Source organism: Bidens hawaiensis, unplaced genomic scaffold (genome assembly GCF_021521415.1).
Source record: "Bidens hawaiensis isolate Kalapana, Puna unplaced genomic scaffold, B.hawaiensis_p1.1 tig00000055_1, whole genome shotgun sequence".
NCBI classification, from domain to species: Eukaryota; Viridiplantae; Streptophyta; class Magnoliopsida; order Asterales; family Asteraceae; genus Bidens; species Bidens hawaiensis.
In genome coordinates, this window is record NW_027491016.1 from 2,518,170 (window position 1) to 2,585,032 (window position 66,863).

At 37.5% G+C, this 66,863-nt stretch overlaps 4 protein-coding genes and 1 pseudogene across 5 annotated transcripts in view; all 5 read left to right on the forward strand.

The window, feature by feature from the left end:
- The first annotated feature begins 9,280 nt into the window (after positions 1-9,280).
- Positions 9,281-12,647, forward strand: LOC143636085 (uncharacterized). The gene is made up of 5 exons (XM_077103791.1): positions 9,281-9,392; positions 9,714-10,336; positions 10,472-10,561; positions 10,704-11,366; positions 12,428-12,647. Exons 1-5 carry the CDS (start codon positions 9,305-9,307, stop codon positions 12,539-12,541), a joined length of 1,578 nt encoding a protein of 525 aa, XP_076959906.1. The 5' UTR covers positions 9,281-9,304; the 3' UTR covers positions 12,542-12,647.
- A 20,240-nt stretch (positions 12,648-32,887) lies between these two features.
- Positions 32,888-40,569, forward strand: LOC143625216 (uncharacterized). The gene is made up of 4 exons (XM_077095639.1): positions 32,888-33,185; positions 39,762-39,990; positions 40,107-40,254; positions 40,474-40,569. Exons 1-4 carry the CDS (start codon positions 32,888-32,890, stop codon positions 40,552-40,554), a joined length of 756 nt encoding a protein of 251 aa, XP_076951754.1. The 3' UTR covers positions 40,555-40,569.
- A 51-nt stretch (positions 40,570-40,620) lies between these two features.
- LOC143625277 (uncharacterized) lies at positions 40,621-51,208 on the forward strand (annotated as a pseudogene). Its single transcript, XR_013152254.1, has 8 exons — positions 40,621-40,635; positions 40,894-41,051; positions 41,669-41,837; positions 42,899-43,035; positions 43,146-43,807; positions 43,973-44,085; positions 49,688-49,943; positions 50,902-51,208. The product of XR_013152254.1 is annotated as an uncharacterized LOC143625277 (transcript).
- A 4,969-nt stretch (positions 51,209-56,177) lies between these two features.
- On the forward strand, positions 56,178-60,610 carry LOC143636172 (ankyrin repeat domain-containing protein 2B-like). Its single transcript, XM_077103863.1, has 8 exons — positions 56,178-56,247; positions 57,371-57,510; positions 58,204-58,410; positions 58,900-59,048; positions 59,140-59,308; positions 59,810-59,902; positions 60,193-60,332; positions 60,420-60,610. Exons 2-8 carry the CDS (start codon positions 57,439-57,441, stop codon positions 60,517-60,519), a joined length of 930 nt encoding a protein of 309 aa, XP_076959978.1. The 5' UTR covers positions 56,178-56,247; positions 57,371-57,438; the 3' UTR covers positions 60,520-60,610.
- Positions 60,611-61,744: 1,134 nt separating this feature from the next.
- The window catches only part of LOC143636272 (kinetochore protein NUF2 homolog), a 6,320-nt gene continuing 1,201 nt past the window's right edge, over positions 61,745-66,863 (forward strand). Inside the window, exons 1-6 of the mRNA XM_077103933.1 lie at positions 61,745-61,902; positions 61,979-62,197; positions 64,636-64,726; positions 64,803-64,982; positions 65,492-65,581; positions 65,910-66,017. Coding sequence (XP_076960048.1) covers positions 61,745-61,902; positions 61,979-62,197; positions 64,636-64,726; positions 64,803-64,982; positions 65,492-65,581; positions 65,910-66,017 — 846 coding nt within the window. The remainder of the gene's footprint in view (positions 61,903-61,978; positions 62,198-64,635; positions 64,727-64,802; positions 64,983-65,491; positions 65,582-65,909; positions 66,018-66,863) is intronic.

Here is a 66,863-nt window from a genome sequence, read left to right on the forward strand (position 1 = left end):
GATTAAGGGAGTGGAGTATGGAGGCCAAAGAGGTGGTCAGAGTTTCGAAAATCGGCGGACAACGTGCATCAATTCTAAATTAAGCGGTTGTTTGAGTCTACTCTTCAACTTCCCTCAATTTCTTGTCCAAGATTTACCATTTGCCGCTATTTCTTAATTTGTTATACAATTATTTTATTGGGTTAAGTTAAGTTGTTTAATTATTGAATGAACTTTCTTAATTATTATTAAATTGACTCATGTGTTTTAACTTTTATAAATGTGCTTAATAGTTAATTGTATACTTGAAATCACTCGAAATATCTAAATTGTTTAAGTTGCGATTAAAATTTAAAATCTAAAAACCTCATAAACCTCACACGAAGAAGATGGGAACACTTAACATGTAGTGGCTTACAGGTTAAAATTTAAAATCTGAAAACCCCATTCGACAAGTTGAAGTTTGCGGGTTCAAACCCCCACCTTCACTAATTTCTTTTTTTCCCTCCGCAGTGACTTACAGATGTAGCTGGAAAAAAGTGTCATTTATGATAAGAAGTGTTCAACATATAACATGTAGCTTCACTATTCAACCCAAATATAACTCATTTAATAAACATGTCATTTTGCTTAGACAATAGACACTAACTTATAGATGTTTAGAAAGAGCGTTACACCATACATTTAGCACGACCAGACATTCATTAACGCAAAATGATATGAAATGATGCGTTTAGCACGATTAAATTTAAGCTGATTCGTAACAAAAATGATACGACACGTTGATCAACACATTTTATATTAATCTTATTAAATACTAGTTAGTCGATAAATGTGCCAATATATTAGCAAAATATCATGTGATTTGTTTCTTTATATTTGGCATGTTACAACGAAAACGAGCTAAAATAACGTTTATGAGCTAAACTTGAGATTGACAAACAAATTTTCAAATATTTTTTATATCACGTTATTATCAATCTTTTTAAAATAAATTTTGACAATACTATTATCTCATGATCATATTTAAAAGAAACGGTTAAAATTTTGTGATCATATGAACTTATATGACCTTGAAATTAACTTCGTAGCCCAAAAGAAAATAGAACTTACTATTTACTATTCAGTAGCAGCAGCCCACAAAAGGGATTAAGAAGGAATTGGAGTCGGCAATCAAGGGACGACCACATCAATTCGGTCAACATGTTAACCGGTTAACACAGTTAGTTAAACATATTATTCGTGTTATTAAATTGGTAAGGCATGTCGAACATGTTTAAGCACATTTTTAAACATGTCGATAAACGTTTTGGCCAGTTTATGATCTGAGCCTAGTAGGTCAAACCCTAGCATGTTTAACTTTATGTTAAGTCATATAGTAGCAATGAAATGTGTCATAAATTACTGAGACTGGTTATGAATACCATCACAGGCTGGCAGACATGTGTCTTATGTATAGAGATGTTCAAAACGGTTTGGGACTAGGAACCGGAACCGGTTCCTAACCGGTTCCTATATTCAAAACCCCCTTTGAAACCGGTTCTAGGCTCGAACCGGTTAGGGAACCGAACCGGTTCTCCCACCCTCGGACCCCTAACCTATGGAACCGGTTCTTACCGGTTCCTAAACCGGTTCCTGAACTGTACCGGTTACAGTGTAAAAAAATTTTTTTTTTTTCGTTTTTCGTTTGCGATTTGGATTCTAAACTACGATTCGTATTTGTATAGCATGAAAAATAAACAAAACAATTAACATAAAATTCATTTTATTTACTTTAAGAAGTTCAAAAAAAAAAAAGGTTACATGTTTTAAAATCTTCAAAAACAAACTAACAAAACATTAAACTTATAAATATAAAGTTGTGACATATTGTTTCTAGAAAAGCCTTCTTGCTCGTCGTAATTATTGAGCGGCGACTTCTTCCTCGAAATTACTTGTAGAAATGTCTTCTTGTTCGTCGTGCACTCTAACATCAAGTGGTGTTTCATCTTCGAGAGTGGTTAAGTGTTGAATACGATTGATTGAGTCCAAGTGATCCTTTTAAGCAAATGCACATCTCCACCGACTCCGAATTTAGTCTTGTTCTTCTCACCGATATTACCCTGCCACTAAGTGAAAAAGCGGATTCCGAAGCTACCGTAGAAGCTTGGACGGTTAGTAAATCACGGGCCATGGTGGCAAGAATCGGAAACTCGGTTTCCTTTACCTTCCACCAAGCCAAAACATCAAAAGTGCCATATTCCTCTTCGGATAAACTGTAGAGTAATCATTTGCACTATACCTTCCTAGTTCGATTGAAGGGGTGTTACCCCTTTGTTTTTTAGCCGTTACGTTGCGAACGATGTTCATAAGGCTAATCATGGGATCTCGTACTCTAGTAGCACTTGAACTTGATAAAGACCCCCCCGGCATAGGCATGTGTATGTTTGACCCATATTTATTTAAATAAAAGTCATACATAAATTTAAAATTCAAGTTAAAATAATTTTTTGCCTCTGTTGAAAAGTTTGGGTCAATTTCATGCATATCTAAGGCTGAAAAAATTTCATCTATCACACATTCAACCCCCGTAACATTTAACATTGGGTTTAAAGCGGCGGCGCAAGTAAAAACCGGTGGCAATTCATGAAAGTATTTTTTTAATTTAAACTTCATTGGTAATATGATGTTTGAAAACATTGGACTTTTATTTTCAAATTCTTTAAGATTGTTAACCATTAAAAATAACTCCGAAATAACCAAGGGACTTGTCGGATAATACGTTCCCGATAGTTTCGTAGTTGATGGTTTAAAAACTTCAAGAAAAGTCGATAAGTCATTGATAATTTCCCATTTCTCATTTGAAAAGGGGATTGCCAAATCATTCTCGGCAAGACTAGAATAAAACATTTGTAAAGTTTCTCTTTGTTCCAAAGCACTTTGAAACATTATGCAAGTGGAATTCTATCGATGAGGTACATCCTAATTAGCTCCCAAAGCTTTTCTTCCCGTATCTTTACAAAATTTTCTATAATCCATTTGTCTTTTTTTACTTTTCTTAAAAACTTCATGTATCATTAGTCTAAAATCGTTTATAACCGATGTAACCTCATCCGAAGCAAGTCCGTCTTGCACGATTAAATTAATGATATGTGAAACACACCTTGAGTGAAAAAATACACCATTACAAATCGGCGTATATTTTAATTTTAATTTATCAACCGCCGATGTATTATTCGACGCGTTATCAAATGCCATTGAAAATATTTTATTTTATAGTTTATAAGTTTTTATAACATAATCTAAAATTTCAAACAAATTATCTCCCGTATGTGGATACTCAAAGAGTTCGGAAGCAATGGTGCGTTTCATCATTTCCCACGATGACGGGTCTACCCAATGAGCGGTGACACAAAGATAAGATTCGGGTAGACCATGTGGAGCCGACCAAACATCACTAGTTAAGTTTATTCCCGTATTTATATTTTCAAAATATGCAATTAGTACCTCTTTGGCCTTCTTCCACAATTTTAAACAATAACGTTTAAGAGTATGATGACTTACGTGAGTGTATTGTGGTTGAAGCGTATCTCGAATCATGGCGGTTAAGCGAGGGTTGTCGAAGTGGCTAAACGGCAAAGCTTCTTGAATCACAAACTTCGCCATACGATCTTGAACTCGATCAATTTGGTATGTAAATATTCCGCCTTCACTATCCATTTGCGTTTGTTGCGAATCGACGTTCTTTTTCAACGCCTTGCAATACGGTTTTTCGATGTGTTTCTTCAAATTTGAATTCGAAAGTGGGTTTAAATAAACCCCACAAAACTTGCACCGAGCCTTCAATGAATGGTCACTCAATTCAACCAAATCCCAATTGCACCAAATCTCTTGATTACGATTATGAGGTACAATACGAACGAAACTTGGTTCGGCGTTGGAACCTTGACCAACCGATGATTGTGAGGCAGCCAGAACAACAAATATGAATATAGAAGAAGAGAAAACAAGAGATTAGAGAACTCAAAACGTTGTAATAGCGTTTTTTTGTATTTTTTTGCGTTCGGGTTTGCGTTTTGAGTGTTGTGATGAACCCATGACACCAAATACCTATTTATGCTAGTAGTGGGGTGCTTGGGGGAGCCAAAAAACGGCTATTTTTGACCCCAACGGTCAAAAAACGGCCAAAAAAAACGATTTCCAACGGCTATACTCGATCCAACGGCTAGAACCGGTTCCTAACCGGTTCCGGTTCCTACCCGCCCCCACTCAGAAATGCAAGAACCGGTCACGGATCATCGGGTTGAATCAGATAGGGTCCGGTTCCTACAAAAATCGGGTAGGAACCGGTTCGGGTCCTGTTCGGTTCCACCGGTGGTTTTTTTGATCATCTCTACTTATGTAGTCATACTGTTCTCTAGTTAAGCTGAGCCCAAACTACGTATGAAGCCCAATTAGTATAATTCTTTAGTTAAGCCCATAAGAATATACTTTTATGTAATTAGTTTAATTAATTTCATGAAATTAAATCAATGACATTATACATTTGAGCAAAATTTATAAGTAGTTAATTAGTTTAAGTTTTGTATAAATAATGATTGCTAATAATTATTTAGACTTTTCGACCTAATACGGTTAATCGGGTTAACCCGACATACTTGAGCTATAATTAGGGTCGGGTTTTTGGTTTATTTGAAAAATTAATGAGTTTCGGGTTAATCCGAATAACATAAAATACATCAACTAAACCAGCCTAAGATCACCTAGCAAGCAACTAAAGAAATCTTTTGTTTATGTGTATTTGATGGAAGAAGAAATCACAATATTATAACTTGAAGATTGAATATTGAATATTAAATTTTGGATACTGTTGATCATGAATTTTAGACCTTGGCTTTTGAACTTTTGTTGATGAATTTTGAGTTTTGTTGATCGTGAATTTAGGCCTTGAAGTTTGAATGTTTAATGATGAATGTTGGATCATGAATTTAGAAAACCCGACTAACCCAATCAACTCGACCCTATTAACCACACAAACCCGAATCTTCATAGCATCAGTTTGCGGGTGAGTTTTTGTTTTTAAAATAGAACCCGGCTAACTCGATCGTATTAATCGAAAACCAAGCGTGATTAACAACCCTAGTTAAGCCGACCCTAATTAGCTTATCCGGATACAGATTGTGTCGAGTTAATTGGGTGTGGGCATTTCGGACACCCTAATGATTGGTAAACAAATGTATTTTGTTAAAATGATATTATTAAAGCACTTGGAAAATCTAATTTTAGAAAAGTTTAACCATGTTTGAGATACAAATCAAAATATTTGAGTTACAAGACGAAATGTTTAAGAGCCCTTCTCTATCGCGCATTTTCTCCCTAATTTAGAGAGAATTTTTTTTATTCTATTTACATGCTCTATCAGGTTCTCTGTAATAGAGATTGGTTGAATGAATAGTTATTCTTTAAATATGGAGGTGTATTTCCAAAAGAAGTTAATAAATAAAAAAAATATTTAATTGAATAAGCATTCTCAACCTATCCTCCTTGTATATCTCAATAATTACACTAAAAAACATTACATTTCTCTCTTCTGCTTAATTGAATAATATTTTTTTATACTTTTATAATTTACAAAAGATCACTACCTTTTTCCTAAATTTACAAAAAAAATAATTACATTTTCTCTCTTCATCCTATAATTTACACTCAAAACCCCATCCTATAATTACAAACTCCCCTCACAAGATTTTGACAGTTAGGATGAGAATGCTCTAAGATTTCTGAGATTTATATAAAATTTTCAAATTTTAAAGATAATTTTTTTATTTATTTATAATATAGAAATTATAATTGAAAAGCTGATGTGAATGTAGTTAGAAATATAGTTACCGTGTGTTCAATATTATATTTGGATATGATATTGTGATCTATTGGTAAGACCAACCCATATTTATTAGGATAACGGTAACCGTTTAGGGGCCTTAAATTTTTAGTGTCCTTGTTTTCTAGTTAGCTTGAGGTCTCGTAGAGTTCAAAACCTCATAATTTGGTTATACGAACTCGAAATCAAGCAAATAACATATCTACGCAACCGCGTCGCCGAGCATCACCACTCTATGCATTGGCCACCATCTGTCATAGCCGGAATTTCTGCCGGAAAATCAAACAGTGGCTGTAAGGAATTAAGGTTCATAATTGGTCCTAAACACCAATACTCGATCAAAAAGACCTTCCATAACATCATACTAACCTGTAATTAGGTGGAATACACCTTGAATTGGCTGATGAAGCAGAAGAAAAATCGACGGGGGAGGAGTTGCACTTCTTCCGATCGCATGAAAAAAATTGGGCCGCCTATATATAATACTTTGTGGGTTTTACAAAACTAGTCCCCCAACTCGCCAAGTGTGCTAACTTGTTCCTAAAGCTAAATAAATGAACTTTCAAAAAGTACCACAAGGCCCCTCAACATGAAAGATTAAATCCTGTCTATTGTACAAACTTTACAAACACTCATGTCGTTAAACGAGAATTACCGGTGTTACAAGTCCACCCTCCTTACAACATGATTTATCCTCGAATCCTGATATATATATATATGACATTCAAATGAACTTAAAGTCCCGCTTAACTCCTAGGATGACAATTTCGACAACCGAACGGATTCATATGAGGTTTTCTATTTCACGGGAATCTAAGGGTGTTACAAGTCCACCCTCCTTACAATAGGATTCGTCCTCGAATCCTGCTTCACCGAAAATGACAAAGAGTGCATATTCTTCACAATCCTCGGATTACCATATATCCTCAAAAATCTCCCTTGCATCACACGTCTCCACCTTCACCTTCTTTGTAGTCAGTGCAAGATACTACTAAATAGTAAGTACAGGTTGGTGGACACCAAACCCCCGCGACATCTACCGGTAAACCTTTTTGATTTATATAATAAATGAAAAACAATTTTAAAAAATAAAACAACAAACCAACTGGACCAGACTGCTTATTTGGAATCATAACCGAAACGAATTTATTTAAACACAAACTCATGTTCATCCTTTTACTTAAAACCCTATGTTTTCAATTATGCAAATCAGTTTCATGTACGATGAAATTAAGTTAGGGGTTTTAATTTACTACTAAAAACTATTCCTTTTCATATGACACTTACCTGGTATTGTAAAGAATTTACAGGTAACGAAGGTTGGTCGGAATCCGACTTGAAAAACAATTACATGATTATAGAGAATGTTTTAGATGGAATTGATGTTACTATAAAGTTTAGATGATGTATTAGGTGCTTTATATAGCTTCAATTGGAGTGTATGGACTTGACTGCTCGTAATTGAAATTTTATAAATTTTCTGGCGGTTTACAGATTAAAACTAACATTATTAGTCGTTAATACGAGTTATGGACGATGATTATGTATTTCCGTTATAGACTAGAGGTTGTATGAGCCTTTAATTGATTTTTAACGCGGGTTGTAACGGGTTTTCAAGGTCGCCGAAGTGGGTTTGGTCGCTGGAAAAACGCATGGAAGGGGGGGGGGGGTTAGGGCTGGGTTTATGATATAATATTATTATTTTAAATTAAGTTTCACATCTGGTCCATGTAGTTTCAAGATATGTTAAAACATGAATTAAAGTATAAATACAAATCAGTCCCTAAACTTTAAAATGTGATAATAATGTAATAAAAGTTATAATACTTGGATAGTTTCCATATTATACCACTATAGTTTGCAAATTGTTTAAATTTAAAAACTTTAAACCTCGGAGTTTCGTTAATCGATCAAAATGAATAGAAAACGAACGATCGATAACCGTAAATCATCGTGAATATTATATTAATGATGAACAATAAACAAGAATACATTGAATGACAAAAACGAGTCGGTTTAACGAATACAAATACAAATAAAAAATGACGAATGCCACAGGCTACCATATCTCGTCTTAGGTTCCATAACTTCGTTTGAGCTTCTATTTCTTCGTATGGGAATCCATTTCTTCGTTTGGGAAACCATTTGTCTGGGCTTCCATTTCTTCGTTTTGGGTTTCGTTTCTTCGTTTCGGCTTCCATTTCTTCTTTTGAGAAACCATTTCTTTGATAGGGCTTCCATTTCTTCGTTTAGGCTTTCATTTCTTTGTTTGAGAATCTATTTCTTCATTTGGGCTTCCATTTCTTCATTTAGGTTCCGTTTCTTTGTTTGGGTTCCGTTTCTTTGTTTGGGCTACCATTTCTTTGTTTTGGGTTCCATTTCTTCTTTTGGGCCTCATTCCATCGTTTGGGTTCCACTTTTTTAAACAACTAATTTTTAATTTCCACCGTTTTTACGTCTTACGAGGCTTGAATCCAATTCTTTGCTAATCGCTAAATAACATCAACACCTTTACCATCACACCATAAAAGACGGGATGAAAAGTATCAAACTAGTGTAATTTCATGAAAAAAAAATAAAAATATTTGATTTGAATAGTTAATAGAATATTCTAAAGATGATTGACAAAAAAAGTTTATTCACGGTTCAAAAAAAAAGATGATTGACAAAAATAATAAAGTCAATTAGGGCTAGAAAAACAACAGAAATTTCTGTCAAGTTTCACAAGAGAAACAATCCCTCACGCCGAAAACACACACACCAACATCAATTCCAAAACTAACACCAAACAAGAAATACTCATCATCATCTCTCTCACACACAGTAACATTAACAATTGTTCATCCACACGACACAATCGAACCTTCTTCCCGGTGTTTTCCTCATTCTCCACCGATACATACAACAAACACACACTTTCTTCTATACAATCCAATCCAATCCAATTCAATTTCACTGAATTAACACAATCGGCGAATTGGGTTTTGTTGGGTATTCGTTTTATTCAAAAGGGTTAGTTTAATTTCGGTTAATTCTTCGCAAATTTGACGAATTTGTAACATCTTTAGGGTTTTGATTTGGCTACCCTGTTTGTAAAGGTTTGAACTTTAGGGTTTGACTGTGTAATGGGATTGAAGTTTTGTGTTTGTGAATGTTATAAGACGGTTTTCGTTTCGTGAGAGTGTTGATTGAACTTGTTTATAAGATGAGGGTCTTGTAAATTGGTTCAATCTTGATAAAGATTGAAATTTTGCTTATTTAAATACAAGGGTAGATGGAGATAATGAGGTATGCATGACTGTATATATGATGTTTAATGGGTTCTTTAATCTGAGTTTTGATTATAGTGGCGGAGTTCGTTAGAAACTAGGGTGGTATTTGAAGCTTTGATTGATGGGCATGCGTAAATTTTGTTGGAAAGCGTTAGAAACTTAGGGTAGATTTTTATGATGTTCATCGCTAGCTATGGAAAGAAGTGAGCCGACATTTGTACCCGAATGGTTAAAGAGCACAGCGCCACATCATCAGTTTCAGTCGTCTTCGTTACACTCTGGTAATTCTCTTACAGTTTGGTTGTATATTAATATATATAGGGAAAGGATCATGATAGAACTCGTTCTTCGGGAGAGAACTAGAAAAATCCATACCACATATTTGCAGTATATCATACTCTACATATATGGTATTAGTGCTATATATATGCGGTATATGTATATGAAGTATATGCATATACTGCATATATGTAGTAGTATATACTGCATATATGCAGTATGGAGCTCTATAGTTTTCTCACAAAGAAGAGTTATTTCATGATTCCTCTCCTATATATATAGACGTGTGTGTGTGTATTAAACTGACTATATTTTTATTATAGATGAGCAAGTTGTATCAAAGGCTACAAGAAATAAGTCGCATGTTAACACAACTGATAATGATATAGGATGGCCTTCTTCTTCATACTTCAGACGGTCATCTAGTAGTAACGGGTCATCACATTTAAGGTCTTACAGTAGTTTTGGTAATGGTCGGTATTCTGATAAAGAAAAGTCAGAAAGTAAGCACCGTGATTATTCTGATCCCTTAAGCAGTATATTACCAAGTAGGTTTGAGAAAGACGGGTTAAGACGGTCACACTCAAGTTTATCTGCAAAGCGCGGTGAGTCATGGTCCAGGAAACCGGTAGCCGCTAGCAATGGTGGTGGTTCACGGTCTGCTGGCGGTGTAAAGATTGTGTTTGAGAGGGATTTTCCATCTCTTGGTGCAGAAGATAAGCAAACGGATTCTGGTTTGAGTAGTGTGATTCAAAGTTTACCGATTGGTAACGCGGCGGTGATTGGCGGTGATGGGTGGACCTCTGCACTGGCTGAGGTGCCTGTGATTGTTGGTGGTAATGGAAGCAATAGTTTGGTTGTGCAATCGAGTACAAGTATGGGAATGGGTAGGAACATGGCTGAAACTTTGGTTCAGGGTCCTCCTCGGGCTCAAACGGTTCCTCAGGTAGCTTAAACATCTTTAGACCTGTATCAATTGTTACCTGTTTGTCTTGTCATTCTATCTGGCCAGGCTGTCCATTATGCCAATTCTATAACTTAGTAAGTGTTATGTACTCAATGTTTGTTTATGTTGATGTAGTTATCTACTGGGACTCAAAGGCTTGAAGAGCTTGCGGTCAAGCAATCCAGGCAGTTGATTCCCATGACTCCTTCCGTGCCTAAAGTCTTGGTAAGAGTGCCTAAACTCTTCGCATAGCAAAAAAAATAGAAAATTTCAGTGTGCCTAATACTTGGACGCAACAAAACATGAAATTTCTATATGAAAACATACAATGAAGTTTCTAAAGTTTTTAACTTTTTATATTATACAGGCGTTGAACACTAGTGATAAACCCAAGCCAAAGGTTGCACAGTCACAGCTCCAAAGTTCTCACGTTATCAACCACACGCACTCTCCGCGAGCTGTTTCCACAAAGTTTGACTCTTTAAAGACATCATCTCCTGTGGGAAAACTTCACGTGCTTAAACCATCACGTGAACGGAACGGTGCAACACCAACTGCAAAGGACAACATAAGTCCAACAGGTGGAAATTTACCAACTAGTCCTCTCAGTGTACCCTCTGCTGTTGCTGTTGCAGAACGCAAGCCCAGTGTAGCTACACTGGAGAAGCGACCCTCGCCTCATGCTCAGAGCCGAAATGACTTTTTTAACCTCATGAGGAAGAAATCTTTGACCTTTGTTACCCCTGACAATAACGGTTCACCCGTCTCTCCTATTGATGACAAGCCTGATGAAACTGATACTGGTTCAGCTGTTACTGTAACCGAAGGCGGGCCTCAACAGTCTAGTGAGATTACAGCTTGCAATGGTGATGCTGATGTGGCAACCGAGAGATCTACTATTACTAATAATAATGGCATTCTCTACTCGGAGGAAGAAGAAGCTAGATTCTTGCGGTCAATGGGATGGGAAGAAACTGGTGAAGAAGAGGAGGGTCTTACAGAAGAGGAAATAAGTGCTTTTGTAAGTAAGGTAAATAGAAATTTCTATCATGTAGAACAACTTTAAAATGTGTTGAACCATTTATGTTCTAACCCAAATGGGTCAATTGGTCAAGCTACATGGAAATTAAAAAACTACAGTATTTAAAATCGGATCAAACTTCTAAAGTTTTTCTTATTTAAGAGAAGTTTTATTCTGGTAATGATATAGTCTTTTTGTAGGTTTATGTATCACAAATTATATTTATAAATTTAAAAAGATGAATTGAATAGTGTTTTGGTTCATACCAATCTGACCCGGCCCATTTCGACTCGTCTTGTAAACTTACGCGTTCTGACTAGGGGTGTAAACTAGCCGAGCTGAAACCGAGCTTGGCTGGGCTCGAGCTCGGGTGGTTTAACTTACATAGAGCTCGAGTGTGGGTCGTTTCGCTTCATTTAAGGCTCGAGCTTGGCTCGTGAATGGTTTTTCAAGCTTGGGCTCTGTTCGTTTTTTGTTTATTAATTAAATGTTATGTATTTATAATCATCTTTATATGTATCTTTTATTTATAAATTTATATGTATCATAATAAATATTTATTTGTTTTTATAACATATTTATATGTAATAATTATTATTAAATATACATTAAATAAAAATTATATAAGTAATAGGCTCGTTTAAGTTCGTGAGCCAACTCAAGCTCGATAGGTGAAGCTTGAGTCAGGCTCGTTTATTAAACACGCTTATTTTTAGGCTCGAGCTCTTGATCAATCTCGCTTAAGCCCGGCTTGATTTTAGCTTTTAGGAGCCGATCCCGAGTAGCTCACAAGCGGCTTGGTTTGTTTACACCCCTAGTTCTAATGACCATTTTGTCACCTCTAAATAGCATATTTAGTTATGTGGTGACCGGAGTTGGCAAATGTAACCCATTTACTTGTCAACATGTCTATTCGGTTTGCGTTTTTTTCTTTTCGCATCTCTCCAATTGGGTCAAATATTTTCTTTCTTGAACGGGTCAAACAAATGTGAATTTTCTTAAAGTCAAAAAACCTTCTAAAGCATTGATCTTGAAATTCTAATTTAAGTTTCTTGTTTTTGTGTGCGCAGTATCTGAATTTGCAGGCAGCCTCCAAGATCTTTAAAGGGGTGCAACCAAAGTTACTGATGACACCGATGGGGAAGAACGGTGATATTTCCCCCAACTCGAGGATGGAATCTTGAATTTTACTGAAGAAAAGGTTATATTTTTGGTTTTTTTTTTCTGTTTTTTTTTTCATATGGAGATGGAAGTAGTGAGAAGAAATGGATTTGGAAGTTTTTAAAAGATTGCAGTAAGAGGGAGATAGGAAATAAGTAGTACATATACGTTTGGTTCCGTGTTTCTTTAAGACGCTTGTTCTACCCTCTTGACTTGTGGGGTTTTTCTGGGAACAGATAGGAAATAGGGAGATTTGCTTCTGTTGTGCAAAGAAATCTGCCTTCTTGTTCGTTTTGCTATTTTTTTTTCTTGACAAGGGGTTCAAGTAAACGAAAATAGCTTGTGGTTTATTATTTATTTTTATCAAAGAAAAAAAAAATCAAGAACTTTACTTTTATGTGATTCGGGTGTGCATCCAGTATATTATCTTGGTTGATTGTCTAGGCTTGAATCTTGTATGCTTGTATAGATTTATAGGCGCACGAGCGTTCAATCGTACAGCTTCACATAGAGTTGTTATAGAGGCAGCTATTTAAGTGCTTAATGTAAAATATGTGATTGTTTATGGGTTTCTTGTAGTAGTTTATTTATATTAGAATAGGTTCTTTTTTATTACAGAACATTTTGTATATGCGTATATATACAGGCAGGTTATGTTGAATATATAATCAAATTAAGTAGTTGTGGGAGAGAGGAGAAATGTAAAGAACTAGAATTTTAGACACGCGCGTTGCGTGGGACCGTTAAACCAAACGTAAGATAATGCTTAACGTTTAAACATGCGTATACGTTAAAATGAGGACGAAACGTAAAACAAATGGATCTGTGGGACCGTTAAACCGAACATAAGATAATGTTTAACATTAAAACACGCGTATATATTAAAATGAGACGAAACGTAAAACAAATGGATTCTTTAATCGTACACCATGTCAGTATTTCAGTGAATATACATAGTAATGCTTTGGAAGATATCATTCAATTATGTTTTTTTAGTATTTAATCAAGAGCTACTCTACTTTAAAATGTAAATATGAGAGAATTATGAAGCTGACAATATTGAATATTCTAACTTTATATCATCAAGCATACGGGGAAAGTGAGACCTTGGGTTACAATCATCTAAGCACAAAGTATAGGTGATCTAAGTGCAATTTGAAAGAAACAGTAACTTTGTGTCTAGAGTCAAATATCAATATTAGAATGCAATAAATATCTTACGTCTCACACTTAAAACGGTATTAAAACATTATGTGTTTGTGTTTAGTTAAGTGTGTTATGTTCTTATATGTCATAATCATAATCATAATCATAATCTAGAGGGTATGAAGATATCAATATGTGATTTTCGCTTATATATTGATGGATATGTAACTCTATTATAACTACGTATGTTGCAATATTACTATCAATAAGACCAAGATAGAGCATGTATGCTATAAAGTTAAAACAAGATATACAACATGCACGCTACAAACAAATAACTTTTACCTTATGTATATCTTGTTTTAGCTGTATAGCATACATACTTTTACCTTATGAAGTATAAGAGATGATGTTAGACTTAGACGGGAAACTCATGTCAAAATGAACCAATTTGGTTTCATGCCGGGACGGTCAACTACAGAGGCAATACACATCCTAAGAAGATTAATGGAAAAATATAGAGATAAAAAGCGTAGCCTGCACATGGTGTTTATTGACCTAGAAAAGGCGTACGACAGTGTGCCATGTCAGCTCCTTTGGGATTGCCTAGAGAGTAGAGGTGTTCGTGGAAAATATATAAAGATAATTAGGGATATGTATGCCAAGTCTGAAACAAGCGTGCGTGCACCTGTTGGGGATACGGACTTCTTCCCAGTAGAGGTAGACCTTCACCAGGGATCAGCATTGAGCCCGTTCCTTTTTGCAGTAGTCCTAGATGAGTTGTCAAAGTTGATGCAGGATACTGTTCCTTGGTGCATGCTGTAACACCCCGACCAAAGGCGGATTATACATCGGGGCGCCACATATTGTTTCATTACTCGTGACACTATTGGGTGTCAATATTTAATAAATACATTCATTCGCGCACGCGCAAAGCAAACACAAATAATATAAATCAACATAAATCAATATATTATAAATCATAATATCCGAACAGCAATAACTTGTCTTGATACATTTTAATCTATGTCAAAAATAAAGAAAACTTCCTACGTGTCCACAAGCTCCAAAACAGCTACTGCAAACCTGAACATGTGTTAAAATAAAACGTCAAACACTTGCGTGTTGGTGAGAAATCAAGTTTAATACAATACATAGATAACAATAAATCTGCGCGCAACATGTGTATGTCTGGGTTTCAACAAGGGTGTAATCAGATCGGGACCAACTCTAAGAGACAAGACTGCCAGTGCTCACAATTGAGCTCACAAACAAGACTAACTGTGCAAGTGTAACAAAAGAGAAAATCATAAACGATAGTTCTCCCGTGTTCATCTAATGGTACCATGAAAACTGCGGAATAGACCGACAAGACGGTTAATGATCCACACATACAAATAACAGCCAAGTCTACGTCCTCAACACATGGGATACTGCGCGACTAAAGTTCATAAACAAGTTTAAGACTCTAAGTTTGTATGAACACATGAACATCCCAAAACATTAAAAGCAAAAAGGGATTAGGTACGAGATAACTCACTTGATAAAGATGCGATGATAGATAAAGCAAGAACCAAACAAGCAAGTTAACCTATAAGTAAAGATTATTGTTTTAACGATCGGTTTTAAGTCTTGATTATAAGTTAGCATAATTAATAAGTAAATTATTATATATATATATTACCGGAAAAGCAGGGCAGAACAGGGAGGAAGACGGAGGCAAGAGAGGAGGGAGGCGGCTGAAGAACAACGGCAGAGAGCAAAAAGGGAGGAAGAGAATAAGTGTAGTGTGTGAAGTGTTAAGAAAATAGTACTATATATAGGCAAACCCTAGGGGACACAAACCCTAGAAAAGATCTCCAAAAGTAAAAGAAAAGATATCAACAGTAAAAAGTTCTGAAAAGTAAAGATATCAAAAGATATGGTAGCAGGGAAAAAGAGAAAAAGGCTGACAGGATTCAGAAAAAGGCATGGGAGAGGACAGATAAAGTTACTGGTCAAGCATGGCAAAAGCAGATTCTCAAAAGATTATGTCAGTCACTTTATCTGTCAACCAATGGGGTTGGTGCGCATGCTGCGCCGAAAGTAACTTTTCAGACATAAAGCAGATTAGGTCAACAGCTCAAAAGATAAGACAACTCAAAAGCAACGGCTAGATTAAACAGAAGAAAACTCAAAAGGGGTTTAGCGCGAGAAGGCTGACACAAAAGGTCAAGAGAGCGCGAGCGCGAAGGCAGACAGAACCAACCTTAACGCGTCGCGGGAAGAATCACATTTCCTAGCGCGCCGCGGGAAGAACTATAATTCTTCGCGCGTCGAGGGATGAACTACGATTCTTAGCGCGCTGCGAGAAGAACTACAAATCCTTAGCGCGTCGCGGGAAGAACTTCCGTTCTTAGCGCGCTGCGAGAAGAATTACAATTCTTAGCGCGCTGCGAGAAGAGTTCGTCTCGCGTATCGCTGTAACAGGTGGTCTTCACGCAGGATTCCTTGTAAGGGAGTCTGGCGCGTGGAGCTGCGCAGACAACCTTAGGCGGGAAGGAACAAAGGACAAGCAAAGAGTTAGAAGAAAAAGAGGGAAACAAGGCGTAAGGGCGGGACGGCGACAAGAGGGAAAAGAAGGCGGAAAGAGAGAAGGAGAGGGACGGGACGACGGAAAGAAAGAGAGAGAGAGGCGGGAAGGAAAATATATATATTATTTTTAAAAGTAAAATATAAGTATAAATAAATATTAAATCATAAAAGAAAGAGATCGGGTCAGAGAAACGGGTACCTGGGTCGGGTCGGATCGGGCAGATGTCACAGTCTCCCCTACTTTAAGAAATTTCGTCCCGAAATTTATCTCGAAGTAGGTTGCGCAGAGAACAGGTGCGGGTACTTGATCTTCATTTGATCTTCCCTTTCCCATGTAAACTCGGCTCCGCGCTTGGACTCCCAGCGAACTTTAACAATAGGGATACGACTGCGCTTGGTTTGCTTAACCTCGCGATCCATAATCTCGACAGGCTTCTCAACGAAATGCATAGATTCATCAACTTGAACTTCATCAAGTGGAATGTGAAGGTTCTCGTCAGCTAAACACTTCTTGAGATTGGATACATGGAACGTTGGATGCACATTACTGAGCGCGGGCGGCAGGTCAAGTCTGTAGGCAACTTTTCCCACACGCGCGAGAATCTTAAATGGACCAACATAACGAGGAGCAAGCTTACCTTTCTTCCCAAAGCGGACAACACCCTTCCAGGGCGACACTTTGAGGAGAACAAGATCACCAACTTGAAATTCGAGAGGCTTCCGTCTACGATCTGCGTAACTCTTCTGTCGGCTTCTGGCAGTCAGCAGATGATCACGGATCTTGGCGATTTTATCGGTTGTCTCTTGAACAAGTTCGGGTCCTGTGATTTGAGTTTCACCCACTTCGCTCCAACAAATCGGGGAGCGGCACTTACGACCGTAAAGTGCTTCAAATGGGGCCATACCAATACTGGAATGATAGCTGTTATTATAAGAGAACTCGATCAAAGGCAGGTGCGAATCCCAATTACCTCCAAAATCAAGAACACAAGATCGGAGCATATCCTCAAGAGTTTGAATAGTTCGCTCAGACTGACCGTCAGTCTGAGGATGATATGCCGTACTCATGTCCAAGCGAGTTCCTAGCGCAGATTGGAGAGATTTCCAAAAGCGAGATATAAAACGGCCATCGCGATCGGATATGATGCTCAAAGGAGTACCATGGCGGCAGACAATTTCCTTGACATAAAGCTGCGCGAGTTGCTCAACACGGTAGTTTTCACGAATGGGCAGGAAGTGAGCAGACTTAGTCAAACGATCCACTATTACCCAAATGCTATCATGTTTGCTTGCTGTCAAAGGTAACTTGGTAATAAAGTCCATCGCTACACATTCCCATTTCCACGTAGGAATTTCTGGTTGTTCGAGCAAACCAGATGGGCGTTGGTGTTCAGCTTTCACTTTAGAACAAGTCAGACATCTAGCTACGAACACAGCAATATCCTTCTTCATACCGGGCCACCAATAAGTTATGCGCAAATCCTTGTACATCTTATCAGCGCCAGGATGAATAGAATATCGAGATTTGTGCGCTTCACTCAGGATATCAGCGCGAAGATTCTCATCAAAGGGAATCCAAATGCGATTGAGATAGCAGAGAATTCCACTCAGATTAGGGACAAAATGCGCTTCCGCGCCACACGCTAACTCGACGCGAAGGTTACCATTACTGATGGATGCGCGCTGCGCGTCACGAATACGCGATTCAAGGTTGCTTTGAATCGGCGCAAAGTGAAGATGCGTGCGCGGCAAAATACAGTTAAGCTGGCAGGGTTTTCGGCTGAGCGCGTCGGCTACCACATTAGCCTTACCAGGATGATACCGGATCTCACAATCGTAATCGCTGATGAGTTCGTTCCATCGGCGTTGTCTCATGTTAAGTTCCTTTTGATCAAAGATATGCTGAAGGCTTTTATGGTCAGTGTAGAGGATACACTTAGTACCATAAAGGTAGTGTCTCCAGATCTTCAAGGCAAAAACAACTGCACCAAGTTCGAGATCGTGAGTTGTATAATTCTTTTCATGAACCTTAAGTTGCCTTGATGCGTAAGCGATAACCTTGCCTCGTTGCATAAGAACACAACCGAGACCTTGGTTGGATGCATCGCAATACACGACAAAATCATCATTACCCTCAGGTAGCGCAAGAACAGGAGCTTCACACAACAAACGCTTGAGCGTTAGAAAGGCTTCTTCTTGCTTCGAGCCCCAAATATATGGTTTACCTTTGTGCGTTAGAGCTGTTAAAGGCAAAGCGATCTTCGAGAAGTTCGAAATGAAGCGCCGGTAATAACCAGCTAAGCCCAGAAAGGAACGGATCTCGGAAGGAGAGGATGGCGTAATCCAGTTCTTGATTGCTTCAATCTTGGATGGGTCGACATGAATACCCATCTTGTTTACAACATGACCAAGAAACTTGTAACACCCCGACCAAAGGCGGATTATACATCGGGGCGCCACATATTGTTTCATTACTCGTGACACTATTGGGTGTCAATATTTATTAAATACATTCATTCGCGCACGCGCAAAGCAAACACAAATAATATAAAACATAAATCAATATATTATAAATCATAATATCCGAACAGCAATAACTTGTCTTGATACATTTTAATCTAGGTCAAAAATAAAGAAAACTTCCTACGTGTCCACAAGCTCCAAAACAGCTACTGCAAACCTGAACATGTGTTAAAATAAAACGTCAAACACTTGCGTGTTGGTGAGAAATCAAGTTTAATACAATACATAGATAACAATAAATCTGCGCGCAACATGTGTATGTCTGGGTTTCAACAAGGGTGTAATCAGATCGGGACCAACTCTAAGAGACAAGACTGCCAGTGCTCACAATTGAGCTCACAAACAAGACTAACTGTGCAAGTGTAACAAAAGAGAAAATCATAAACGATAGTTCTCCCGTGTTCATCTAATGGTACCATGCGAACTGCGGAATAGACCGACAAGACGGTTAATGATCCACACATACAAATAAACAGCCAAGTCTACATCCTCAACACATGGGATACTGCGCGACTAAAGTTCATAAACAAGTTTAAGACTCTAAGTTTGTATGAACACATGAACATCCCAAAACATTAAAAGCAAAAAGGGATTAGGTACGAGATTACTCACTTGATAAACGATGCGGTGTAAGATAAAGCAAGAACCAACTTTAAACAAGCACAAGTTAACCTATAAGTAAAGATTATTGTTTTAACGATCGGTTTTAAGTCTTGATTATAAGTTAGCATAATTAATAAGTAAATTATTTTATATATATATATTACCAGAAAACAGAGCAGAACAGGGAGGAAGACGGAGGCAAGAGAGGAGGCGGCAGAGGAAAAACAACGGCAAGGAGCAAGAGAGAACAGGAGAGTGTAAGTGTTTTGTGTGTGTAGTGTTATGAAAATAGTACTATATATAGGTAAACCCTAGGGGACACAAACCCTAGAAAAGATCTCCAAAAGTAAAAGAAAAGATATCAACAGTAAAAAGTTCTGAAAAGTAAAGATATCAAAAGATATGGTAGCAGGGAAAAAGAGAAAAAGGCTGACAGGATTCAGAAAAAGGCATGGGCGGTCCAGAAAAAGTACTGGTCAAGCATGGCAAAAGCAGATCTCAAAAGATAATGTCAGTCACTTTTTCTACCAACCAATGGGGTTGGTACGCATGCTGCGCCGAAAGTAACTATTCAGACATTAGATAGGTTAGGTCAACAGCTCAGAAGAAAAGACATTACAAAAGCAAACGGCTAGAATAAACAGAAGACTAGACTAAAGGGTCAAGCGCGAGAAGGCTGAGTGCGCGAGCGCGAAGGCTGGCACAACAAACCTTAGCGCACTGCGGGAAGAATCACATCCTTAGCGTGCTGCGTGAAGAACTAGAATTCTAAGCGCATCGCGGGAAGAACATACATTCTTAGCGCATTGCGGGAAGAACATGCATTCTTAGCGCGCTGCGAGAAGAGTTCTCTTCACGCATCGCAGGAACAAGATGTCTTCACGCAGGCTTCCATGTAAGGAGTCTGGCGCGTGGAGCTGCAGACATCCTTAGGCGGGAAGAACCAAAGGATAAGCAAAGAGTTAGATCAAGAGGGAAACAAGGCGTAAGGGCGGGACGGCGACAAGAGGGAAAAGAAGGCGGAAAGAGAGAAGGAAGAGGGACGGGACGGCGGAAAGAAAGAGAGAAAAGAGGCGGGAAGGTAAATATATATTATTATTATTAAAAGTAAAATATAAGTATAAATAAATATTAAATCATAAAAGAAAGAGATCGGATAAGGGAAACGGGTACCTGGGTCGGGTCGGATCGGGGCAGATGTCACAGTCTCCCCTACTTTAAGAAATTTCGTCCCGAAATTTATCTCGAAGTAGGTTGCGCAGAGAACAGGTGCGGGTACTTGATCTTCATTTGATCTTCCCTTTCCCATGTAAACTCGGCTCCGCGCTTGGACTCCCAGCGAATTTTCACGATAGGGATACGACTGCGCTTGGTTTGCTTTACCTCGCGATCCATAATCTCAACAGGCTTCTCAACGAAATGCATAGATTCATCAACTTGAACTTCATCAAGTGGAATGTGAAGGTTCTTGTCAGCTAAACACTTCTTGAGATTGGATACATGGAACGTTGGATGCACATTACTGAGCGCGGGCGGCAGGTCAAGTCTGTAGGCAACTTTTCCCACACGCGCGAGAATCTTGAATGGTCCAACATATCGAGGAGCAAGCTTACCTTTCTTCCCAAAGCGGACAACACCTTTCCAGGGCGACACTTTGAGGAGAACAAGATCACCAACTTGAAATTCGAGAAGCTTTCGTCTGCGATCTGCGTAACTCTTCTGTCGGCTTCTGGCAGTCAGCAGATGATCACGGATCTTGGCGATTTTATCTGTTGTCTCTTGAACAAGTTCGGGTCCTGTGATTTGAGTTTCACCCACTTCGCTCCAACAAATCGGGGAGCGGCACTTACGACCGTAAAGTGCTTCAAATGGGGCCATACCGATACTGGAATGATAGCTGTTATTATAAGAGAACTCGATCAAAGGCAGGTGCGAATCCCAATTACCTCCAAAATCAAGAACACAAGATCGGAGCATATCCTCAAGAGTTTGAATAGTTCGCTCAGACTGACCGTCAGTCTGAGGATGATATGCCGTACTCATGTCCAAGCGAGTTCCTAGCGCAGATTGGAGAGATTTCCAAAAGCGAGATATAAAACGGCCATCGCGATCGGATATGATGCTCAAAGGAGTACCATGACGGCAAACAATTTCCTTGACATACAGCTGCGCGAGTTGCTCAACACGGTAGTTTTCACGAATGGGCAGGAAGTGAGCAGACTTAGTCAAACGATCCACTATTACCCAAATGCTATCATGTTTACTTGTTGTCAAAGGTAACTTGGTAATAAAGTCCATTGCTACACATTCCCATTTCCACGTAGGAATTTCTGGTTGTTCGAGCAAACCAGATGGGCGTTGGTGTTCAGCTTTCACTTTAGAACAAGTCAGACATCTAGCTACGAACACAGCAATATCCTTCTTCATACCGGGCCACCAATAAGTTATGCGCAAATCCTTGTACATCTTATCAGCGCCAGGATGAATAGAATACCGAGATTTGTGCGCTTCACTCAGGATATCAGCGCGAAGATTCTCATCAAAGGGAATCCAGATGCGATTGAGATAGCAGAGAATTCCACTCAGATTAGGGACAAAAAGTGCTTCCGCGCCACACGCTAACTCGGCGCGAAGGTTACCATTACTGATGGATGCGCGCTGCGCGTCACGAATACGCGATTCAAGGTTGCTTTGAATCGGCGCGAAGTGAAGCTGGGTGCGCGGCAAGATACAGTTAAGCTGACAGGGTTTTCGGCTAAGCGCATCGGCTACCACATTAGCCTTACCAGGATGATACCGGATCTCACAATCGTAATCGCTGATGAGTTCGTTCCATCGGCGTTGTCTCATGTTAAGTTCCTTCTGATCAAAGATATGCTGAAGGCTTTTATGGTCAGTGTAAAGGATACACTTAGTACCATAAAGGTAGTGTCTCCAGATCTTCAAGGCAAAAACAACTGCACCAAGTTCGAGGTCGTGAGTTGTATAATTCTTTTCATGAACCTTAAGTTGCCTTGATGCGTAAGCGATAACCTTGCCTCGTTGCATAAGAACACAACCGAGACCTTGGTTGGATGCATCGCAATACACGACAAAATCATCATTACCCTCAGGTAGCGCAAGAACAGGAGCTTCACACAACAAACGCTTGAGCGTTAGAAAGGCTTCTTCTTGCTTCGAGCCCCAAATATACGGTTTACCTTTGTGCGTCAGAGCTGTTAAAGGCAAAGCGATCTTTGAGAAGTTCGAAATGAATCGCCGGTAGTAACCAGCTAAGCCCAGAAAGGAACGGATCTCAGAAGGAGAGGATGGCGTAATCCAGTTCTTGATTGCTTCAATTTTGGATGGGTCGACATGAATACCCATCTCGTTTACAACGTGACCAAGAAACTGTACTTCATCAGACCAGAATTCACACTTGGAAAGCTTAGCATAGAGCTGCTCGGTTCGGAGCTTTTGCAATACCAATCGGAGATGTTGCTCATGCTCGGCCTTGGTCTTAGAATACACCAGAACATCATCGATAAACACAATCACGAATTTATCCAAGAAAGGCCTACACACCCGATTCATTAGATCCATGAAAACGGCGGGTGCGTTGGTTAAACCGAAGGACATGACCAAGAATTCAAAATGGCCATAACGAGTTCGAAAAGCAGTCTTCGGAACATCTTCATCGCGGATGCGCAACTGGTGATAGCCAGAGCGGAGATCGATCTTCGAGAAACAAGAGGCACCTTGGAGTTGATCAAAGAGGTCGTCAATACGCGGTAAGGGATACCGGTTTTTAATGGTGAGTTTGTTCAACTCGCGGTAATCAATACACATGCGAAACGATCCATCTTTCTTTTTAACGAACAACACCGGAGCACCCCAGGGCGAAGAGCTAGGGCGAATGAATCCTTTAGCGGTCAACTCCTGAAGTTGGCTTGCCAATTCTTGCATCTCAGCGGGTGCAAGACGATAAGGAGATTTAGCCACGGGGGAAGCACCAGGGACAAGATCAATACGGAACTCGACTTCACGAGCGGGAGGGATACCAGGAAGATCATCAGGAAAAACTTCAGGGAAATCACGCACAACAGGGATATCGCGAAGCTTCTTTTCTTCAGCAGGTTTAACCACATGGGCTAAGAATGCAACACACTTCTTCCGCATGAGTCTTTGGGCTTCGGCGCAAGACATAAGTTTAAGACCGCGGGAGGGTTTTTCGCCGTAAATATGAAGATCACCATTTTCTCGAGGTATGCGAATCAATTTCTTGGCGCAAATAACTTCGGCGCGATTCTTCGAGAGCCAGTCCATACCAATGATAACATCAAAGCTTCCAAGAGGCATGGGGATGAGGTCGATTAGAAAATCGTTTTCGTTAAGGTTAAGCGTGCAATCTTTAATCACTGAGTTTATTAAAACAGTTTCACCGTTAGCCAATTCAACTGAAAAATCTTCTTTTAAGTCATCGCGCGGTCGCGCAAGCTTCTGCACGAAGGCGCGAGAAATAAAACTTCGATCGGCGCCAGTATCAAAAAGTACAGAAGCATAAAATCCGTTAAGTAAAAATGTACCATTAACTACGTCATTATTCGCTTGCGCTTGGTGCGCGGTTATGTTAAAAGCTCGTCCACGCGTCACTTGGTTTGAAATCTGGTTCACCGGATTCGCTTGTGTGATTTGCACTTGTAGTCTCGGGCACGCGTTCCGGAAATGACTGGGATCACCGCAGTTAAAGCACGATCTGGGTCGTGGGTTTTGGTAGATTGATTGTGGGTTCTGCGGGTAGACTGGTGGTGTTGGCTCAATTGGATTGGCGGGAAGGACTCTACAGTTCTCAGCAGTGTGACCAGTACGGCCACATCGGTTACAAAGTCGACACGGGGTTTGGGTTGGGTGGTGAAATCTACAGGTTGGGCAAAAGGGATGGTTTCCTGTGTAAGGTTTCTTAGTTGGCGGGGCAGGGAGTGCTGGATTGGTTAGGGCATAGTTGTGAACTACAGGGGGAGTTGGGTAAGCTGACAGAGGGTTAGGCGCGTAAACTGGGGGTTGGTATGCGGGTTGCTGGACAATGGGCGGGTTGGTAAGCGCATAGGCCTTGCGCCTGCGCTTGAGGTTGTTACGGTTTGAGGGTTCAGGTTTGGTTTCTGTTGGTTCAGGGACAGTCTTGGTGAGTTTGGTCTTTTCTGTTCCCCGCAGGAACAGGGTTCCTGCTCTGACATGGTTGTCGCTGAGCACAGCGGCCAATTCGATGGCGTCAGAGAGGGTAACTGGGTTTCTGGCCCACACAGAATCTTGAATTTCCATGGGGAGACCCCCAAGGAATTTCTCTATGGCTCGGCGGGAAGGGGTAACAAGGTGAGGGACAAGCAGGCTTAGTTCATGGAAGCGCGTCGCGTACTCGCGCGCTTCGCCACTGTATTGCTTCAAGTTCCAGAATTCTTCCTCCAGGCGCTTAACTTCGTTGGGAGGGCAGAATTCTCGCGTAAGAATTTCCTTGAATTCCTCCCATGTCATGCTAGAAGCAGCCTCTGCGCCACGCGCATGAGCTACTCCATTCCACCATGTAAGCGCTCTGGATTCCAGGACGCTGGAAGCATATAGGGTTCGTCTGTCTGAGGGGCATTGGGTATGGAGGAAAGTGTTTTCAATCTTTTCGAGCCATTGGAGCATCACGGTGGCTCCTTCAAGACCTGTGAACTTTGGAGGGTTACCCGCGTTAAAGGACTTAATGTTATAACTCGAGGTGTTGGTATTGTTTTGGCTCAAAGCTTGGGCTATTGCGGCGGCCATTTCCTGGGAACGTTGCTGTCTACGCATGCGCGAGGCTTCTCTTCTCTGAAATCGGCGAGATAGCGGAGGCATTCTATAAAAATTTTAATTTTAGTTAATATCTTGGTTTTTATCGCAAAGTTTTAATCTTATAAAGCTTGGTTTCACGGAGTTAGATGCTATCAAAAGTTAAAGTAGATTAAATGACCCTAAATGCAGACTTAATAAAGGTAACAATTTCGAATCAAGAATCGACAATTCATGTATCACCATGACTTTCCGAATTCCCAATTTAAAATATACGAGCAAACGAGTATTGGAGATTGACGATTCATGTATCACCATGACTTTTCAATCCTCAATATAAAACATACAAGAAAATGAGTATTGGAGGTTGACAATTCATGTATCACCATGACTTTTCAAGTCTCCAACCTCAGAACATAATCGTAAATGGAAATTGAAAATCAACTATTCATGTATCACCATGACTTTTCGGATTTTCAATCCCAACAAACGAATATGTAAGTAAAATCAATAAAAATCGAAATTCACAAAAATCGAAATATCGCGGAATAAAACATAAAATCATATACTGCGCAAGCGCGAGCATATTCATAAATAACGAGTAATTAACAATAAGCGCGCAAACATGAGATTTCTCTCATGCGCGAGAAGGGACTCTTAGGTATTCTAGGCCGTTACGTCTAACCACCTATCCTAAAGTCAACGAGCTCTGATACCAATCTGTAACACCCCGACCAAAGGCGGATTATACATCGGGGCGCCACATATTGTTTCATTACTCGTGACACTATTGGGTGTCAATATTTATTAAATACATTCATTCGCGCACGCGCAAAGCAAACACAAATAATATAAAACATAAATCAATATATTATAAATCATAATATCCGAACAGCAATAACTTGTCTTGATACATTTTAATCTAGGTCAAAAATAAAGAAAACTTCCTACGTGTCCACAAGCTCCAAAACAGCTACTGCAAACCTGAACATGTGTTAAAATAAAACGTCAAACACTTGCGTGTTGGTGAGAAATCAAGTTTAATACAATACATAGATAACAATAAATCTGCGCGCAACATGTGTATGTCTGGGTTTCAACAAGGGTGTAATCAGATCGGGACCAACTCTAAGAGACAAGACTGCCAGTGCTCACAATTGAGCTCACAAACAAGACTAACTGTGCAAGTGTAACAAAAGAGAAAATCATAAACGATAGTTCTCCCGTGTTCATCTAATGGTACCATGCGAACTGCGGAATAGACCGACAAGACGGTTAATGATCCACACATACAAATAAACAGCCAAGTCTACATCCTCAACACATGGGATACTGCGCGACTAAAGTTCATAAACAAGTTTAAGACTCTAAGTTTGTATGAACACATGAACATCCCAAAACATTAAAAGCAAAAAGGGATTAGGTACGAGATTACTCACTTGATAAACGATGCGGTGTAAGATAAAGCAAGAACCAACTTTAAACAAGCACAAGTTAACCTATAAGTAAAGATTATTGTTTTAACGATCGGTTTTAAGTCTTGATTATAAGTTAGCATAATTAATAAGTAAATTATTTTATATATATATATTACCAGAAAACAGAGCAGAACAGGGAGGAAGACGGAGGCAAGAGAGGAGGCGGCAGAGGAAAAACAACGGCAAGGAGCAAGAGAGAACAGGAGAGTGTAAGTGTTTTGTGTGTGTAGTGTTATGAAAATAGTACTATATATAGGTAAACCCTAGGGGACACAAACCCTAGAAAAGATCTCCAAAAGTAAAAGAAAAGATATCAACAGTAAAAAGTTCTGAAAAGTAAAGATATCAAAAGATATGGTAGCAGGGAAAAAGAGAAAAAGGCTGACAGGATTCAGAAAAAGGCATGGGCGGTCCAGAAAAAGTACTGGTCAAGCATGGCAAAAGCAGATCTCAAAAGATAATGTCAGTCACTTTTTCTACCAACCAATGGGGTTGGTACGCATGCTGCGCCGAAAGTAACTATTCAGACATTAGATAGGTTAGGTCAACAGCTCAGAAGAAAAGACATTACAAAAGCAAACGGCTAGAATAAACAGAAGACTAGACTAAAGGGTCAAGCGCGAGAAGGCTGAGTGCGCGAGCGCGAAGGCTGGCACAACAAACCTTAGCGCACTGCGGGAAGAATCACATCCTTAGCGTGCTGCGTGAAGAACTAGAATTCTAAGCGCATCGCGGGAAGAACATACATTCTTAGCGCATTGCGGGAAGAACATGCATTCTTAGCGCGCTGCGAGAAGAGTTCTCTTCACGCATCGCAGGAACAAGATGTCTTCACGCAGGCTTCCATGTAAGGAGTCTGGCGCGTGGAGCTGCAGACATCCTTAGGCGGGAAGAACCAAAGGATAAGCAAAGAGTTAGATCAAGAGGGAAACAAGGCGTAAGGGCGGGACGGCGACAAGAGGGAAAAGAAGGCGGAAAGAGAGAAGGAAGAGGGACGGGACGGCGGAAAGAAAGAGAGAGAAAGAGGCGGGAAGGTAAATATATATTATTATTATTAAAAGTAAAATATAAGTATAAATAAATATTAAATCATAAAAGAAAGAGATCGGATAAGGGAAACGGGTACCTGGGTCGGGTCGGATCGGGGCAGATGTCACAAAACTGTACTTCATCAGACCAGAATTCACACTTGGAAAGCTTAGCATAGAGTTGCTCAGCTCTAAGCTTTTGCAACACCAACCGAAGATGTTGCTCGTGCTCGGCCTTGGTCTTAGAATACACCAGAACATCATCGATAAACACAATCACGAATTTATCCAAGAAAGGCCTACACACCCGATTCATTAGATCCATGAAAACGGCGGGTGCGTTGGTTAGACCGAAGGACATGACCAAGAATTCAAAATGGCCATAACGAGTTCGAAAAGCAGTCTTCGGAACATCTTCATCGCGGATGCGCAACTGGTGATAGCCAGAGCGGAGATCAATCTTCGAGAAACAAGAGGCACCTTGGAGTTGATCAAAGAGGTCGTCAATACGCGGTAAGGGATACCGGTTTTTAATGGTGAGTTTGTTCAACTCGCGGTAATCAATACACATGCGAAACGATCCATCTTTCTTTTTAACGAACAACACCGGAGCACCCCAGGGCGAAGAGCTAGGGCGAATGAATCCTTTAGCGGTCAACTCTTGAAGTTGACTTGCCAATTCTTGCATCTCAGCGGGTGCAAGACGATAAGGAGATTTAGCTACGGGGGAAGCACCAGGGACAAGATCAATACGGAACTCGACTTCACGAGCGGGAGGGATACCAGGAAGATCCTCAGGAAAAACTTCAGGGAAATCACGCACAACAGGGATATCGCGAAGCTTCTTCTCTTCAGCAGGTTTAACCACATGGGCTAAGAATGCAACACACTTCTTCCGCATGAGTCTTCGGGCTTCGGCGCAAGACATAAGTTTAAGACCGCGGGAGGGTTTTTCGCCGTAGATATGAAGATCACCATTTTCTCGAGGTATGCGAATCATCTTCTTGGCGCAAATAACTTCGGCGCGATTATGCGTGAGCCAGTCCATACCAATGATAACATCAAAGCTTCCAAGAGGCATAGGGATGAGGTCGATTAGAAAATCGTTTTCGTTAAGGTTAAGCGTGCAATCTTTTATCACCGAGTTAATTAAAACAGTTTCACCGTTAGCCAATTCAACTGAAAAATCTTCTTTTAAACTGTTGCGCGGTCGCGCAAGCTTCTGCTCGAAGGCGCGAGAGATAAAACTTCGATCGGCGCCAGTATCAAAAAGTACAGAAGCATAAAATCCGTTAAGTAAAAATGTACCATTAACTACGTCATTATTCGCTTGCGCTTGGTGCGCGGTTATGTTAAAAGCTCGTTCACGCGTCACTTGGTTCGAAATCTGGTTCACCGGATTCGCTTGTGTGATTTGCACTTGTAGTCTCGGGCACGCGTTCCGGAAATGACTGGGATCACCGCAGTTAAAGCACGATCTGGGTCGTGGGTTTTGGTAGATTGATTGTGGGTTCTGCGGGTAGACTGGTGGTGTTGGCGCAATTGGATTGGCGGGAAGGACTCTACAGTTCTCAGCAGTGTGACCAGTACGGCCACATCGGTTACAAAGTCGACACGGGGTTTGGGTTGGGTGGTGAAATCTACAGGTTGGGCAGAAGGGATGGTTTCCTGTGTAAGGTTTCTTAGTTGGTGGGGCAGGGAGTGCTGGATTGGTTAGGGCATAGTTGTGAACTACAGGGGGAGTTGGGTAGGCTGACAGAGGGTTAGGCGTGTAAACTGGAGGTTGGTAGATGGGTTGCTGGACAATGGGCGGGTTGGTAAGCGCTTAGGCCTTGCGCCTGCGCTTGAGGTTGTTACGGTTCGAGGGTTCAGGTTTGGTTTATGTTGGTTCAGTGACAGTCTTGGTGAGTTTGGTCTTCTCAGTTCCCCGCAGGAACAGGGTTCCTGCTCTGACATGGTTGTCGCTGAGCACAGCGGCCAACTCAATGGCGTCAGAGAGGGTAACTGGGTTTCTGGCCCATACAGAATCTTGAATTTCCATGGGGAGACCCCCAAGGAATTTCTCTATGGCTCGGCGGGAAGGGGTAACAAGGTGAGGGACCAGCAAACTTAGTTCGTGGAAGCGCGTCGCGTACTCGCGCGCTTCACCACTGTACTGCTTAAGATTCCAAAATTCCTCCTCCAGGCGCTTAACTTCGTTGGGAGGGCAGAATTCTCGCGTAAGAATTTCCTTAAATTCCTCCCAGAGCATGCTGGAAGCAGCTTCTGCGCCACGCGCATGGGCTACTCCATTCCACCATGTAAGCGCTCTAGATTCCAGGACACTGGAAGCATATAGGGTTCGTCTGTCTGAGGGGCATTGGGTGTGGAGGAAAGTGTTTTCAATCTTTTCGAGCCATTGGAGCATCACGGTGGCTCCTTCAAGACCTGTGAACTTTGGAGGGTTACCCGCGTTAAAGGACTTAATGTTATAACTCGAGGTATTGTTTTGGCTCAAGGCTTGGGCTATTGCGGCGGCCATTTCCTGGGAACGTTGCTGCGAACGTCTGCGCGCGGCTTCTTTCTTCTTGAGATGGCGACGAGATAGCAGAGGCATTCTATAAAAATTTTAATTTTAGTTAATATCTTGGTTTTAGCGCAAAGTTTTAATCTCATAAAGCTTGGTTTCGCGGAGTCAGTTACTGTCAAAAGTTAAAGTAAAATAAATGACCCTAAATGCAGACTTAATAAAGGTAACAAATTCGAATCAAGAATCGACAATTCATGTATCACCATGACTTTCCGAATTCCCAATTTAAAATATACGAGCAAACGAGTATTGGAGATTGACGATTCATGTATCACCATAACTTTTCAATCCTCAATATAAAACATACAAGAAAATGAGTATTGGAGGTTGACAATTCATGTATCACCATGACTTTTCAAGTCTCCAACCTCAGAACATAATCGTAAATGGAAATTGAAAATCAACTATTCATGTATCACCATGACTTTTCGGATTTTCAATCCCAACAAACGAATATGTAAGTAAAATCAATAAAAATCGAAATTCAACAAAAATCAAAATATCGCGAAATAAAACATAAAATCATATACTGCGCAAGCGCGAGCATATTCATAAATAACGAGTAATTAACAATAAGCGCGCAAACATGAGATTTCTCTCATGCGCGAGAAGGGACTCTTAGGTATTCTAGGCCGTTACGTCTAACCACCTATCCTAAAGTCAACGAGCTCTGATACCAATCTGTAACACCCCGACCAAAGGCGGATTATACATCGGGGCGCCACATATTGTTTCATTACTCGTGACACTATTGGGTGTCAATATTTAATAAATACATTCATTCGCGCACGCGCAAAGCAAACACAAATAATATAAATCAACATAAATCAATATATTATAAATCATAATATCCGAACAGCAATAACTTGTCTTGATACATTTTAATCTAGGTCAAAAATAAAGAAAACTTCCTACGTGTCCACAAGCTCCAAAACAGCTACTGCAAACCTGAACATGTGTTAAAATAAAACGTCAAACACTTGCGTGTTGGTGAGAAATCAAGTTTAATACAATACATAGATAACAATAAATCTGCGCGCAACATGTGTATGTCTGGGTTTCAACAAGGGTGTAATCAGATCGGGACCAACTCTAAGAGACAAGACTGCCAGTGCTCACAATTGAGCTCACAAACAAGACTAACTGTGCAAGTGTAACAAAAGAGAAAATCATAAACGATAGTTCTCCCGTGTTCATCTAATGGTACCATGAAAACTGCGGAATAGACCGACAAGACGGTTAATGATCCACACATACAAATAACAGCCAAGTCTACGTCCTCAACACATGGGATACTGCGCGACTAAAGTTCATAAACAAGTTTAAGACTCTAAGTTTGTATGAACACATGAACATCCCAAAACATTAAAAGCAAAAAGGGATTAGGTACGAGATAACTCACTTGATAAAGATGCGATGATAGATAAAGCAAGAACCAAACAAGCAAGTTAACCTATAAGTAAAGATTATTGTTTTAACGATCGGTTTTAAGTCTTGATTATAAGTTAGCATAATTAATAAGTAAATTATTATATATATATATTACCGGAAAAGCAGGGCAGAACAGGGAGGAAGACGAAGGCAAGAGAGGAGGGAGGCGGCTGAAGAACAACGGCAGAGAGCAAAAAGGGAGGAAGAGAATAAGTGTAGTGTGTGAAGTGTTAAGAAAATAGTACTATATATAGGCAAACCCTAGGGGACACAAACCCTAGAAAAGATCTCCAAAAGTAAAAGAAAAGATATCAACAGTAAAAAGTTCTGAAAAGTAAAGATATCAAAAGATATGGTAGCAGGGAAAAAGAGAAAAAGGCTGACAGGATTCAGAAAAAGGCATGGGAGAGGACAGATAAAGTTACTGGTCAAGCATGGCAAAAGCAGATTCTCAAAAGATTATGTCAGTCACTTTATCTGTCAACCAATGGGGTTGGTGCGCATGCTGCGCCGAAAGTAACTTTTCAGACATAAAGCAGATTAGGTCAACAGCTCAAAAGATAAGACAACTCAAAAGCAACGGCTAGATTAAACAGAAGAAAACTCAAAAGGGGTTTAGCGCGAGAAGGCTGACACAAAAGGTCAAGAGAGCGCGAGCGCGAAGGCAGACAGAACCAACCTTAACGCGTCGCGGGAAGAATCACATTTCCTAGCGCGCCGCGGGAAGAACTATAATTCTTCGCGCGTCGAGGGATGAACTACGATTCTTAGCGCGCTGCGAGAAGAACTACAAATCCTTAGCGCGTCGCGGGAAGAACTTCCGTTCTTAGCGCGCTGCGAGAAGAATTACAATTCTTAGCGCGCTGCGAGAAGAGTTCGTCTCGCGTATCGCTGTAACAGGTGGTCTTCACGCAGGATTCCTTGTAAGGGACTCTGGCGCGTGGAGCTGCGCAGACAACCTTAGGCGGGAAGGAACAAAGGACAAGCAAAGAGTTAGAAGAAAAAGAGGGAAACAAGGCGTAAGGGCGGGACGGCGACAAGAGGGAAAAGAAGGCGGAAAGAGAGAAGGAGAGGGACGGGACGCCGGAAAGAAAGAGAGAGAGAGGCGGGAAGGAAAATATATATATTATTTTTAAAAGTAAAATATAAGTATAAATAAATATTAAATCATAAAAGAAATAGATCGGGTCAGAGAAACGGGTACCTGGGTCGGGTCGGATCGGGCAGATGTCACACATGCTTTTCGCCGACGATATCGTGTTGATCGCAGAGAGTAAACAAGATCTGAATATGAGGCTAGAGGAGTGGCGTTATGCTCTAGAGAGTAAAGGTTTGAAGATTAGTCGGTCAAAGACGGGGTATCTTTACTGTGACTTTGGTGGTGTAAACGATGATGAAGATGTCCAAATCGCAATTGAAGGCCAGGAGGTTCCGCAGTCAACCAAGTTCAAATACTTGGGATCGTTTGTGCAAAGTGACGGGGCCATAGATAGTGATGTAGCCCATCGTGTCCAAGCAGGATGGTGTAAATGGAGAGCTGCCACAGGGGTATTGTGCGACAAGAGGTTCCCTACTAAATTAAAGGGAAAATTTTATAGGGTTGCGATTAGACCTGTGATGCTATACGGAATAGATTGTTGGGCCACCAAGAAGACACACATGCGCAAGTTGGAGGTAGCAGAGATGAGGATGCTAAGGTGGATGTGTGGACACACAATGTTAGACCGAATAAGAAACGACGCTTTTCGGGAAAGACTGGGGGTGGCTACTATATCAGATAAGATAAGGGAAGGCAGATTGAGATGGTTTGGACATGTAAAAAGGAGACAGACAACGGCTCCCGTTAGATCAGTGGAAAGCCTTATTATAGAGGGGATGAGGGGTAGAGGTAGACCCAAATTGACTTGGGATGAAAGGATTAGGCGTGATTTGCTAGAGTTGCACCTCTCTGAGGACATGGTTGAGGATAGGAGTTCTTGGAGACGTAGAATTAAGGTTAAAGACCTTTAGAATGACGGGCTATTATTATTACTATCCCTTTTGCTATTGCTATTGCTATTGCTATTGTGGTGGGTGTTGTGGTTGTTGTTAGTATTACTATCGTTCTTACTATTAATTCTACTTTTAGAATATTATTTTTTACTTATTATTATTTACTAAATTCTACCATGTGTTGTGTTTTTAGTTTATCTATAGTAAAATATTGAATTAAACAGACTAATATCATAATACTATAGTTGATTGTATATATATATATATATATAATATTATCTGTATATCTATTTATTTTTGAGTTGGGGGTCTCGCCGGAAGCAACCTCTCTATCTTTAGGGATAGAGGTAAGGTGTGCCTAAATCCCACCCCCCAGACCCTACTTGTGATAGCCTAGGCTATTTGTGGTGGGAAATATTGAGTAAGTTTGATTGATTGATTGATTGATCTTATGAAGTATAAGAGAATGCAAACGCATTTAAGAATTTTATTATTACATTAGCAAAACAACTAACAAATATGTTGTTTTCTTCAAATAACTTAAGGTCATTTACATCATTTAGTATGTTTTTGGTATAACTTTGGTATATTTTTTATCATTTAGTCTGTTTTTGGTCTAAATTGGAGGTCTTATTCAAATGGAAGTCTAAAGTTCTAGCTTTAGTTTACTCCGACGACCCTGCAAGGTTGATCCATTAGAGTTGGTCCCAAGTCCCAACATCTCACTTCCTAATCCATAAGGCTAATTTTCTCTTATATGCATACTCACACACTTAAGTCCCAACATTGTTTTATAATCACGTATATTTTTTCAATACAATTAAAGAAAGTTGAGGGACCGTTTGTGTACAAAAGCGACTCCATCTGAGTCCTGCAGCGAATAATAATAATAAGAATAACAATGTCATTATCATTTCTGCGAAGCTCTTCATGTTCCTATTATTTGAATCTCCATAATAAGGTCTTCTTCAATCAACACCGGAGAACAAGCAGCTCTCTGAGGTTTTTCGTAAATGAGCTCGAGCCGAACGTGGGCCCGTTAAGGTTTTTCGTAAAATTAATTCATCAAAAATTAAATTACTTAATAAATAATAAACAAGTCAAGCCCAAACTTGGAAAAACAACTCATGATCTGAGCTAGAGCTTTACAAAAAGAGCTTGAGAACTAGCCCGGCTTGTTTACACCTCTAGCACAGAATGCAGATTTTGCCATCCCTGATCCTTTTATTTACACCAACTTCTGCGCAAATGGTGAACTGAACACAAGCTATAAAGATAAGAGAAATGCATAACTGTTCAATACCAACCTGTAAAAACTGAAGATATTTCAAATTGTTTGTTGGGACATGTGAAAACAAGTAGACTACAGCTTCAATATTATTAATCTTGTAGGTGGAAGGGACACCAGAGAGACCAAGATTGTGTGTATTGTGTTCCAACAAACATCTGTATGCTCAGGTGATTGACGACACTAAGATGCATACTCTTGCATCAGCTTCAACAATGCACAAACCGCTCTCTCAGGAGTTTGATTTCACCCCCGGCCCCACTATTGTAAGTAGCAAATTTTCCCACAGAGAAAGAATATCACTAACATAGGCGGTATTAGTGTGTTTCTTGCTACATTCAATCATTTTCCAAATATATATATTAGCAATATTAGTAATATGTACCTAGTAAAACTCCACTCGCTAATAGGTGCATCGAAGGTGAAATATGCTTATCATCTCATTATAATTATCACTAGTAGGCTTATGCATGCGTGCATGGGTGCCACTGAAATATGATCAAAGGCCAAATATAATATGATCTAAGGGCCAAATATTGGTACCTATTAGCTCTCGTTTGAACCTCTATGCGTGTGTTTAGTTAGGTGTATGCGTGTCACAACACTTGGTGTTAATATCTTAAGTTTTTGATGTAGGATGTGGCTAAGAAAATTGGGGAAGCTATGCAAAATCATGCATTGAGAGAGGGATAACAGCTGTGGCCTTTGATCGTGGCGGTTATCCGTATCACGGACGTATTCAGGCGCTTGCTGACGCAGCTCGAGAACACGGTCTTCAGTTCTAGTGATCTGCTCAATCTTTTGTTGTCCTGCGTATCTCTGTGCCATTGTTGAAATATGTGCATATATTTTGTTGGTACCAGATGTTCTTCAATTATGTTTTGTTTTAAGGAGACTTGGGATTCTAGTAAAAAGAAGTTGAGGTGACAATCTTGATCAATGAACTAGTTAATTGAGGTTACCTTTCATCTCTAATGGGGATGTTTAAGGGGCTTTCGTTATGGTTTCCTTTTGGGGTGGTGCTTAACTTCGATTCCCGGCTCATGTGCACGCTTTGAGATATGCGGATGGTAAGTTTTTCGGTGCCCCTTGACAACTAGTTGCACTTGGCTGTTTAAAACAAAATTGTATATATGTATGTACATGGCTATGGTATGAGGGTGGTCAATAATCGAATTGATGTGGTACTTAGTTAAACTGGGAAATGTTGATGTTGTTTGAATTATATGAAGTTAATGGTGTTTGAATTGGATCAATCTTAATTTTGAGTCCTTGAGTTTGACTTTGATATGGACCAAAACCAACCAACCAAAGTTTTGGTTACAAAAATTACATAATATGCACTGAAGGCAAAAGGTATGGTTCATTTGAATCACTCCTCCTTATTTGTTACGTCTGTGTCATATCAGCCTTTCCTTCATCATTCAACAGCACCCTTCATCCAGAGGTATGGATTATTCTCCTCATTCTCCATCATTCCTCACCATTTCATTATTTAATAATATGAAAAAACAAAAAAGAAAAAAAAAACAAAAAAATTTGATTGGATTTGATAGTATATAAGTGGGAATGACCTGAATGACCATGGCCATTATCCTCATTTCATGTGTGAGATGGTATATAGGGGAGTGGTGTTTAAATGAGACAGTTCTTAAATTATACGTCACGTAGACCCCTCACTGATCCAAAATGGTGTATACCCACCAGCCTAGATAACACTTTATCAATTATTTTTTTTTCATTATTTATCACGTATAATACATAAGTCATATTCCACCGGTTTTACCTATGATCAACTATATATTGCGATATTCATAATTACAAATATAGATGGATTAAGATTTTGGTGTTTGATAAAGAGGGTAAAGTCACTAGTACCACATGAAATGTAGTATCCAAAGAATTTAGTTATTTGTGAATTGCAAGTTTATTAGTTTACCTTTTTCGTTTCTCATAACTTCATCATTATATGTAATTCACGGATTGTAAACTCGTGAGGTTATAAAATAGTTGCTTTCCATGCGTGACGAGAGAAAAAAGAAATTGATATATCAAAAAGGAAAAAAAGAATTTTAGACTTGTTACAAACTTTTTCAAAGATGCAAGGGTTATCGATCGGGGTGCTTGAGGGGCATATTTATTTAATCAATAAAATATTGTTTTTCAAAACAATTTTTTATACTTAGCTGTTGACACATTTGAGTTTGAGAACGAGAGATCTTGGGTTCCAGTCTTACGGACGATAATAATTAACAGAAATTTGTCATTCAAAAAGAATATTATTTTTCAAACCATTTTTTTATAGTTAACGTTTGACAAATCTTATTTCACCTAAATATTACCATACATATTAAAGACAAGCATACAACAAGATGAACCGCGATCTCTTTCATGTAATCAATAATAGAATATTTAATTGAAGATATCCAATAAAATGAAAATATTATATTTTACACCACACGGGTTGATAAGAAGGAAAATAATTTGTTTTTAATAAAATACATGTAAATTTGATATTTGATGTTTAGTGTGAGTTTTAAGATTAAAACGGTTTGATATATAAATTTAAAGCTTTGAGTGCATTTGTCAATTTATTTAGTTTGTTGAACTATATATAATACTTCTATTTGGTTTCCATAAGCTTTAGTGAGGGAGAAGTGCTCCGCTCAAGTACCATAATACCCATCAATCCAATAAATATCGTGTTATTTATTCTATCTACTATCCTAAAACCACTTAAATCATATATAACACTCCTCCCCCATGTTTTTTTTCTTCTTTTTTTATTGGAATGACTCCACTTGCCTACTTTGATCAAATGCAATGGCTAGTTTCATTTTGGGTGCCCAAATTCACACTTAAAAGGTGGGGGGAGTACTCGATTTTGGGACCCGCATTACGTCCCTTCCCCCTTGAAGGTATTTATAATATTTTATTGGATATATATGAATTTCACACAAATGAATACATTTCTTTAACGATCAAAGAATAAAGCTCAGTTATTCGGGGCAATTCAATGGCAAAATACGACCTCATACGCTTGTGATCGCAGACAGTGCTAGGTAAACCACCGCCTGAAAACCCATTACACTAAATCCCGATGAAACCGGATTCGAATCTTAGATCTTTAGTCTCTCGTCTCAACACAAATGTCCACTTCTCATGACAATTGAGGAATAAAAAGAATAAAAATATTTTTTAATTAAGAAAGAAACATAAATCCACAATCCCATCACTTTACCTAAACAAAGAAAGAAGCCACAAGCCACCCTGTAATAGAAAAAATAAAAAAATCCAATTTGCCAAAACCACACTCTTCTTCATAAATATGCATGAATCTTGTTTAACAACTACTTTCACTTTGTTTACAAAATCCCCAAAAATAAAATGCAATCAAGATTCTTAAAAGCCGCCACTCCACCATTCCAACAGCAAAGTCTCCGTACTATTATTGTTTCCTGTGCCAAGAACTCATCTTCAGAGAACAAAAATGGGTTCAAGATTCTCCGCAAATCTTTGGATGATTATAAGATAAAGCTAAATGATTTAGATAGCAGTCAGTATAGTATGCTTTCTTTATCTTCACCCATTTGCTTAAATTCTGTTTCTTGCTATTTCTTGATTTTTATGTTAAATTTGCCTAATGGGTCAGTGAAAAAAGTGAAATTTATCAAACATGATTTAGTAAGCTTTCTTTATGCTCAATTTCTTGACCCATTTGCTAAAAGTTTGTTTCTTGATTGTGGGTTCTTGCTATTTGTTGATTTTTTATGTTAAATTTGGTTAATGGGTCAGTTAAAAAAGTGAAATTTATCAGATTGGATTTACAAACATGATTTAGTAAGCTTTCTTTATGCTCAATTTCTTGGCCCATTTGCTAAAAGTTTGTTTCTTGATTGTGGGTTCTTGCTATTTGTTGACTTTTGTGTTAATTTGGCTAATGGGTATGTGAAAAAAGTGAGATTTATCAGATTGGATTCAAGAACATGACTTTGATAGTAGTGAGTATGCTTTCTTTATGTTCAGTTTCTTCACCCATTTGCTTAAATTATGTTTCTTGATTGTGGGTTCTTGCTATTTGTTGAATTTTGTGTTCATTTGGCTAATGGGTATGTGAAAAAAGTGAAATTTATCAGATTGGATTCAAGGTGATGATTTAGGTAGCAGTGGGTATGCTTTCTTTATGCTCAATTTCTTGACCCATTTGCTAAATTTTGTTTTTTGATTGTGGGTTCTAGCTATTTGTTGATTTTTATTAAAATTTGGTTAATGGGTCAGTTAAAAAAGTGAAATTTATCAGATTGGATTCAAGAACATGATATAAACATCAGTGGGCATGCTTTCTTTATGTTCAATTCCTTGACCCATTCGCTTAAAATTTTGTTTCTTGGTTGTGGGTTCTTGCTATGCTATTTGTTAATTTTATGTTAATTTGCCTAATGGGTCAGTTAAAACAGTGAAATTTATCAGATTGGATTCAAGAATAGCAGTGAGTATGCTTTCTTTATGTTCAATTTCTTTGTGGGGTCTGCTCTATGTTGAGTTTTATTCTAATTTGCCTAATGCGTCAGTGAAAAAAACTGAGATTTACCATATTGGGACAGTTATGAACTAAAAACTAGCTTTCTTTTTTTTGGTTGGGTGGGGGGGTTCCAAAATCAGTAGTGATGTAGTCATATTCTTGCAAAACTATGGTTATGTTGTTTGCTTAAAAACACAAAACACATAAAGATGATTCAATGTTTGCCTTCGGTCAGCTATCGAAGACACCAATGCTCTATCTTAAACATGAGCAGTTAAAGTCAGGTTTTTTTGTGACAGGTATTTTTAAAGAGAAAATAAATATATGGGTATCAAAGACTACAAACTTTGTGAATGATTTGGCTTCTCCACTTGTAAAAAATGTTCAAGATAATAATCCCACAATCAGAACTACATATGAGATTGATGACATGGAGGAGCTTTTAATGACCGAGCACACCATCGACACAAGAACACCAATGGGGAATCTTTCTTTAGCTGCAATTATTTCCATTGAGCAGTTTAGTAGGTAACTATGAACTTAAATGAAGTTCTTAAATCTTAAATTAGTTTTTAAACACATGCGGTTGTTTATTTCAAGTAAATGTGATTATTATAAGTCATAGATTGAACTTGAAACCGCAGGATGAATGGATTGACCGGGAAGAAAATGCAGATGATGTTTAAAGGCATTGCCCCTGAAAATGGGTCTAATAATGCACGTAATTTGGTGGAGTATTGCTGCTTTAGGTTTTTGTGCAGAGATAGTTCTGAAATTCATCCTTGCCTTAAGGTTTGTAGATTTAATTTAACATTAATGTGGTTCAAATTTGAGCTGAAAAAGCTCCTTTTTTTGTTACTTGAACATTGATTTCAACTTCATAATTGATATGAACTTTTAAATCACGAGAAAATTTTGGTACTTATATTGAATTTTATCATATGCACCATAAATATACAAAAAAACCGGTCCTGTATATAATTATATATTAATCTTGGATTTTTTTTATAGGATGAAGCCTTTCAAAGACTGATATTTGTTACCATGCTTGCATGGGAGAATCCTTACAGCTTCGAAGGATTCTTTGGGTAATGTCACCGACAAACTTTCCTTTCAGGTTCATTTCTCTTTCTTTAATACCTTTCATAACCAAGATTTATGCTAGCAGGATACGCAACATATATAGTAGTGATTACTTTTGTTTTTTAATTCATACACACACACATACAAAGTAGTGATTACGTCGAAACAGAAGGCAAACGGGCAACAAGTTGCGCCGCTACCCCTTTTCGAAACAGATTTTGTTTTGTATGTTGCAAAAAGATATTACAAGTTAAAATTATTTATTCATTAGGAAGTTCTTAAATTGCTACACAATCAAAAGATATTACAAGTTAAAATTATTTTTTTTTCTTTTTTTTAATCTTGAAGAGGAAGGTTGTAGGAGAAGAAGCATTTGTTCGCATTGCTCCTCGTATTTCTGGGCTAGCCGACTGGCCAACGACCCATAACCTTTTCAAAGCTCTTGCTGGTGGTCAAACAGGCATCTCATTCCATGTGTGGTCAACATATATTTATCAACTTCTCAAGTAAGCTCCATGCTACCATTTTCTTCTACAATAATGGCAATTTTGGCAATTTTCTTCCACAATGGGTCGGTTTTGGGCTCAAAATGAAACAAAAATCGAAAATTCATTTTTGGGTTTTTGAAAAACGTTCGATTTCGGTTTTTATTGGGCTTATCATTTGAGCTTGAAATTTTTAGGCCGAAAAAGACGTCCCAAAATAATGAATTTGGATTTGAAATTTTGGGCCCAAGTTATTTTGTTAGTTGAGTATTACAAATTTGTGCAAAAAAGTTTTGGCTGCTTTATTTATTTTTTTTTATAAATTACTTAGCATTCAATAATAAAGAATGTAATCTATAAGTTCAAAAAAAAAAAGTCTGTTTTCACAGGATCCGTTCGGTTCGGTTCGGTTTTTTTCCGTTGTCAGTACATGAAAAACCAAAACCGAGCCAAATTCGGGTTTTGAAAAAACATAAAACCAAACCATCAGTTTTGGGTTCGGTTATTTCGGTTTTACAGGTTGAATGGGACAATGAATGGGAGAAGTGTATTTAAAAATACATTTGAAGTTTAATAAGAAAAAATGTGTTTTGGGTCATTTTTACCAACCGTACATGACGGTTTTCCTCGTGTTGCAGAGTTTATGAAGGCCAAAAATCAAACGCTTTTGAGGAGAATCTATTTATTCCTTCTGGTGAGAGAATCTTATGCCTCGGTTCAAGCAGAAAAAGACCCGTTCTTAAATGGGAGAATAACATGGCGTGGCCCGGAAAGCTAACTTTGACCGATAAAGCACTTTACTTTCAAGTAACTAAATCTTTACAATTCAACCATGCTGAGATTGAAAAATGGGTGGCTCTGGTAGATTGGATAATGGGTCAAAATGGGTTGAGTTGGGCCAAATCGCATTACTTTTTAATCCTATCCTTTTGAGTTTTGTAAATATTGAATGTGTTAATCATAATCTCAAAAATCTACATTATTATAAGTTATTATTTGTTTAATAAAGCGAACTTTGAGGCTTTATGCGGGTCAATATGACCAGACCCGTTCGAAAACATTTTGTCTTTTTATAAAAAGTCACCAATTTTTATGCATTGAATATAACTACAAAATTTAGGTAGCGTTTGGTATGCAGGAATGACAGTAGGAATGGAAAGATTCATTACGTGGGAATGAAAAAAATGGTGTTTGGTTACTCAATGTAATGGAATCATCCGTTACACATGGAATCCCATTCCATCAAAACCATTCCTTCCTACCCTCCTTTTTTTTCATTCCATTCCTCCTTCACCCTACTTTCTCAACAACACTACCACCTAACAACCACCACCACCACTACCATTGGCACCGCCACCATCGCCACCGCCACCACCATTTTCGTCGCCGGAGCTACCACCGTCGCCATTGTAGGTTTTTTTTTGGGTTAAAAAGTATTTTGAGATATGAGTGTTTTTATTATTTCTATTTCATTTCTACAATTTTATTGGATACCAAACAATAAAAATTAATAATTGATTTCATTTCTATAGGTTAACCAAACAAGACATAGGAATGGTAATGATCCATTTCATTCCCTTGTCCATTCCATTCCTTCTCCCATTCCATTCCCCTTCATTCCATTACCTCTAACCAAACATACCCTTATTACAAAAATGACCTATTTCTTAAAAAAAAAAGGATGTAAAAACTTTTAAGTGAATTTATAAACTTTTTGACTCGTCTCTTTTTTTAGCTAAAATTTTTATCTTTATTCTTTACCCATTGTTATCAATAAAACATGACCCAAGTTGACTCCATTTTACATAAACAGGTTAATAAACCTCTCAAATTTCACACTTTCACCTTTTCACACTCTTAACTTGTAGGAAATTGGATTGAGGGGCCAACGGGATGCAATAAGACTGGATCTTAGTGGCACCGGTTCACATGTAGAGAAAGCTAGAGTTGGACCATTGGGCTCTGACCTTTTTGACTCAGCCGTTTCCATTTCTTCTGGTTCCGAGTGAGTAAGCTTCAATGATCCATCTTGACCAACCAAGATTCTTGTTTTTATTTATACTTTTCTCTAAATCTTTATAAACTCACATAAATCTATCTTGTGTTTCTTATTAGCTCTGAAAAATGGATACTTGAATTCGTTGATTTTGGAGGTGAAATGAGACGAGACGTATGGTATGCTTTCATTAAAGAAGTCATCTGTGTACACCAATTCATACAAGATTTTGGACCCAAGGAAAATGACCAATTAGTTCATAACATTTATGGCGCTAAAAAGGGAAAACAAAAGGCAATAGTTTGTGCTACTAATGGCATTGCAAGACTTCAAGCTCTACAACTCGTTAGAAAACTATTAGACGAGCCTACAAAACTTGTACAATTCTCATATTTACAAAATGCACCTTATGGTGAAATCGTCCGCCAAACATTGGCGGTCAACTTTTGGGGTGGACCGTTGACCACAAGGTTGAAGCAAGTCAACTCTGAGGTGTCAGAAGCTTACAATAATCATGTGTATGATATTGATGGAAGTGTGTATTTGAGGAGGTGGATGAGACATTCATCATGGAATTCTAATGGTTCGGTTGTGTTTTGGAAGAACTCTTATGGTGAGACAAGATCTAGTGTTGAGTAAAGATCATGTTGTTGGAGAAAAAAATTTGGTGGAAAAGGCGGCGGTTGTTTGCAAGGATAAATACAAGGTGGTTGAAAGTACACAAGCCACCATTGATGCTGCCATGATTGAAGGGATCCCTAGTAACATCGACCTTTTTAAGGTCACGCTTTTATCCTTCTTTATGGTATCAAAAGTTAGGAGTGTTATCGGTCATATTGTCAGGATGGATTATTCATGTCCTGACAATGATGATCAAATCATATTTTCCAACATATTCAAATAATTGCGGGTTAGATAATCACACAAAGTATCATATTGTTTTCAGGAGCTTGTTCTTCCTTTGACCATGGCTGCCAAGAGCTTTGAGAAACTTAGAAGATGGGAAGAACCGCTCTTGACTGCATCTTTTCTTGCATTTATTTATGCAATCATCTTCAGGTAAACTAGATCTTTTTTTTTAAATGGGTTGTTTTAACACCCATTGATGACTAATGGGTATTTTTTGTTTAAATTTGGTTTATGGGATACAACTTGATTTTTAGAAAAATATACATCGAAGTGTAGAACAATAAAACAAAACTGTGCATTTTGAATTTTTTGAAATATCCTCCTCCTCCTCCTCATCATCATCAACTTAAGTTCTTAAGAAAGAACTTAAGAACTCAGGTGTGAGAACTCAAGAACACTCAAGAACTCAATAGAGAACTAGAGAGAAGATATAAGAAAGATGTTTTTATTTCTTTCAAGGGATGGTTTACAAGTGAGGGGAAGCCTTCCTTTTATAGGCAAGGAACTGCTACCTTACCTCATAAAAAGACACAAGGCCCATACCTATTGATTAAGGGCCATACTTTATGACATAAGCCATGACATCACATGGATTAATCCTAACTAACCACCTTAAGAGTGATTAGGCTTAAACATCACACTTAATACATAATTAAGACAATATTATACAAGACACACATTTATTAATGACTTCTTCCATGGATTAAGACTACTTCCATCTTGAATCTGGATGCAATGGATCATCTTCGTATGGGTCGTGGTAGTCTTCTCTGGGATCATATTCTTCTGTTGGGTCTAGGTTTGATGTTGGGGAACGGGCTCTGTTGTCTGGTTCATGATAGAACCTTTCATCTTCTAGCTCTTCGTATTCTTCTTCATTGAGGGCAACAATGTGGGTGTGGATATATTCAAAATGTGTTCTTTTCCACAACTTTATGTAAGGATGATCAATACCCCAGATTTTTATGTTTTCTCTGATGTTAGGGCTAAGTTTCCTTATATCCACTCCATTTGCACGTCCTAGACATTCTCTTAGTTTCATCCACTCGTCTGGGAAATTCCTTCTGAACCCTATGGATGCTGGATTTATGTTATAAGAACTGTGAAGGAAGGTACACGGCGAATGGTAGATGGCTGCTTGATCCCTGTTGATTGTTGATGCTGGTATGAAATTTCCCAGCCTCCTGAAATACCAGACACTGTATTTGAGTCGGAAATTGGTTATATAACCAATCCATTGATGGATTGGTAAGAACCATTGGAGGAGAGTAAGGGTATGTTTCTTCTCTGCTGGTACATCTCCAAATTGACAGTTTAGTAAGTATAAGTAGAGTTCTTCATTGTCAAAGGATATAGCGATGTAGAATGATTCAAACAAGTACCAGAAGAAAGAGCTTCTTTGGGGAGGTTAAGCAAGTTTGCAAAGTGAAAAACGTTTAGGAAAGGATAATCTGGGTGGAATTTTATCCCTTCTAAAACTGTTGCATGATTTTTCAGTAGGATTGTAGTGAACGTCTTGTAATTTAGCTTAGATCTTTCTTTGAACGTTAGATCTGCGATTACTTCAACGATTTCTTCCGGTACGTCTTTCTGCTTGAACTCTTCTTGGATTTCTTTCTTGTCTGTGGTGGTGGAGGAGCTGGCTTCGGCCATCATGTAGATGGTGGGTAAGAAATGGTTGTGCTGTTTGCTGTGCTGATCCTTTTTGGGTTTTTGGTATTTATAGACTCGTGGCCATAGTTGCATATCTTTCTTAAGAATATTATTTTCTTTGCTGATGTGGACGACTGTAAATGAATACTGAGAGAACCAGCTAGCCCATTGTAGCAACTGTTCCTTGGGAAGGGCTTTTTTTTTTACTGTAACAATTGTTCATCTGAAAAAGATAACATATCTAATTCAATCAAAAAGCTGTGACCATTGAGATGAATATGGAACTCTTCTAATCCTTTTTTGACCGTCAAGATATTCTTTATCGTGGAGTGGTAACTTTTTTCTAACATTTCAAACGCGCCACTCTTGTATCCACATCTTTTCCTGATACCTTTGTCGTCTTGCACAACTAGAGCTACTACCCAATACTCATTACTAGCTTCAGACTAAAGGATTCTTTTGTCAGTTTGCGTTGGAATCTTTAAAGTTGGCATCTTATCAACTGACTTTTGTTTTTCTTTTCTTTTTCCAGCCTGTGCTTGCTTTTCAGGCCACTTAATTGGATTCTCATTTGCTATGGGGGACCAGGATACTGTTTGTTTTGATAATGCTGACAGGGAAATGGGGACATGGTGTTCTTCCTGGTTGTCCTTGTGGTGGGAAGAGTGTGGGTTTTCATGGAGATTAGGGGTTGTGGTGTACGAATTAATATGGTTTTTCCACTTAATACCACTGTAACCAAAAAAGCTCATTTCTAGTAGCTGGAAAATAATATCCCATCCAAGTAGAAGGTCTCTACCATTGAGGCTAGATCCCAGAAACTGATGTCTGATAACGCACTTGGGAAAAAGTCGAATGTATATTGGCTTGTTGATTTTGTCAATGGAGAATGTCTGGCCATTGGCAGTTATAAAAAATTGTTTGTGGAGGCGCCAATAACTGGGGGGTAGAATACTTGGATTTAGGACTGATCTGTGTGAACCAGAATCCAATAATGCAATTATTGGGATAGGGTTTGTGTACTGGTTGAGCAATAGATCAAACTTGACTAGAGGTTCTGGAATCATAGGACCTGAATGCAACCCTATAGCTTTTGCAAAAACATTGGACGAACATCACTGTTTTGGCTGTCTGTATCTGAATCGTCTGCTTCTGTTTCATCATCCGTATCAGAATAGCATATTGAACATATTGCTTTGTCTCCTGGTTCATCATCAAGTGAGTACAGTGACTCTGAATCCGAGATATCGACTTTTTCTATCTGGTTTATTGTCTTGAGTAAGGCCTGAGTTTTCTTCTCATTTTTGCAATCCCGTGCAAAATGGCCTTTCTGGTTGCAAATGCAGACAGGTAGCACCTGTCTGTGCTTTTTCCTCTAAAGGATTTCTTCCTTAGGAACTTCCACTTCTTATTCGAAAATCTTCTTCTTGATGAATAATGCTTGTTGTGTCTCTTCGGGAAGTGGGATTTTTTCGAACAGCTGCAGGACGACTCATCTTTGCACTTGATCTTTAGATGACTATCGTTGCATGCTGAGCCAAGACGACTGCTCGTCTTTTCGTAATCACTTAGGAATCTTTTCTGGTTACAAAGCTTAGCTAGAGCATTTGTAATGAGCTGATATAGCTCTCCTAGTGATGCCTATGCGCACGTCACGTTTCTGCTTTACAGAGTTCTAAATGCTTCATTACAGCGGGATTCTGGAAAGGATTGTAGAAAGATCTGTTTGAGATTGGCTTCGTCTACGCCATTAAGACAGTAAAACCGTTCAGACATACGGTTATAATGCTTTGGCTCAGCATGCAACGACAGTCATCTAAAGATCAAGTGCAAAGATGAGTCGTCCTGCAGCTGTTCGAAAAAATCCCACTTCCCGAAGAGACACAACAAGCATTATTCATCAAGAAGAAGATTTTCGAATAAGGAGTGGAAGTTCCTAAGGAAGAAATCCTTTAGAGGAAAAAGCACAAAAGCACAGACAGGTGCTACATTTGCAACCAGAAAAGCCATTTTGCGTGGGATTGCAAAATGAGAAGAAAACTCAGGCCCTACTCCAGATAGAAAAAGTCGATATCTCGGATTTAGAGTCACTGTACTCACTTGATGATGAACCAGGAGACAAAGCAATACGTTCGATATGCTATTCTGATACGGATGATGAAACAGAAGCAGACGATTCAGATACAGACAGCCAAACCAATGATGTTCGTCCAATGTTTATGGCAAAAGCTATAGGGTTGCATTCAGGTCTTATGATTCCAGAACCTCTAGTCAAGTTTGATCTATTGCTCAACCAGTACACAAACCCTATCCCAATAATTGTATTATTCGATTCTGGTTCACACAGATCAGTCCTAAATCCAAGTATTCTACCCCCAAGTTATTGACGCCCCCACAAACAATTTTTTATAACTGCCAATGGCCAGACATTCTCCATTGACAAAATCAGCAAGCCAATATACATTCGACTATTTCCCAAGTGCGTTATCAGACATCAGTTTCTGGGATCTAGCCTCCATGGTAGAGACCTTCTACTTGGATGGGATATTATTTTCCAGCTACCAGAAATGAGCTTTTTTTGTTACAGTGGTATTAAGTGGAAAAACCATATTAATTCATACACCACAACCCCTAATCTCCATGAAAACCCACACTCTTCCCACCACAAGGAAGAACACTATGTCCCCATTTCCCTGTCAGCATTATCAAAACAAACAGTATCCTAGTCCCCCATAGCAAATGAGAATCCAATTAAGTGGCCTGAAAAGCAAGCATAGGCTGGAAAAAGAAAAGAGAAACAAAAGTCAGTTGATAAGATTCCAAAGCAAACTGACAAAAGAATCCTTCAGTCTGAAGTTAGTATTGGGCAGTAGCTCTAGTTGTAGAAGACGACAAAGGTATCAAGAAAAGATGTGGATACAAGAGTGGCGCGTTTGAAATGTCAGAAAAAAGTTACCACTCCACGATAAAGAATATCTTGACGGTCAAAAAAGGATTAGAAGAGTTCCATATTCATCTCAATGGTCACAGCTTTTTGATTGAATTAGATATGTTATCTTTTTCAGATGAGCAATTGTTATAGTCCAAGAAAAAAGCCCTTCCCAAGGAACAGTTGCTACAATGGGCTAGCTGGTTCTCTCAGTATTCCTTTTCAGTCGTTCCTACAGTCCTTTCCAGAATCCCTCTGTAATGAAGCATTTAGAACTCTGGAAAGCAGAAACGTGACGTGCGCACAGGCATCACTAGGAGAGCTATATCAGCTCATTACAAATGCTCTAGCCAAGCTTTGTAACCAGAAAAGATTCCTAAGTGATTACGAAAAGACGAGCAGTCGTCTTGGCTCAGCATGCAACGATAGTCATCTAAAGATCAAGTGCAAAGATGAGTCGTCCTGCAGCTGTTCGAAAAAATCCCACTTCCCGAAGAGACAACAAGCATTATTCATCAAGATGAAGATTTTCGAATAAGAAGTGGAAGTTCCTAAGGAAGAAATCCTTTAGAGGAAAAAGCACAGACAGGTGCTACATTTGCAATCCTCCTCCTCTTCTGAGGAGGGTAAGATTTAGACAGCCTTACTTCTACCCCTTAGGAATAGAGAGGTTGCTTACGGTGAGATCCCCGGCCCGATAGTAGTGTTGCATCAAGCCTTGGACATAAGACACATAACACTCAACCATCGGCACGCCAGCCGATTGGTGCATGTACCCTTGTCTTTCGGCTATCAATGCCACCACATGATGCCTGATTAACCTTCCGCCACTTTTAATGTTATTTTCACGAGATTAGTAAAATAACGTCAAAATTAGTGCAATTTCACTTTTGCCCACCCGAGGGTTTACACATATATACATCATATGCGCGCACCGCAAGTAGGGCGCAAAAAAAAATCAACTAATACTTGAATCATTTTCAAACATAAAAAAATTATCATTGGATTTTAAAAGTTAAAACTACCTATTTTTTATATAAAGAAAATCGGTAACCTAAGCTTAAGGTTCTTCCTTGATTTACTTAAAACATCTAAAACAACCCACTAAACACATAGACTGATTAAATAAGCTCATTTTGCAACTTATGATGTCTATCTTCTGGTGTTTAGAAACTTGCTATCATACGTGTTCCCGACAACGTTAATGGCATCAGCAGCTTTTATGTTGGTAGTTAAAGGGTTGAGGGAACAGGGCCGCTTTGGAAGATATTTTGGTAAAGTTACCATACATGATCAACCATCATCGAATACAATCGAGAAGATCATAGCTGTAAAAGAAGCCATGCGTGATTTAGAGAAGTATATGCAGACCGTTAATGGTTCCCTTCTAAAAATCCGTACGATTCTTCTTGCGGGCCAACCACAGGTAGGGATGTGCACTTCTTAAATGACAATCTTAGAGGTGTGCATGAAACCGAAAAGACCAAACTAAAATAACCGAACCCAAACAAAAGCCAACGGTTTGGGTTTATGTTTCTGTAAAAGCCGAAGTTTCTGTTTGGTTGAGCGAACCGAATTTATGGATTTTCATTTTTCATTTTGGATTTTAAGTAATTTAAAATTATTCAATAAATAGTGTAACCCAAATATTTTTGCGCAAATGTATAATAACCAGTTAATTTTAGTTAATAGAAATATTTAGGCCCAAAATCATTACTTTCGGTCAACTTCTTTTTTTCGGCCCAAAAATTTCAAGCCCAAATGGCAAAACTGAAAAAAATGAAACTGAATGCAAAGCGAAAACTGAAACCGAACGTTTTTCAAAAACTCAAAAACTGAGGTTTTGGTTTTTAGTTTGGTTTGAGTCCAAAACTGACTCAAAAACACGAACCTGACATGACATTCGTGGGCCTGGGTTTAGGCTAAACGGGTTTGGGTCATTTGCAGGTCGAACCCGCTAGCATGTTTTGCTAAACGTGCCATGCTTGGGTTGACCTGATTATTTAGAAAAGGTGTGTTTTGTGACTTAAACTGATCGGGTATTTTTATGCCAATATTTAAAAGCTAAAACGTAAAAGAAAAAGCGAAATCCTTTTTATAGTTTAAACATAATTAATTATCTACATTTGTATTTTTGGTTTTAAAATTTGTAATTTGGAGTAATAAGTTGCAAAAAGCTAATAAAAAATATCAGGTTAAACTCATGTCGTGGTCGGGTTCATGTGTCTGACAAGATTTCCGGGTTCATGTCGTGATTGTGTTCACGTGTCTAACTGATTATCTCAATCTTTATACAAATGAACAAGCATATTCCGCTTCTAGTTATTTGATTATCTAAGGTCCAAATAATCACTTTATTGGATAACTGTTTGAAATATTTGCAGATAACTACCGAGGTCGCCATGGTGCTCTTGTTTGGCTCTGCTATTCTCCTCATCATCCCTTTCAAGTATATTCTTTCTTTTTTCATATTTGATCTTTTCACACGTGAACTTGAGTTCAGGAAGGAAACAGTTAAGAAGTTCATGAGGTTTTTAAGTGACCGTTGGGACACTGTTCCCGCTACACCTGTTTCTGTCTTGCCATTCAAGTCTGACACCATGAATCTGAAGAAGGAAAGAAATAATTTGCTTAATGTAGAAAGAACTAAGAGAAAACAATAAGTTTAGTTGTGTTAGTTTGATTAAATCATTTGAATATAATATTGTTATGAGTAGTTTGTATAGTTTTTGGTTGTGTCATTATGATTCAGATATATTTAATTAACTACTAAAGCAACCATTTGATAGTATGGCTGTATAAATAGCTCGTGGCTCGAAGCTAGGTTCCATTTGTAAATGAGCTAAGCTCGAGCTAAGGTTGGCTCGCTCGTTTTAGATCCAACTTTTAATAATTTTTAGCACAAATAAAATCCGTTCGATCTTTTAAGTCTCGTCTCTATAATTATGTGGTCCGCTTTGCATCAACATATTTTCTTTATTGTAAGTTCTAATAATCCTGACCCAAGCCAACTCAGTTTAGAAATTTTAGCCGAGCTCATGCTGAGTTTGGCTTGCGAACAAACCTATTTGATAGTTCACACAGTTTTATTCGTTATCTTTAATCGGAATCCTTGCATTATCGTAACACCACATATGGTATTCCTAGCTCATGTGAATCCTATATGGTTAAACCATGAGTAGCGGGTAGACCATTCGTGAGGAGGCATCTACCTATAATATTGAAACAATGTCATTCTTTCACATGTCATTCAAGTAGGATGCTAACTAATACTATTACTATTTATAAAATTACTAACAAAGTTACAAATGTAACTTTAAATGTTGTATAAAATGAGGTTTTTAGCTATTTGTGAATTATCAAATTTTATTTATCATTATTTATATCTTATGAATCCATAAGGTATGTTATTACGTATATTATTAAATTTGACTCTTTTGTTGTTTTTTTAACCACCCGTGTATTACACGGGCTAGTATATATTCAATCTTTAAAGGGATAAGGTATAGATCAATGGATATATTAGAGGGAAAATGCCGAAAATAAGTGTTTATGAAAACAAATTTCAAGTTTTAGGTGTCATTTGCAAGAAATTCCAGAAATATGTATTATAAACTAATCGCGACAAGTAGTTTGTAGAACCAATTAAAACTTGCCACATATCCTTAAACTAACCATAACGAGCACGTTCACTAATAATTTACTCATTACGACTAAATAAGTTTCATGTCTCGTAATCAACGCCCACAAGTAATTCATAAATCATTTAGTCGCGACGAGTAGATTGTAAGGTTAAAATAGTCACTACGAGTTAATTATTATTAAACTACTCGTGTAAGGAATGTAAACTGGATAAACTAATAGTCGCGACTAAAGAACTTATGAGTTACTCGTGGGTGTTGATTACACCACACAAAACTTATTTAGTCGTGAAGAGTAAATGACTAGTGAACCTGCTCGTTACAGTTAGTTTAAGGGCACGTGACAAGTTTTAATTGATTCTACAAACTACTCGTGTGTTATCAAAATATACTTGTCACAACTAGTTTATAATACCTGTTTCTGAAATTTCTTACAAATGACACCTAAAACTTTGTTTTCATAAACGCTCATTTTCGGAATCTATAATAATATATATAAACAAAGACCCTAAAATCCTACGTGTCGCGATGTGGTCGCTCCCCCTTTTATGAAAGCCACCAGATTGCTTGACTTTTAAATGGAGGCCTCTCATTGATTTAACCCAAATTCATGGGTATGGGTCTTACCAAAACCAAATAGCTCTTAAATGGGTTATAACATCTCATTAAATTAAAAATTAACCTTACCAATTATTTGATATGAAAATCCTATAAAATAGGGATATACGAAAATTTAATATCCAATTTAAAAAGAAAAATATATTATTTATAATTAATAAGCAATTTTATAGTAAAAAACATAAGAGGGTCATGGGTCACAAACTCCATATATCTTTTAAATGAGTTATACATATCATTTATTTATGAAACATTTTCATCATCAAACCCTTGTTATTATATTATTAACTTTCTTACAATAAAGAAAATTAAAATTCAAAAAATAAATATTAAAAAACAAAAAATGTAAAATAACCATTCTCTTAAGCCATAAGATTACTTTATTTGTAAATGAAGATTTCTCACGCATTTGACCCGAATTCACGAGTAAAGGTCTCACCAAACCCAGATAGCTCTTAAACGGTTTATAACATCTCACTATATTAAAAATTAATCACATCAAATATTTGATATGAAAATCCTATAAAATAGGGATATACTAAAAATTAATATCCTATTTTATTTTAAAAAAGATATTATTTATAATTAAGAAACAATTTTATAATAAAGAAAATAAACGGGTAATGGGTATTACCAAACCCAGATAGCTTTTAAACCGGATTATAACATATCATTTATTTGTGAAACCATTTTATAATCAAACCCCAAGTATATTAATTATTATTTTTCTTACAATAAATAAAATTAAAATCCAAATATAAATATTTTTTAAAAAAGGACCACCTGATCACCTTCATTATCATGTCTTTTGGATTACATCGAAACACAAGACAAGCGGGCAACAAGCTGCGCCGCTACCCCTTTTTGAATCGCAAAACTCAATCTTTAGAAGATACTTTGATTAATTTGATAAACCCTTAAAATTTACTAGTCAAACTACCGGTGGATAAAGTAACCAATCCACGAGATAAACTAAATGATGGATTAGAGAAACTAATCAATTAAAAAATACACATCTTGGTTTGAGTCGATTATTATAATGATTTGGTTCTTTGCTTTCAATCAACATTAAAAGTAGAGGTGCACAATCAGGTTTTTCTAATGTCCGGTTCGGGTGTCAAACTGGGTTCGGGTATGATTGGATATTGGAAAATCGGGTATTATCAATACCTGAGTCAGGTTCGGGTCCGGGTATGTTTTTAAAAATCATACCCTATGCATCGGGTTGGGTCAGGTATAGAACCGCGTATTCTAAAACTTGGTATTCGAATATCCTATTCTCGGGCCTTTTCCCGGCTATCTTTCGAGTATAGATTGGGTGTTTTAAAGAGCTGCACTTTATTTTTTTTGTATTTGTCGAGTAATTTCGGATATAAATTGGGTATTTGAAAATCACTGTTTTGGGTATTGAAAAAACTTAGTTCCGGTTTTCAGGTATTACTGGGTACAAATCGGGTCCGGTTTCGAGTACAAGTTTTGGTACTAAAATGCATATCCTATCCGTACATTACGGGTAGGATCAGGTACCAGTTTTGGTACTAAAATGCAAATCCTATCCGTACATTACGAGTAGGATTGGGTACTAGTTCGGGTAGTAAAAACCTAGGTATAAAAAAACTAGTTCTTGGTTTTTTTTCCGGTCCGGTTCCAACTTTGGCTTTTTGTACACCTCTAATTAAAAGTATTTTTTTTTTGGTTTTAATTATTTAATTATAGTTAATAGCCATTTTTGTCCCTGTGGTTTGCTACTTTCGCCACTTCAGTCCAAAGTTTGAAATTTTGTCAATTTAGTCCTTATAGTTTTAAACATTAGCCAATTACGTCCCCCCGTCTAACAGCATCCAACTATACCGTTAGTTTTAGGGGTATTTTTGTCTTTCTCCTATTTACATTTAGTTAATGGTCAGTTTCGTCCCTGTGGTTTGATACTTTTACTAATTCAGTCCAAAGTTTGAAATTTGTCAATTTTATGTTTAATTTATTTAGTTTTTTTTTGCTACTTCAGTCCATGATAGAATTCATTGGTAAAGTGGTCAGGGTAATTCCCTAAAACCGAACTATACCGAAAAAGCTAAAATCGTTTCTCTGATTAATGCATAATAGTTAGGGTTTAGAGATTAACATATCGTAGCAAACATCTGGGTCGAAATCAACATCAGGAGGTTGAATATCCCGCATTTCCATGTTTGCTCAAGAAATCGATGCACTAAATCGCATGTGTGTTCTTCAAATCGTGGTATTGTTCTTGAATTTGTCGAATTCAACCCTAGAATTGTAGTCGATATGAAGAATTCAAGAACAACACCACGATTTGAAGAACACACATGCGATCTAGTGTATCGATTTCTTGAGCAAACATGGAAATGCGGGATATTCGACCTTCTGATGTGATTTTGACCAAGATGTTTGCTACAATATGTTAATCTCTAAACCGTAACTATTTTAGTTACGGTTTGAAACGATTTTAGTTTTATCGGTATAGTACGGTTTTAGGGAATTACCTTGACCACTTTACCAATGAATTCCACCATGGGGGAGAGTTTAGAAAATGTCTAGAAACTAAATACGAGGGGGGTATGATTATTGTTATCGACATAGTAAACGTAAACCTGTTTTGGTCGATGCACGATAGTTTTGGGCTTGGCTTATGCTCTTAAGGGCTATAGACAAAAAAAAAACTGAATAAATTAAACATAAAATTGAAAAATTTTCAAACTTAGGACTGAAGTAGCAAAAGTATCAAACCACAGGGATGAAGCTGGCCATTAACTAAACATAAACAGAAGAAAGACAAAAATACCCCTTAAACTAACGGCATAGTTTTAGACTAGAGGACGTAATTGGCTAATATTTAAAACTATAAGAACTAAATTGATAAAATTTCAAACTTTGGACTGAAGTAGCAAAAGTAGCAAACCAAAGAGATGAAAATGGACATTAACTCATTTAATTAGTTCAGTAAACAATTAAAAAAAAACATTGTCATTGGACTTATCTCTAGGCCCAATGATGTGGCCCACGCCTTCACACCATCTATATACTCTTTCTTCCCTCAGTATTATTATTATTATTATTATCACAAGAGAAACTCACATTTATCGATCTACCATCACCATTATCTTATTATTATTATTATTATTATTATTATTATTATTATTATTATTATTGTTTTCATCACTTCAATCATCGATATGTCCAAGGTAAACCTATAATAATTTCTTCTTATTGATTTTAATTTTATGATTGTGACCGCTTTATCCTAATTCTCGCCGGTTGATTCGTGTAGGTTTAGCTCGTATTTACTAATTAGGGTTTCTGAATTTAACAATTTCAAATCTTGATCTGTAGAACTGTGAATTGACTTTTGTTAGGGTTTGGTGTTGGTTATTGATTCGGATTGTTGTGTGTTTTGTTAGGTGAATGAGAAAGATGCTCCTGCAGCTGCTGCTGTCAAACCCGAGACCTCCGGCGGTATGTGTTCGATTATTATCTTATGTTACTTAGTGGTGAAGATGAGCCTTATGAATAATTTTGATTGATTGATGATATGTTTGTTAGTTTGTTTGTTTGTTGTAATTAAATTAGTTTTTATCTTTTGAAATTATGTGTTTATTTGAGAATTAATAGTGTGTTGAGCTCTTATGAAGTTATGAAGGTTGAGTTTGCTTTCATGGAGATTATGATTTATAATATGAGAACATACTAGTACGAAAGTGGAATGAATATTCTTTTTTTTTTTTCTTTTTTGCTTTTTTGATACTTTGAGTGTGCAAGAGGGGAAAGAGCTTAAAGAGGCAAAACATTCTTTTTCTTTTTTTTTAGGAATTTGACAAAGAAAGTCGGAAGGTATCATACGACATCAGTGTTGTAGAACTTGGTAGGCGCTAGTCGGCTGGTGGGGTACTTGCTAGTGATAAATCGGATCGGAATTTTTATGTAATTTGCAGTTGCAAAAAATGCATATCACACTTTTTTATATGTATTTTTTTAGTAGACATGTTTTAACCCATGTTCGACCCGTTGACCAAAAATGCCAGAATTTATAGGGTTTGGCGAGAATTAGGGACGGGTTTGACCGAGTTTGACCAATTAGTGATTAGTGTTGTCGATTAGCTAAAATTGCATTGGCAAGGAAGTGATTAGCAACTAGTTTAATACATTAATAGTGATTTTTGCAACACTGTATAGCATGTTGTTCTACCTCCCATGATCATAGTCAAACTTCAAAAACTAAAAAATATATATTATTAGAAAATTGGTCAAAAGAAATTAAATATCATATAGATATTCATCTTTATTCTTAATGCTCAGAATTTTCAATGATAACATAAAGAATAGCGGTTGATCTGATGAATTCATCTTATGTGGTTTTGATTCCATAGTTAATGGATATTGTTAAGTAGCTATATCATAGTATTAGTCTACTTTAACCTAATAGCTTACTTAACTTTGTTATTATTGATATCTTGATTTGAGTTTCTTTTTTTTCTTAAAAATACCTTTTTGAACCGTTGAGAATATGGAAGTGTGATTTGAAGCACGATTCATAAAGAATATTCATAGAGTTTTAAACATGTTTTTTTTTGTTATACAGAAGAGAAAACTGAGACAGCCACAAAGAAAACTTCCTCAGAATCAAGCTCCACGCCACCTGTACCTCCAATGGGCTCCATCCCTGGAGCTGGTTTTCCTGGAAATCCTTTTGACTTCTCATCTATGGCTGGTCTACTTAATGTATATACCATTCTTTCATTCTCATAGATTACTTAATAATAGTTTATATGTGTGGGTGTGTACAGTAGGGCTGAGCATGGGTTGGCTCGATTATTGGTCAAATCCAAACTTATATAACCGTTGCTTTGTATTTTATTTTCATAGCTATATTGTTTCTGTTACAAACGGTTTTCTTTTTTTCGACTATGCCAGTTTTGGGCCTGGGTCAATTCAAGCCCATTTCAGTTAATAAGTCAAAAAGGCAGCAAACATGTTAATTTATAAAGGAGAAACTAAGCAATATATCGTTTGTGAAAAAAATTGCAATTAAACTTTCCTAGCATATAATATATTTTTCAAAATTGGTTTGTTTATCTCAGTTTTGGTTTTTTTAATCTTTCGGTTATGGTTCAATTGTTTGTTTTTTTAACCCTAGACTGTACACTCACATACACACATAGATGCATGTATCATGTTGGGCATTAATTGAAGTGAAAATATATGCAATCAACACTCACACGGTTGACGGTTCCTTCACATAAAAGTCGTGCTGCATTTTATTGAATTTGCTGTATCATGTTGTTCATATGAAACTTACCTTTATAATGAAATTAAAAGAATCTAATGTACAAGTAACATAGCCATATGCACTGGCAATCCTACACCTAACCCACATTGAAGTTTTGATTTTTTCCATTTTTGTTGCGGCTACAGGATCCAAGCATCAAGGAATTAGCCGAACAAATCGCAAAAGACCCGTCATTCAACCAAATGGCCGAGCAACTCCAACAAACTTTTCATGGTGCTAATGACGGTATTCCCCAGTTTGACACACAGCAATATTATTCCACCATGCAGCAGGTCATGCAAAATCCACAATTCATGAACATGGCTGAACGCCTTGGCAGTGCCATGATGCAGGTATTGCTGTTGTCGTTGTCGTTGTTGTTGTTAGGGTAATTTACAGTTTTCGTCATTTATGTATAGGGTAACTTGCAGATCATGCCCTTTTAATTCAACAACTATCAAAATACTTCCCTATTCCCTAAAGTTCAGTTGCTGTAATGCATTAAGTCCTATTCACTAACTTAGTAACTTGTGTTAACCTTTTCTGCTAGCTTTTTAAAAATGACCATTATCCTTTACAACTGAAGGACAAAATACGTAATTTTCACAAGATTAACACAAGTTACTGAAAAGTTTGTATTGTATTACAACATAAGAACTTTAGGGATGATTTTCTTGATTTTTATTGAAGTTGAAAGAACATGATCTGCATGTTACCCTATACATAAAGGACAAAAGCTGTAAATTACTCTTATTTTTATCATTATTGTTATACTTGTTTATTCTTTTTTAACAATTTAATGATTTTACGCGATTTGACTAACAAAAGCATTTTATTTGCAGGATCCATCAATGTCTCAGATGCTTGAAAGTTTATCAAACCCAGCTCAAAAGGACCAGCTTGAAGAACGCATGGCGCGCATCAAAGAAGATCCATCTTTGAAACCGATCTTAGAAGAGATAGAATCTGGTGGTCCAACAGCAATGATGAAGTAAGTTCTTTTTGTGTGGGTGAATGGTGACTTATGAATTATTATATATATTCTGAAATATAATATTATATATTAATCCACCACAAATCAGGTACTGGAATGATCCAGATGTTCTAAAGAAACTGGGTGAAGCAATGGGCCTTGCAGCCACTGAAGATGCTACTGCTTCCACTGTGAATCCAGTTGCAGATGAAGCTGAAGAAGATGCAAATGAGGATGAATCTATCGTTCACCAAACTGCTAGTATTGGTGATGTTGAGGTAGGTCATCCATAAGTAAGCCTGGAAAAACAGGCAGGTCGGGTCAAAACGTGTTTGGGTCGAAATGGGCAAGAGTATTTATTTCCTTTTCTAACTTGTGTGCCATCATTATACAATCAATTCTGAGCCACCTCTTCCAAGGGTGGATTTTTTACATTTTATCTACTTTGCTTCCAAATTACCTCATTATAACCAAGTACTTTCTTAGCTTTTAACCGATGTGGCAAAATGGATGGGTGGGTTGGATAACGGGCAGTTTTTTTGGTACAGGTTGAAATGGGCCGGTAGGCATTTTTGCCCACAATGTTTAAGGTGTTTTTGTCCACAAATGCTTAATTTTTTTAATTTAAATTTATGCGCATATTAAAATCATATTATTTAATCTACTTTTTGAGTAAATAGTTTTATGTATTAAAAATACATTTTAGTGATTTTTGAACACTAAACTTATTACTTTTTAGTGAAAAATTGTTGTTTATTGACGGTTTTATAAATAACTAGGGTTTGAAGGCGGCTTTAGAGTCTGGAGCCAATAAAGATGAAGAAGACTCAGAGGGAAGGACAGCATTGCATTTTGCTTGTGGATATGGCAAGGTAAGGTTTTGTGACGAAACGGGCAGATTGGGTAGTGGGTCAAAACAGGTGATTTTGTGGTACAGGTTGACCCGAAACACTTCTTGTCCACTAGCAGAGTACAAGACGCATATTACTACACTATTAATTTACTTTATTTGCATAAAAAGATTTACAAGGTTCTATGCTTTTAAGTTACGCTCTGAACGAATTTCTGCATGTTCTCTCTTAAGCCAAAATCTTTGATTACCATTAGAGATATAAAAAACTTAACTGAAATCGACCTGTAATGGATTTAACTCTGATCGTAGTTGAAATGTGCTCAAGTTCTTCTTGAAGCCGGGGCAAAAGTGGATGCATTAGACAAGAACAAGAACACAGCTCTCCATTATGCAGCCGGTTATGGCAGGAAAGAGTGCGTGGCCCTTTTGCTTGACAACGGTGCAGCCGTGTAAGCTTACTGAACCATCTGCATAATTAATAATTATTTAATCTTGATTTCAATTTGAATTTAAAAATTATATTTTTTTGGATTTAGTACACTGCAAAACATGGATGGAAAAACACCTATTGATGTTGCTAAGCTGAACAACCATCATGATGTACTGAAGCTGCTGGAGAAGGATGCTTTCCTATAAGAAGATAGGCAGCCTAAATGTATACTTTGCAATGCTTCTTATTTGTTTTGTTGCAATTTTCTAGTCAAATTACATAATTGACCTCGTCGTCATCTTTTGTGTGTGTACCTGGAATCTTGGATGTTATATTATAACTTATGGCTATTTGATACCTTATATTATATATAACCTGGAATCTCTTTTTATAAATCTAGATATGCTTACATTTTGTTATAGACGTATAGAAAGCGAGTATACACTATCGCTGAAGGTTGATGGATAGTACTTGACTTTTACAAATGTGTGTGCAAATTGTTATTAACTTTGTATAAAATTGCAATATGTTAATTTACTTTAGAAAATCATTACACTAACACCACCCACAATAGTGTTTCGGGATTTTTACATATTTTCTCTTTCTAACCTTTGAAATTACATATTTCTCCAAAATACAAGTTTTTAATGCAAAATGTACAATGCTCTTTAAGCATGGTTTGAGGAAATATGTAATTTCAAAGTTTAGGAAGTGGAAATATGTAAATTTTTTTAAAGACACGAACCTATAAGCATATCATGTTAGAGCTTTGCTCCTCTTACAGTTAAAACTTACTAAATAAAAACATTATCTCTCTCCTCTTCTCTCATATAAGTCGTAACTCGTTCTCTAAAACCAAACTATTAATCCATATTGTAATACAATAGAGCATCAATTGATGTCTTAAAATTTCAATAATAAAACAATTATTGCCAATGGCAACACTTATTTGTATGTGTTTTAAGAGGCGAACAAAGACTTTTATGCAAACATTTACTGATTTACACTTTTGCCTACTAGTCTTAACCCCCCCCCCCCCCCCTCCCCGGCCCCTTCTTCCCCCAATAACTTTACACGACCATATTTTTTAACGCAGTAGACCCTAAGGTTGTGTAATATATTAAAACTTAATAAAGGTAATAAGTATCTCATTGCAAGCGTTAGAACAACAATCACTAGAGTATTTTAAGCTGAGCGTTGTGGTAAGCTTATGTTCGTTGCCACGCCATCCACACATACCACAACAGGGACAGGTTATTGGGGGCACTATTGGTTAGGCTTCAAGTCACTCATGGACGTTAATGGTCAAATTGGAGAGGAATGTTTAGAAGAGTAGGAGAGGACTTTATCCACAACAGTGTCAAAGTAAAATATCACCAAATTGAAATTAGAAATATCTGAATTTACACTGGCGGGAAAAGTGCTTACAAAATGTCAAAGTTCGAATACCCTCGGCTGCCACGGCGAGAGATAATCGGCGTCCTCTCCGACTTCCAAATCACCGTCTCGGAATCCGATGTCGTAAACCCTACCTCCGACTTCACCTACAACCTCTACACTCAAATCCTCATCTACATCGGCATCATCCAGTACACTCTTATCTCATTTATTTATTTAAACCTACTTTTACTTTTCTTATTTCAATTTCCTCAATTCAATTCGCAGGGAAGACAATGGACTGGTGGAGTTCACGGACCTAGAGCAACTTGATAACCCGGACTTACATGTCGATTCGGTTCGAATGATTAATTTGTTCAATAAGGTTAGGGAGCTTGTGGTTGCACTCGAATGTCCGAAGAAGTTTACGCTCAAGGATCTGGTTAAGCCGGATGCTGATCGAACCGAGTTGTTTCTCAGCGCCATTCTCAATTTTTCGCTTCACAGGTATACTCATGTTGTTTCAATTATTATTGTTTGAGTGATTTGTTTTTGAAATTGGAATTGGAATTGAGGATTTTGATGTAGAAAGAGTAGTTTGTGTTTATGGTTTGGAAATCGTCAAAGCATTGGTCGATATGAGCACGTGTTTTGTTCGTTCATTTATGTTTGTGAACGTTCGTTTATATGTCTTAATTCGTTAATGTTTGTTAACATTTTGATAAATACGTAAGTAGTTATATTTATATAAATATAAACATAAAAGGGGGCTGTTTAAATTATGTGTGTGTGTGTGTGTAGATGTGTTTTTTGATGAATTGTGATGTATTAGACTTGCTAGTTTGTAATCCTTAATACTAACTAATAATCGTTTTGTGTTTGTTTATGCTTGGTCATTTGTGTTTGTTTAAGTTTGTTCTGGGGGTGTTTGGGATTGCTTATTTAAGCTCCTTTTTAACTTATTAACTTTTCAGAAAAGTTAATAACTTAATAAGTTAATAAGGTGTTTGGTAATCTGACTTATTAACTTATGACAAAAAGTTATAAGGAGAAAAAATAAGGAATCCCAAACACCCCCTCAATTAAGGGTGTAAACGAGCCGAGCTACTCGCGAGCTACTCGAGATCGGCTCGTTAAAAAGCTCGATCGAGCCGAGCTGAATCGAGCCTAAGCCCGAGCTCGAGCCTAAAAATAAGCTCGTTTAATAAACGATCCCGAGCCCAAGCTTCATTTATTGAGCTCGAGCCGGCTCGTGAGCCTAAACGAGCCTGTCATTTTTATAATTTTTTTAAATATATATATAAGAATTATTAATTAATGTATATAATGTTATGAAAAAATAATTAAAAATAACTAAATAATATATATTATTTTATACATAAAATTATAATAGAAAAAATATATAAAAATAATTAGAAACTAGTTGCTTGCTTCTCCACGTGTTGCGGCGGGGACGTAATGTGAACTCAGCCAGTATCGAATTGATCGGTTTGTTAAGCAATCGGTTTGATTTATTACGGTATCGTTTTGGTTCTTACGTTACCGGTATAGTAACCGAAAACAAAATTCAAAAAGTGAAGAGATACATCCAAAAAGATATACACATGTGAGTGTGTGTTTGATAAACGATTAACTCCCATGTTGTGACGGAGATGTGACCGAAACTCGGTTGATATCGGTTCGATTGGTTATGTAGGAAATAATGCGTGTAATTTATCTATTTTAAGTTTTTAACATTTTAAGTATTAAGTGTTTCAAAAATACTATTAGCAAAGTTCATACATTTGATGAATAGTAAATATTGTGAGTGGTTGACATTTTGGTTTTTAATATAATAATAATATATAAAAAATAATTGATAAATAGTAAACAAGCCGAGCTCGAGCTTCAAAATCCGCTCACGAGCCGAGCTCGAGCTTTGAAAATAGAGCTCGAAACGGGCCGAGCTCGAGCTCGAGCTCTGTGTAAGTTAAATGAGTCGAGCTCGAGCCTAGTCGAGCCCACCCCTACCCTCAATTGTTTTAGTTTTAGTTTTAGTTTGTTTGTTTGTTTCTATTCGTTTGTGTTCGTGAACCATTTGTTTAGGCTTTAGACGAGAGAACATGAACACAAAAATTTATTCGATTATATGTTCGTGTTCAGTCGGTTCGTAGACAGGCATAGCTTAAAATGATAGTTGTATGAATGTGATTATCTTGTGAATTTCTATTGAACTTAGTATGGGCCTGTTCTAAGCTGTAAGTGTTATCCACTTCTAACAATACTACAACAACAACAACAATCATACCCAGCATATCCCACAAATAACTAAAGCTATCTGTAAGGTTTGGGGAGGGTGAGATGTAGACAAACCTTACCTCTATCCCTAAAGATAGAGAGGTTGCTTCCAGTGAGACCCCCAGCTCAAAAAATAAGTAGATAATACGTGTGTGTGTGTATATATATATATATAAGAAAAGAAAATAGTAGTATATTAATACTATACTAGAAACAATATACTAGTGGTAGCATTTAAGCAACATTTATAGTAGATAGACTGAAGAATAATAATAATAATAATAATAATAATAATAATAATAATAATAATAATAATCATAACTATTAGGATAAAGATAATAACCATAAATAGAAAATGAAAATACTAATAATGAAAATAATATAATAAAAGGTTATCACAAGAGATAACCCCTCCTCCTATGGGTCCTTAACCTCAATTCTACGTCTCCAGGAAGTCCTGTCCTGAACCATGTCCTCAGAGAGGTGCAAATCTAGTTATCTAGCAAATCATACCTAATCCTCTCGTCCCAAGTCAATTTGGGTCTACCTCTACCCCTTCTACCCTCTACAAATATAGTTTCCACAAATATAGTATCCACTTCTAACAATGATAAATGTTTTACTATTGTCATCTTTGTAACTTCTTTGATCTTCTTTAAACATTCTAGAGATACAAGAATGAATCTAATAAAACCAGTTGTGGAGGACCTGACAGCTATTGACGAACAACGACATCAACTGGAGGCTAAAATAATAAAGGTAGGTACAAGAAACATACTTCTTTAGTTAATCAGATTGAAACAAGTTATGGCAACTAAATTTGTATCTGTTGTAGTTAAATGCAGAGATATCTGAGTTCAATGAATTGAAAGAAAGGGAAATGCCTCTTGTTCAAGAAGTTGAAGCCAAAATCAAAGAGCTGCAACAGACCATTACAGCTCTGAATAAATACCAATTGTCTTTAAAAGCTGCAATAAGTAAAAAGAAGGATGAATCTAAAGAATTTGATGAGAAGGTATGTTTATTGCTGGTGCTTTGATTTTTAGATAAATTATCATGATATTATCCAACTCATTAATAAGTGAAAAGATTGAATCATGATACTCAAATGCCACTACTTCAACAATCTGTCTATTGCAACTTTGGGACTAAAGACTATTTCAAAAGCTATCACTAACTGATAAAGTATATGTCTTGAATCTTATTTGTGTAGTCTTGTTACATGTTGTGCACACTCTAATCAACGAAGTGACGAACAGACATTTCTTGATGGGCTACTATGTGATTTTTTACTGTCTTGACGGACCCATGTACATGTGTCATCTATGAACATTCTACATGAACTATGTTTAGGGGTCTAATCAGTTTAATTGGTATTGAATGTTATGTTGAAACTTTCATCATGCGATGATAGTCAGTTAATTTGTATGTCCTTGGGCACATGGGTCAAATACAAAGAAACCCTAAAAATACTATATTAATAACTATTGTTAACATCTTACAATCTCTTATGATGTTCTTCAGATTTCTAGTGCTGAGTTTGCTTTGGTACAAAGTGTTCAGGAAAATGCTAGTCTGCGTTCCAAAATTGTTCAGTCTCCGGATAAGCTACAGGTACAAGTTATTCTACTTTTGCATGTTTAAGTTATTGTAGGTTTTCTATGAGTAGAAAATGTACAATTTCCCACCTGGGATTGTGTCTATAGGTCAAACTGAACTTTTCAAAAGACTAGTGCATTGTCTTCCATCTTTGCTTATATATTTTAAGGAAAGCCTCATTTAGCTAAGTCATGAATTGTGGCGATAGGATTTAATAACATATGTATGAAAAATGGAAGCCCGAATCACCTCTCTTCGTTGCACATGTGCGCGCACACACACACCCCACTACACACATTTTCAAACTTTTTTTTTAAACTATTGTTGTTTTAACATTTGAAAGAGGGCACTGGAGGAGAAGAAAGCGGCTCAAGTTGATGTAAAGAATGCAGAAAGAACAGCAATGCAGTCGTTTCATGAAAAAACTGCCACTCTCGAACTATATACAAAGGTATTTTGATAGTTATGCTAAGTTTTTTCTTCTTTTTGTAGCTATTCTTGGTTTTCAAATCTTAGGGCTTCACCTGTGAAATTGCTTTTCTCTTTGTGATCTGAATATATCTAATGATTATATTGAAGTTTGGCAATGCCATGTTATAATAAAATTGTATATATGAATTTGAGTCTTCTTGAGTTCTGGGATCCCTAAGTTCAACTGTATTAATTTGATTCATGTATGCTGTCAAGTGTTGCATCTCAATAAATATCACATGGCATATGTGATAGATTTGTTTCGTCTGTTCAGGATTTTGCAAACTAATGCTTTTTCTGTGCCCAAAACAATGAATTGGTTGACTTGTCAGTTGTCACATAATAATTTTACTAATATATCTCGTAATAAGACAAGTATTAGAAGACTTTTGGATCAAGTTGCTCCTACTGGGAACCTGCCCAAACAGACTGACGATATTTTAGGCCAAATTACACAAACGGCCTCGATATTTTGGTCAGAATTTTGAAATGGTCCCTAGATATAATAAATTACACCAATGATTCATGTAGTTTGCACTTCATTATGCATTTAGTCTTTAATTTGGATAACCTTTGAAAAAGGCTTAAAACTTTTCAAATGGCTATTTAGTCTGCATTTAGTCGATTATTTTAAGATATTACTAACTGAACACTGAAGACCAAAAGACCCCCCTCAATAGTAGGCATAGAATATTGAACAATAGAACAATGCTATTCTTTTTTTGTGAAAATCCAAACACAGGCTTATACCTTTGAATAGGTTGATTACAGTTGCTTACATAGATTGGTAAAGTCAATTTCTAGTGCCGAATAGGTTGATTCATAG

Excerpts from the sequence above, each read along its gene's own strand:
- LOC143636085 (XM_077103791.1), top strand. The coding sequence starts at position 9,305 with ATGGAAAGAAGTGAGCCGACATTTGTACCCGAATGGTTAAAGAGCACA. Across the intron at positions 10,562-10,703 it reads CTTCCGTGCCTAAAGTCTTG|GCGTTGAACACTAGTGATAA; the intron begins GTAAGAGTGCCT and ends TATATTATACAG. Across the intron at positions 11,367-12,427 it reads TAAGTGCTTTTGTAAGTAAG|TATCTGAATTTGCAGGCAGC; the intron begins GTAAATAGAAAT and ends TTGTGTGCGCAG.
- LOC143625216 (XM_077095639.1), top strand. The coding sequence starts at position 32,888 with ATGTCACACATGCTTTTCGCCGACGATATCGTGTTGATCGCAGAGAGT. Across the intron at positions 33,186-39,761 it reads TCGTGTCCAAGCAGGATGGT|GTATTTTTAAAGAGAAAATA; the intron begins GTAAATGGAGAG and ends TTTTTGTGACAG. Across the intron at positions 40,255-40,473 it reads AAATTCATCCTTGCCTTAAG|GATGAAGCCTTTCAAAGACT; the intron begins GTTTGTAGATTT and ends TTTTTTTTATAG.
- LOC143636172 (XM_077103863.1), top strand. The coding sequence starts at position 57,439 with ATGGGCTCCATCCCTGGAGCTGGTTTTCCTGGAAATCCTTTTGACTTC. Across the intron at positions 57,511-58,203 it reads CTATGGCTGGTCTACTTAAT|GATCCAAGCATCAAGGAATT; the intron begins GTATATACCATT and ends TTGCGGCTACAG. Across the intron at positions 59,903-60,192 it reads TTGCTTGTGGATATGGCAAG|TTGAAATGTGCTCAAGTTCT; the intron begins GTAAGGTTTTGT and ends CTCTGATCGTAG.